The sequence below is a fragment of the Conger conger genome, chromosome 5 (assembly GCF_963514075.1).
Source record: "Conger conger chromosome 5, fConCon1.1, whole genome shotgun sequence".
Lineage (NCBI taxonomy): Eukaryota > Metazoa > Chordata > Actinopteri > Anguilliformes > Congridae > Conger > Conger conger.
Window position 1 is genome coordinate 38,770,603 of NC_083764.1, and position 72,089 is coordinate 38,842,691.

Here is a 72,089-nt window from a genome sequence, read left to right on the forward strand (position 1 = left end):
TCTAAATAGTTGAGCATTAATTAATACCCGCCATCTTCTCAAAATTCTGAACAATCAAATAAAATTTCTCCAAAACCAGCCAAAAGCCTTGAATCAAGACTGGCTACTAGCAGTCTTATACATACATGCCGTAAGGAAGCAATTGAACACACTTGACTAATCAGAAACACCCGTGAAGCCATTTGTCCTAAACATTATGGTGCCCTGAAATGGGAGCTATGTATACAAATGGTTGTACTTTCTACAGCATATGGCAAAACCCGAGTATAGAAAAATACCCTCATATAAAGGCTGAGAATGTGCCATTAAACCACAATTGTTTGATTACTAATCTAAAATTGTGGACAGAGCCAAATCAAGAAAAAATATTCCTTTGTCTCAATCATTATGGGGCTCACTGTATATAGCCTGCAAATCAATGTGTCTATTTCTCTATGACCAGTTTTGGTATTGCATTTGGCCCTTACATGAATTTTTTAAGTTCTCCCCTGCTTGTCTTGACAATAATTTTCTGGCAGGCTCTTTTTCAAGAGATGTTTGTCCCTCAAAATTCTCAAGCAGGAATTTCCATATCTTGAATTATTGGTATGCACAATGCTGAAAGAATGTGGTCGTTCCAAGGTCTAACAGAAACATGCTTTACCTTGTACTTCTAATTTCTTGTATTTTGTATTGCAGTCTGCCCTTCAACATTATGGGAGTTTCTTTGTACAGTTAATTCATTCTAATGTCCTTGCGCTCCCTGCTCTTCTCAAGGTCTGAATATTCTAGCTTCAGTATGGATTTAGATGGCAGTGCAATTCAATCAGTTATTTCTTTGTAATTTAAAGCTCACCAGCTAAGGCATTTTCATTTGTATAGTGGCCTTTGCTTGAGGTGTTTACTGTGTGTTGGGTACCCTCATACATATTAAGGTTCAGCAGTAAGGGTTTTTCTTTCCCCATTTGCTCTTTTGGAAAGGTTGGTAAGAAATCTACTTAAAGTTATAATTAAATGTATACAGTATCAGTATTCATATTCAAATTCATAAAACATATAGCCTCTGTAATAACATTTTCTTGTTGTGTTTTATGTAGTATCATCCAATACTGAAAAAATGTTAGAAAGCATTTATTAGATGAATAATAATCTTTGATTAAGATATACATTTTCAAGTGTAATTGAGTACAAACAATAAATAACAGTGACAGATAGCCATGAAAGTGCCGTGATTGCTGGAAACACTCACCACAAATGTCTACATGGTTTCTTGCTTTGTCGTTACTACACTCATCATAACAAGCAAGGAAATTATTTCATTTTCACTAACATTATTCCTGAAATTTATTTAATAGGGACATTGCTGATTACATGTCTCTATTCACATTCATAAAAAATGTGCTAGTTAGCTATTGGGCTCATTTTCATAGGTAGGTTAAAACAGAAATGTATCTCTAATATTAGCGTGTAAATCTAGTTAGCAATATTAACAATGTTTTTCTTTTTTTGCCAAGAAGACTACTAACAATTTAAAGACAGTGAAAATGGTGATTAACTTGAATGAATATGAAAAAGTAGTTCATTGAAAAGCCTTATTATTGCCTACTCTACAAATGTAGAACACTTTACTAGTTAAGCTTAATCCATAGAAACCACTGCATTAGGACTGTTGTCTCTGGTTGGTTTTTAGCATGTATGGTATGTTACTACATTGATGTTGCTGCACCTTTATGACATATTTATTCAATATCTACTGTACCCTGTCATTTCTGACTGTATATACACACCTGATCCAATTGGAAAAGTGGCTGAGCAGTTTTACTTGTCTGTCATGATGTTCGATGTGCCCCGGGCAAGTGTTATTGTTAAACCCTGCATGTGTCCTAAATACCCTGTCTTTTTGGAATATAGTTATGAATGGTTACTGCATTTAGAGCGGGACTGCTTCTTTTTTGGGTTGCAATTCATTTAAAATGACTAAATTATTTACAGTAGAAAATATACAGTATTTTCTACTGTATAAAAATATCTATCCTGGATATCAACGTGCCATTGAGCTGACTTAATTTTTTTCTTTTACATTTTTTATTCATTTCGGAGATGTTATAATTATGTGTCTTTGTGATAATTGGCTGGTGTTATGCGGTGCATTTTGCTGACCTTGATTAATCGATTAGTTGAATCAGACATCTTACTGCTGGACTAAAACCATTTTAAGTAAACTTCATTTTTGTGTTACTCATGAGATTACTTTGACAATATATATTCATCATTTTCAAAATGTAAAATACTGTTTATTCTTTGATACATTAGTTTGGGAGGTATATTCGGAAGGTACATTGTGGTGCATTTCTGCCCATCCCTGCTCATCACTCAATCAATAACTAGGAGTTTTCTTTGGTTGTCTGCTGCAAATGAGAGAGGATGCCCACTAATAACCTGACACATCACCACCCAGCTCAGATAATGGTCTGTTCTGCACAGCTAGCCATTACAGTGTTAATTAAGGAGCCACAGTCCAAACAATAGAGCCGAGCGGCTCTTGATAATGTGATGTGTGCTGTTCCCATTCAGGTCCTGCTCTGGCTTCCCTGGCCTAACTCCCCCAGAGAAGCAGTCTTTGTTTCGCTACCTTTGTATTCATTCTTTTCACACTCTCTGTCCCTCTAGTCTCTCTGAGGAAAAAAAGGCTGCCCAATTAGCTGCTCAATAAGCCTGATTTGTGGAGGTGGGGTTGCACCATGACCACCTCGCTTCATCACAGAGAATGTTCCAGCCAGTGCAGGAGAGGCAAGCGAAGAAAATTCTGCATTTACGGCTAGTCAAGGGTCACCCAGCACAAAACACTGCTGGAGATACTGTTGGGTTTTGCGCTACTCTGATGCAGGCCGCAGCACAGACGTGTCTCGTAGCCCACTGTCTGACACGACCGAAAACAGGCAGAGCAAGACAAATTGAAAGTGTAGCAAAGTAACGTTGACACGCAAATGGAAGAGCTCATGTTTCTCTCTATAATTACTTCATTTACAGCATGTCCAGAATTGTCTTTAATTACAAATAAGTTCCACCTACTGCAGGACTGCGTTTGTTTGGATCTTTGGTGTGAATGATTTTTGGTTCTTTGGAGAAGTTGCTTTGTAGAGCAATCATTTGAAATGTTTAGCAAAATGTAGAGTACCAAGCACACACTGAGAAAATAGCCTTCACATGGCAGATTAAAAATGCCTTTTGTGTTCACATCTCATGGCGCAAAACCTGCCCATATTTGTTACCAGTATTATTTGCTTACTGGATTATTTTCTTAAATAGACTGCTGAGCTGAAATGCCAGGTATCCCCCCCCCCCCCCCCCCCCCCCAAAAAAAAAAAATCTTCTTTAATCTGAGCATTGAACATGCTTTGTTTCTGTTTATCCATGCATTGTGTAAGAATAATCTGGGGCTGACTGACACACGGAGTCAAACAGGAGCTGTCACAGGAATGCATTGTCTTCATGTTATACAGACATTGAGAGGATAAATACAAATAGGATTACTGGAAATCACAAATCTGCCGAAATAAATAGCATTATACCTTCTTCCAGTTCCATTTGTTTTCTAGGATTTTCTTACTGTGGGCTCTCAGTGTGGCCTTTAAAATAATGTAAAAAATATATTATTTTACAAAATGTGTTATTAAAACATTTTTTGTTTTACATTTTTTTCATGCTTTGGACTGTTAAATAGAATAATATATACCAAATATTGAATTTAGGCGGACTAACAGTGATTTGTTAGATGCAGAAATGTACTGTTCTGTCCTTTATCTGCAATGGCTATTTTATTTATTTTCACTTTTGCTTATGAAAAGTGGTAATAAGATGTTCTGACGCTACTTCGCTTTACGACTTGTGAAAATAAGTACAAAGTTTATATATCGGAGAGGTACTTTTGACATACTATTAAGACATCACTGGGGGCTAGGTGGTATCAAAGGGAATTGGATACTCTTCCTATACCTGCATCTATTAGCAGCAACCATTGACAAGATTTTCTACCACTTTTTTACCAAATGGAAAGACTTGCTCTCACTCAGAAATCACAGAGAACTCATGATAAAGACGGTGGAATGTTAAGGAATTATGCGGAATTTTTGTAGATTCAAGATGTCTGTCCGATAGGAAGGACTGGTCATAGGTAGTAGATTATGTAAAGGCTATAAATAGTAATGTTTCATAGTCACCATAATGAGTGGAGCAAGAATGAGCTGAAGACTTGTGAACAAATCATTGTGTGACGCTATGGAGATAAATGTTGTATTGCTGTACTTTGTTTCAGACTTTCACATGCTAACATGGAAACCTGAAACTGATGTCAATTGCATAAGCAGCCCAGTCTCATGGCATATACTGTATGTACCTCTGAGGACTTATTTGCAGAACCACAATTTCCCCAAACCCACCAAACCCTCTTCCTTGACTAGTTTCGATGTAATATAGTTTGTTGCATTTACACTAAGCAGTCTGATATGCTATTGTATAAATCTGGTTTTTGACATCAGATCGCAAGTGTGACAAGCTGCAGTGCTATCCATTAGATTGAATCACAACACTAAACCAACGGAGTGTCCAAACCCAACTTCCGAGCAAACATGCCTCTTCTCCAGTAATTTAAAGTCTAAGCTTCCCTTTAGCACCCCTAGTAGACATTTGATTTAAAATTTCACTGAAAATAAGTACTCAGAAGTACGTATATATCCCATGAGACTGGGTAGTCATATGTTATATGCTACATGTAGGCTATGTGCTCTTTAGGGTCTGTGTTCTTCAATGATCTTCAGGCTCTGTGTTCTTCAATGATCTTCAGGCTCTGTGTTCTTCAACGATCATCAGGCGATGTGCCCTTCAATGATCGTCAGGCTCTGTGCTCTTCAGTGATCTTCAGGCTCTGTGCTCTTCAGTGATCTTCAGGCTCTGTGCTCTTCAATGATCGTCAGGCTCTGTGCTCTTCAATGATCGTCAGGCTCTGTGCTCTTCAGTGATCTTCAGGCTCTGTGCTCTTCAGTGATCTTCAGGCTCTGTGCTCTTCAATGATCGTCAGGCTCTGTGCTCTTCAATGATCGTCAGGCTCTGTGCTCTTCAGTGATCTTCAGGCTCTGTGCTCTTCAGTGATCTTCAGGCTCTGTGCTCTTTAATGATCTTCAGGCTCTGTGCTCTTTAATGATCGTCAGGCTCTGTGCTCTTCAATGATCTTCAGGCTCTGTACTCTTCAATGATCTTCAGGCTCTGTGCTCTTCTATTCGGGCTACTGTAATCACCGGATTGTTATTTAAGGTTTGTGTTGGTTAATTAAAGGGCTATTTTAACTTTTGATGGGTTGCGTATCAGTAAACCTTTTTGAATAGGTGGAGAGAGTGGTTGACTGTATTATAATAGTTAATTGAAAAATATGTTGACCTCTTGATTTTTTTCTTTTTGAGTATCATTGCTAGTGCCACAGTAGTCCTTGTTTCGTCTCCCTCCTTAATGATATGTACCTTTGGTTTTATTTGAGGTTCATAACAGTACATTGTACTAAGCAGTTGCTCACTCATTAGTTTGTGATTCACATGCACTAAAAGTAACCAGAATGCAGGAAATGAAATGAAATATTCCTGGTGGGGGACCTCTGCTTAAAAAGTGGCCTGACTGGGGGGCTATATTTTGTGATATATTTCCTGTCCAGAATTGTTATCAGTCCTGTTGTTCATGCTGTGCTTTTTTGGCTCAGTCCACATCATCATCATTCTTCCATTCACCATTGTTTCCCACTGAGTTTTATTCAAATTCAAAAAGTCTGCAAAAAGATTCAGAGTAAACAATCTCCTCTCTCCCACTGTATCAGTGCATGATATATCTAAGAAGAAAGAACGTTGCATGGGGTACATTTTCCCCAAACTCAGAAACTCACAATTAACAACATAAAAGATGGATAATTATTCTCACTTCAGATATTTACCCTCAGCACAACAGAAGCATTGAATTGGATCAAGAGTTATTAGATTGGTAATAACCCAGAAACAGGTCATACGTAAGTGATTATGGATGTGAATTGGGTCTCTGTTCTTCTCTTTGAGATGAATGGGAGTAACTGAACCGGGTGACATATCTGCGCTAAACCAATGCTTACCTTATTAATGAACCATACGTCTTCAAGCACTTATTGCGTTTCATCCAATATACTGTAGAGAAGTTCCTATGGAGTGAATCTCTCTCTCTCTCTCTCTCTCTCTCTCTCTCTCTCACTTTCTGAAAAATAGTTTTCCCTCATTATGCAACATATCTGCAGCATTAACCCTATTGAAATGCTAATTGTGCTTTTTATAGAGAAGATGAGCTCTGTATCCGGTCCCTCCACTTCAGTCTCTACACCCAGCAGTAAATGATATACCTTGTGCTGTAAATATGGGTCCGCTACTTCTCAGAAAATTGAAAGTGCATTAGTGTTATCCATTCCCTAAGATTATTGCCACTTTATAATTTCAGATCCGAGGAGCTGATAATATTAAGTGGGATGTGGAGCCCTCATTAGTAAGAATATGGCTTCACCCAACCACATAAAGGAATACGTAAATTGTGTGTGGGCAAAAAAATTGGAATCCCGTATTTTCCTTTCTTTGTTTTGATTTACATTTGAATAAAGCCCTGAGAATTTCAGAAGCAGCCAACAGCAGCCTATGGGGATTTAGAACAGCGCTACGTCTGCAGTCATAACTCTGCAGTTTGTGCTGCCATTTATTGTCAAATGAATTAAATTCAGATCAATCATTTTTAGTTTCATTGTCGACTGTTGGATATACGGTATTCAATCTTCCTGTAATTCGCAATGTTATTTTGATATTTGATGTTTGATTTATTTAAAAACTTTACCATTATTTATGTGTTCAGCCATAGTAAAAAATAAATTACTGTTATTATTATTATTATTATTATTATTATTATTATTATTTGTTGTTTTTATAATAATAATAATAATACAATTTATAATCATGGAGATAAACTGCTGATTACTGTATTATTTCTCCCTTCAATATCTGTATTATTAGGAGAAATTTAATAAAAACAATACAATATTTCATTAAACACATTTAATAATGAGATGTACTGTAGGCTAGTTGGTTCAATTTCAGTACGTCCGGGTTGTGGTGAATTGTGCTTTTTGGGCTAAACTGTAACTAAGTCGCCAAATGTTAGCTAGCTAGCATATACTGTAAAGCTATCAAGAACAATAGATAATTCTCATTATCACTTTTGGTTGGGAAAATCTTCCAATCTTACTTAAACATCTTTGATATGTGCCTTGTGTGAATTTGGTTGCTAAAGTCAGCACCCTCCATCTCTTTCAGGCCAGCGCTGCTATCATTCTCTAGCTGCAAGTTCGGGCACTGCGGGTCAGAGGAATTTGCAATGTTTTGAGTATGTGTGCCCATTTTGAACAATTTTTTGTATCTTTTAAACGCATATTAGTGCTATTACTATTATTAATATCTAAATTATTACAGCTAGAGGAATTAACAAGTCATTTTAAAAGTTTTCAGTATTTAGACCTGTCATATTTTCACTGTTAGTCACTTCAAATTAAACATGAACAGTTTAATCTGTCAAAAATAATAGTATGAAGTTATGCCCTGGGAATTTACAGGAGCAATGCAATGTTTTTTTCTTAGTGTTCACCCTTATCCAAAGCATGGGCCGAGCAGCAATTCCCCACTTCTGTTATTCTGAATAAACCTCAGATCTGAACATTACGATGGCCAAAATTCTTATTATAATGTTATTATCATAGCCTAGTGGCTACGGTACATACCTGGGACCCAGAAGGTTGGTGGTTCAAGACCTGGTACCCACAATAAGAACTGCACAGCTGTTGGGTCCTTGAGCAATGCCGTGAACCCCACATTGCTTCCAGGTGGGATTGCCCCCTGCTTAGTCTAATCAATGTAAGTCGCTTTGGATGAAAGTGTCAGCTAAATAACAAATTATTTTGTATTTATTTGTGCCCATTTGCCTCGTATACACACTGTGCGGTGAGAGCCATCGCCTCATTCTCCACTGCCTCTTCCATCTCAATCTATCTATCTATCCAGGCCAGGTGGCTGCCTGCTGATGAACCTGGAGGTCCCATTGTCTGCTTGTCAGTAGCCGTTGCCCTGCCCGTTCGCCCAGAATTCTTTCCCCGATTGACAGTTCTCCTTTCAAACTTCCTCTTCTTCCATTGATCTGTTTTCTCCTGCTCCCTCCTTTCCCTTTTGTTTTCTTATCATAGCTTCAGGGCTATAATGTGCAAAGTATTGACAGGATTCAAGGGCCGTGGTCGATCGAGTGCTAATGCATCCCTTAATCCGGGTTTTGTCACACCGTGCGCATTTCTCTCGGGTCTCAGAGTCGTGGGGGGGGGGGGGGGGGAGAGGCGCAAAACTGGGTTGAGCCCGGTTTTATTTAGCAGACAGACCCCGTCCGTCAATCAAATCACAAGCCCATCCGTGCGCTGAATGACACTGGGACCTGAAGGAATTTGATAACGGTGCATTGTCGCGGCTCAGGCTGAGTCTTTTTGATAAAGAATTACATTTGACTGAGAGAGATAAGCTTGTGTGTGTGTGTGTGTGTGTGTGTGTGTGTGGTTAGGAGGAGGGGGAATTGGCAGCTTTCATGTAGAGGGTGCCATGTATTTACCACAAGGTTATGCTGTGTTGGTGTTACTAATACTTCTGGCTAAACATCATGCAGCTTGCTTATGAGGTGGATATGCTTGAATTATTTAACGGGATCCTCGATAGTCCTACCGTCCCTGCTCGTGCCGATATAGGCTACTACACTCAGGGATGTGCACAAACTGTTGTGTAATACTACGCTTTTACAGAAGATTTAGCCTCCACCACTTTATTGAGCTGCGCCAGGGGAGATGAGCATGGTGGCATCTTTATTTGTGCTTTCAGATTATCGTTTGCTGCCGCATCTGGGAAAAGCAGCCCTTCAGCAACGCAGAGTCAAACACAAAGACTCTAGAAGATTCTTCTCATCTACCAAGCTTAGAAACGCCATCAATGATTCCTGATGACAACAATACATATTAATTGACCAGTCAATGTTTTTCACTGTAAGATCCAAAGTTTTTCTTATGTATAATATAGCTGCAACGTATCAGTAGCTGCACAGAAATTGAAGTTGATGGTTTAGATTTCTTTATTTATATATAAAGAGAATATATTTTCAGTATAATAAAATATATTAGTGTAGATTTGCCCCATGTTTATTATATACACTACTGTTCAAAAGTTTGTAATCACTGATAAATTGTTATGTTTTTGAAATTAATCATTGTATTCACCATGCTACATGTAGCATTAAATTAATTAAAAATACAGCCAATGCATTGGTAATATTACACATTGCGATCACTGTTTTTTATTACATTTTTACATATGACTGCAAAGGCCAATTTTCAGCGGCCATTACTCCAGTGTACTAACAACACATTGTGTTACCCATTATATGAAGCACCGCTGAAAACAACAATTGAAGTGTTGTTTAAAAACCTTTACATCAGTCACTACACTATCTAGTTCACTGCCATTTCTAAAGTTCAATTTTGGTTTACAAAAATGGCCAAAATGAAACAGCTGACTGAATCTTGTCAGTCAATTGTTCTTTTGAGAGATTGAGGCTATTTTATGCGTGAGATTGAGAAAGTGCACTACAGTCTTGAAAGAAGAGATCAAACTTAAACTTACCAGGCTAGAAAGAGAAGCAGTAGGGCCAGATGCACAACCTTGCAGCTGTCCTTCCTCAACCTCCTTCATTCAGGACCATACTGTATGTGCTCTGTAACAGCATTCTTAACAGTGAACTATTTACTGTGTATGAACAAAGAATAAAGAGTGTCAAAATGATGATTGTTATTGTTAATAATTATTACAATTATTCTCCATTTTACCAACAAAAATTGTAATAATCATATTTCTTAAATGGTAAAATATTTACGTTCATATCCTTTTTTGAGAATGCATGCTGACCTACAAAAAGATAAAGATTTCTGTAAGAAAATAGAGAAAAGACAGAAATTACCAGAGGGCAGGAACGGGGTCATGATGATGACCTGTACATTAACATGCCATATGATAAAGTTAGTGTTTTGTGTTAGTAATGACTAGAGGCTAAAAGGAGAAAAATCTATGTAAGAGTGGATGAAAGTAGCCTGGCAAATTACATGCGCTCAGCTCGTCCATTGTGTGTGCACTACACACTGAAGACGAAGCAAGAAGATAGAGATGGTGTGTGGGCTATGTGTTCATTACCTTCCCCTGAGGATATTGTATTTGACACATATGCTTATATGTACACACAGTGACCACTTTATTAGGTAGACCTGTACACCAGCTTATTAATCCAAATATTTAATCAGCCAATCATATGGCAGCAACTAAATGCATAAAAGCATGCAGATGTGGTCAAGAGGTTCAGCCGTTGTTTGGACCATGGAATGATTGGTGGTACCAGGCAGGGTGTTTTGAGTATCTCAGAAACTGTTGATCTCCTGGGATTTTCAGGCATACCAGCCTCTAGAGAATGCAGAGAATGATGCGAAAACCAAAAAATGACCAGTAAGCAGCAGTTCTGTGGGAAAGAATGCGTTGTTAATGAGAGAGGTCAGAGGAGAAGGGCCAGACTGGTCGAAGCTGACAGAAAGGTGACAGTAACACAAATAACCACATATTACAAGTGGTATGCAGAAGAGCATCTATCAACACACAACGTGTCAGTGGATAGGCTACAGCAGCAGAAAACCAATTAGTGTAAAAAAAAGTCTAATATATGCCTAATAAAGTGCACACAGTGCATATCCACTTGTAAGTCCTCCTCTCCATCTGTACAGTAGCAACATTTTACCACCAGAGGCTGACGTTGAATAAAAGGAATGGTGAACTGCAATCTCAGGTCTCGATTACATTCTATATTTATTACCTGTTCAGAAAATGGTTCAGGAGGGAAATTAGTGTTCCTCGGAGGGTGCATTATAAAAGCCAGGTGGGAGCAGTTTTCTGACCTGCAATACTTTTCAAAGAATTCCTGTATCGCATGAAAACTAAACATTTTTACAATATTACAGTTATGCTGTATAGTATGTGGACATGGCAATGTGCACAACAGTGAATAACATTTTTAAATGTTCCCTATTTTATCATCCTAGATGGGCAGACGTCCCTGTTATGTTTTTGTGGGTTTTCAAATATGTCTGTAAAATGCTTTCCTGTGGAAAAAAACTATTAGTACAATCTGCGCCTATTTACAATGTAACTAGAAAATTGTGGTTTTTAAGGGTAGTGGAAAATGACCATTGTTTTGTGCTCGCGAGATGGTGTCATTATTCCTTTCATATAACAACCACCTTTGCACTAAAAGGCACATTTCATAGTTTTGAGTCATGACATCAACATTACTGAACTTTCACTTTGGCTATTATAGAGGACTTGTAGAGACAATGTTTATGAATTAATGGAATACGAATTTATGTTTGACAGTATCAACATTTATTAATCTTGACTACAATGAATTAATTTGATCTTGAATAGTATACTTACTTACATATTAGCTATATTTATATATATATCTATATTTTATATTTATATTAGGAAATGTTTTTGTACATTTCTGCCACTTTTACCAAAGTGACACTCTCACTATTAAGAACAACACAGTCATGATTAAACATGCATTAATAATACTGCAGACAGCATACACAACTATGCTACAGCAATGAGCGCTCTTCCCCCTTGCTAACACAGAATCTATCAATATAAATTGGAGAACGTGTACATTATCTACACTAAAATCAATTATTCTTTTCAGATGTATCTAATACCAGCCTCCACATTGAAAAATCCTATTTAAACACAAAAATTGGAGCTTCAGCTTTCTCCATATTAGTATATTTAATATTGTTTAACACTATCAGGCAGTGTTAAACACTGGTGAGTGGAGAAGTCAGGCAGAATGTATGTCTGTCTGTTCCTCTGGTGAGCCGGTGAAACACAAGCATGTAATGCGACCAAGGGTGGCACCGTATGATAGTGTTATTCAATTAGTACGTATTTGTACTGAAGGGTCGCATGGCACCGTTTAGCACAGCAGATGTTACCAGTGGGAGGTAAAAGAGCTGTCAGCTGAAGGCTCTTCAGTGCCAGCTCGTGCGACAGACAGAAGAATGGCAGATGTTGCAAACTGTTGCGTGCACTCGTGACAGGATGCTTAGCGCCGAGTGCCTGCTTTGCGCTCTTTCTCCAGCAGATCTTTCCTCCAGTTCCCGCCGTTCCTGCTGGTGAGAACAGACGTCTGAGGCCTCGGTAACTTGAGCCTATCTTTGTATTTCGCTGCTACGGCTACCCTGAAAGCAGTATGTCCGGTCCCAGGGTTTTGTGTCTACATCGATTTTGTGAGCTAGTCGTGAAATTCCACAACCAGTGTTTAAATGGGAGAAATACAGCGGGCTGGTTGGGAAATGCTCACAGAGGCACAGCTTGCTTGCCAGTAGTGGTTTCCCCAGCTGGAGCCTCCGTGTTGGTCTTGTGTTGTGGTATGGTGTGAGCTGGAATGTCTGTCTGTTCATGGATGTGTCGCTCTTCCCTGTGAAGTCATGTAAGCACTTCCTCCTACTGTGTCCCATTTCCTCCTGTGTGTCTTCCAAATATGAAGAACTCACCTGCAGATCAGAAGAGATTTACAAGTGGTATCACAGTTATGTGCCAAGTGTACACATGCGTTTATGTGTGCTTGTGTGCATGTCTGGTAGTATGTCTCTTTGTGACTGTATGTCTGTATATGCCTGTGTGTGTGTGTGTTTGTGTGATTATGCATTCCTTCTTCTTTATTAGGCTATTAGGGTAACACTTTACAATAAGGTTACATTGGCATTAACTAATTACTGAGAAGTCAATCTGTACAGCTTTGTTTTTGTATTTGTACATCATTCATTCATGTTAACGACATGTGTTAATGCCAATTCATATTGAAATGAAAAAAACATCATATATTTGTTAATGATTAACTAACTATAAGTTTATTCTATGGTTTGATGATGTATATTCATGTAATACATTAGTATTTAAATACATTACTAACAAAAAGTTAATTTCCTGCTTAAATAATGCATTTGTACATCAATAAATTCATGTTAACTACATTAGTCAATGCAAATTCCTGTACCTTATTTTAAAGTGTGGCCGTCATAAGTAGTAATCATGTCCTGTTTGCCTAGGGACCTTTTTTAAGAAACACCATTGTTTTACCTCACATCACATCCATTTAAGGCATGGCTCCCAAGCTGGGGTTTCCTGTGTATACTGGTTTTCATTCCAACCACAATTGTAATCCCAGAATTGGAAGAAGCTGTCAATTTTTCTTAATTAGGCACTTTTCATGTTTAGAAGGATTATTTACCCCCTTTAGCCACATTATATCAGAAGCTTAACATACCATGAAGAATACAATTCCCACATTGATATTGTGCTTATTGCTATATTGCAAATAATTGTATAAAAAGAGGCTGGTTCAAATGAAAGACTGAGTTTAAGCAATAGGTTCCTAATTAGGTTGAACATTTTAGTTTCATTTGTTTCATAATTTTCCCTTAAATGTATTAGCACAATACACATTTGGCTTGTTATGATTTGAATTCTTCATCTTCAAGTCTTCTTTATATTACCAATTAGTTAGTTTGTTTGTTTTATTGGCTTTTACTCTTTAACTTGATCAGTTAAAAAATAGTGTACTTCTTTTTATGCAATTGTTTGCACAAAATGAACATGGAATACATTTTTTAACAATGATTTAGGTCTTTTTTTTATTTATATATCTGTAGGGGAGACTGGAATACAAACTAACATGGGGCATGTTGAAACATGGGAATTATGGCTTGGTTTCCACATATGTATTATAGCGACATGCTTCTCATGTGTGAGTGGCAGGATGATTTGAAAACTTCATCAAGAGTCATTAAAATCTGTGTTTTAGCACCATGAAAGTAATGTTTTCACCAGTGTTTTTCGATTAACTGATGATGTGTGAATGCCACAGACTCCAAATATATCACTGTCTTGTGGGTTAGCCTATAAGCAGAGACTGTGAACAATACAGCAGTGCAACCGGGACATGTTGGAATGCTGTGTTCCAACATGCCCCCGCCTATTATAAATGCAGATAACCTTTAATGTAACATTGTATATTCCATGTGTATCATGCACTTATTCGGTCCTATTTAGCACTCGCTCTTGTCCATTCCTTTTCAGAAATTCATTACATGTTAATGTTGCCATATGCTGTTAGTATGTACGAAATACAGACCATTTCTTCAAGACAATTATCAGATGAAAAATGTAAACAGTAAGAACCCACATTGATATCGTCCTTTGACTTGTATTAAAACAAAGCATTTTCCAGTCTGTTTTCCAACATTCCGGACGCTTTTTAAACTTGCCCCAGCACTGTTTAAACTTGCCCCCTAGTCGGGGCATGTTGGAACAGTTTCACTCCCGCTACTTTCGACTGAAATGTACTAGCACTGTATGGATGGTCAACAGTCATAGCAAAGACATATACAAATATTTGCTTGAATATGTGTATATATTTTTTAATTAAGCGAAAATCTAAAAGTGCTTGGTTGTTCCCTGGTCTCCCCTATCTCTTTGCAATGCATTTACCTGTTAATGTGCCCAACTCACATTTCCTGCAAAGACCAGTTTTATTTTAAATTCTGTTTATTTTCATTTTAGCATTCATTTTAAATAGCCACTAATCTATTGGCGGCTGAACAATACCGAATAAAGCTGTTCCTGAATCATGATAATGTGGATGTTTACTTTGTCACACATTATAACACTGATACTGTATGATCAACATGGAAGCAGTTTAATTTCCCTAAATGCCTGGGGCTTTACAAACCCCCCAGGTGAAACATTTTAATCCCACACATTGCACTGGCATCAGAAAAGAGCATTAAAATGCTAGCTCAAAGATGGCATTGAAGCTGCTTGCATATAGGATGTCTGCTTTTTTTCTGCTTTTTCTGTGACAATCTTGATCTTTTTATTTAGCCCTGGTTTGCAGTCTTTGCAAATCGGTCATCTGTGTTTGTTCTTCATTTTCACTAGGCTAGTACTGTTTATGTACTGTTTATGTACAGTATTTTAACATTTTGCCAGTCTCAGATCCCGTTGTGGGGAAAGGAAAAAATAAATGCTTGTTTAAATGCGTGACTCAGATTTGAGGAGAAGTCATTGAATGTGCTATTATCCAAAGCTTGCAGATGTAAAATGCTGCAGCACCTTACACAAAAGATGTGGATATAAAACATGGTTTGCATTTTTGACTGGTCCCACCCTTTCTCCTCCGTGTTGTGGAATTAAATGAATGAAGGGACTGTTGTTAAAATGGACAATGAACAATATGTCCAAATTATTTTTATTGCCGCTAAAGAATACAAAGCACGAATGCCATCCATCCTGGGCCCTGAACGTTTTCCCTGCCTGATGAAAGACTTCTGTGGATCACTCTCGTATGGTACTATTACATCTGACACTGAAATCAAAAGTGAGTATTCTCATGCTGTGTTACTTCCTTGGCTGCTTTCTAAGTGACTCTCACCACTTGATTACAGGGGATGAGAGGAACGCCTCATTTCTCTTTGTTATGGGCTCAGCTGTCAGTAATCCTGCACAAAGGGGCCAGGCTCTAAGAGCCATAGGATTTGCCTCCGGGATTATGCTCTTGCGGATACCAGTGCGCAGTCAGAGAAGACGGAGCTTTATTCAAATTCAAACGGGCCGGTAAACAAAGACCGTCGGTATGTGTGGTGATGGGAACCACTAAAGAGACGCAAGACGGCAGATCGCCGTTTCTGCCTCTTAGTTTTAGGCATAGACCTACTTTTCTGGAGCAATATTGCATATACATAATTACCATCTGCCTTGAAGAGGCTCTTGGCTTTACAGGTACTTGGTATGTCCAACTGATAGTTTCCCACAGTTACTTTAATGTTTTTATATCTGAATTCAACCGTCTGACCCTCTGGCTGTCCAGGACCAGGGTAGCCACCCTTGGACTAAGCATATGAGTGCTCTGTGTACAATCATATGGCATACATGCATATTTGACATTAGTTTAAAATAAATTGATACAACACAGACATAGCCAATATGTGAAAATATATGTAATTATTAAGAACTGTTCCACATGAGTATATGACTTAATTTGCCAAAATTAAGATGAGATAATAATCTGGAATAGTTTAGGATGACACAATTAAACACTGAGTGATGTCAATTTGCATGTATTCCTTTCAAAATCTATGGTCTATTGCCATAACATTATGCTAAGAACAACACTATATGTACTATATGTTCATTTTAACCCTCTACAGGTATGGCCCACCAGAGGTGTTGTAATGAACATTTGAGCTGTAGAAGAGGAGAAACAAGTAGTGTTTGTATTACTTGGCTCAAAATTGCATCTTCATAAAACTCTTCTAGAGGGATGATATATTAACACGTCCAATGAGCCCGGTCAAAATTATGCAGAGGAAAAATAAGTGGTGTTAACTGAATATTTCTGCAAATTAATAATTGCTGCCCTTTTTTTTCAGTGTGCCGCCATAACGAAAACACCTTAAACAATACCTTAGTCTTTTATCTCCAAAGAATATTCAGCCTGGTCTCCAGCCTCGTTGTCTTATGTGCAGTTGTAAGTCATAATGAAAGCTATTACAGCGAATGGTGTAATAGTAATATCATCGTCAGCTACATACAAACTATGCATTGTGCTGAAGGTGATTTATACCATGACCAAACAACCACAAACGACTTGACCGCCTGAAACCATGTTTGGTAGAGCTACCCAATCAAGTCGTTACCCCGAAGCAGATGTATATCTTAATCATTGCTGACGTGTTCGGATATCTTAAACCTCGTTTTTCGCAGGAATCGCTTTATTGATTACATTTATTTGTATTTATTAATTATAACGTATTTTAAAATCCATATAAACTATGATTAGTGTAGGCCTATATGCAAAAACAAACTATTTGTTTGTGAATTTAGGAACGATAGCAAATACATTGTAAAATTTAGACTGGTTACTATTTTATTCCACATTATTATTATTATTATTATTATTATTATTATTATTATTATTATTATTATTATTATTGTTGTTGTTGTTGTTGTTGTTGTTGATGTCATAATTATTAGGCATATTGACAGAAATATTCATAGTTATTGAATTTCATGGGACCGTGCAAAGTATTTTCTGTAAAGGAGAGAAAATGGCATCAAATGCCTTTTCTGTGGATTCAATAAACAGAACCCATTACCTCACGACCGCTTTTGTTGGCCCCATTCAAGTGAGAACAAAATGGTTATTCAGAACGCTTTAGGTTTTTATTGTGGGTAGTATTCACAAAGAGCTGTGTTGTATTAAAAAGAACCATCTGTATCAGAAACAATGGCTTCAAATTATCTTTGAATACCCACTGAAAAACATAAAGCTTTTCCTCCTCGTTGTGCGCAGCGAGGGTATAAAGCGAACTTGGTAGCTGACTTTTTGGTGTTCTTGACGCATTCTTCAAATCGTCACCTTTTCGGTTTTCCGTCGCGACAAACCGGTCTGCTTTTGTTTTGGGTAGCGAGATAAGGCAAACGTTTACCGAGCGGTCTAGATGGGCGCACTCTTAAGACGCTGCCGCATCTGGGAAAGCGGAGGGAGCATCGCGAAGCTGGGAATTTGAATACCTTGGAAGGATGTGGTCTTCAAGAGGCATCCATGGAGATCTATACTGCTGAAATACTTTTACAGTCCGAAAGATGTAGATATAAACCTTCCTACCCATCAATATTCTACGGAGTGCACCGGACCTGGTACGTATAGGCTACAGCATATATTCTGTCTAGCACAGTTATAGGTATGATTGAAACAAAAGCGTGATCATTTAAATTCCTTGTCCGTAACCAATAGTGTCACATTTTGGAGGCAAGTTTGGAGTGGCGTCATGGCAGAATTGCCAAACTGTTGTGTTACCCCAGTGCGCGAACGTGTGGGACGAGTAGCAGTGAAACAATTTCAAAGAGCAACACGATATTTACCGCGCCGAAAGCAAACTCAATTATATATAATAACTGAAACATTGGATTAAATTGAAAATATTTTATAAAGGACATTTATTGTAGGCTTATACATGTGTGTGGAATACATATGTGTGCAATAACATTAGAAACTGAAATGTAGTAGGATTAGCCTACATCCTTTGCTTTTGTAAAAGTATAAATATTTTATAGGGCGACGTTTACCAGCGTGCAACAAGAGAAGCTTAGTTGGACACGTGTCATATCTTGAAGCAACCTGTCGTCCCCCCTCGGAAAAGGAATGCTATTACATTTTTTCACCTGATGCGTTACGAATCACTTGTCTGGATTATAAAGCTAATTGGTTAAAATGTCATAAATAAAATGAACACTATTTTTAGGCGTGTTCGATTGAGCTGCTCTATTAAGGATTGGTATATCAATTCAAAATCAAGTCTATTTTGAGAAAGACAAATTATTGATTGTATTACCATAGGTCGATCGATTGAAATTTAGATCTGACCCATGTCATTTTGTATGACCGGTGATTAAAACAATGAAAATAATGATTTAATGAAAAATAGGCTATGTCAAGTCTAATTTTTATTAGAAATAAAAAATGATTGCCTTCGTAATCAAATCCTCAAACATTAATATACTAGCTCTTAATGTATCCCGAGATAGTCACTTGATTCCCCATGGACAGTAGCCCAGTCAAAAATAAAAAATACAAATGCTCATTTGTATTTCTGGAAGATCATAGCAAAATTATATTAATTAGCTATATTTTATATTTAGGCTGTCTCTGTGCTCTAACGAATAGCAAAATTTAGACACAACAAAGGCAACTTTGCTTTGCCATCAACACAAATGATTAATTAATAATTCATATGAATTCATGGCTTTGAATCCAATTCTGATCTTGGTGTGATAAGCTCCCCGCTATTGCTTTGCGTGCTGATTAAATGTGTTGGGTCCCTGCAATGTGAAAATATATGGAAAAGAGCATCTGTTTCTTATAATATTACCTACTTTCACAGTTTTAATAAACGAATTTCTGAATGTAGCCTGCAATTCATTTCACGTCATTTCAAGGAGCCCACTTCCTGTAAGAAAGACGAGGCTTACCAGGATACAAGTTAAGATCACGGGTGGGGAACTGATGTTACCGACTTGGCTGTGCAGGAACCAAAGTGTCATGTTATGCATATTGATAGTGGGAAACATGATATTGTAGGCGTGCTGGATAAAGGCCACTGCTAAGGATAATAATAATAAGAAGAAGAAGAAGAAGAAGAAGAAGAAGAAGAAGAAGAAGAAGAAGAATTAAAACAACAACAACATTAACAATAATAATGTGCGATTTAATTAGCATACAAAAAAAACTAAGCAATTGGCAGTAGGCCTATTTGAAAAGACTCGCTGCTATACTGTGTGACCTCAACTAGCCTATAGCCTGTTTAGGCTTCATTCTGTTAGTCCAGTCACTTGGCAAACTGCTGGTGGACCTTCCACTTCCGATGTCTTTTTTCATGATCGTAAAACATTGACCGAATTTCAAACTAAATTAAAGTCAATCAACTTTGACCTGAACATAAAACGGTTGTCGAATGTGATTAAACAAAGACACACACACACATCGCGAGTGGATATCAGTGGATATATGATATGCTATTCAAAACCTCAATTTAGATTGCACTCGAAAATAGGCTCAGTTCTAAAATGCAGCCTACAGTACATATAGCTATAGCGTCCTTCTTGCGTAACAAAAAAATGAATCAGTCAGTACATTCAAGATTAAAAATGCCGGCAATGTCATTATGATCTGAGGGTATAAACTAATGGACAATTTTGTTTTATTTTGCTGTAAATATGGAGAATATGTATTATCCTACATTTTGTTTGACCGCGTACAGTGTCGATAGCGTATTGTAGACTATGTTATAATAAAACATGGGGTAATATGAAATAGCCAATGCCAATAACCGCTAACAATTCAAAATATGACTAGGCTACAGTTCATAATGTCAGTCAAGAATTGTTCCATCCTACTGTGAATGTTTGATATGTAATCGCACAACATTATTTCATGAATAAGCTCCTTAACCCTCAAGCAACCAACACATTTCGCACACACTAATGACCAACTGGGTCCAATTTCAAACGAATGAAAAAGAACCAACTCAAAAGAATCGAAAAATGTTTTTCTACATTTTTATTAAAATATCATTAAACATATAAAATACATTTTTCACAAAAAACAAAGTATATATCTCTATATTATTACAATTACAGCACATTTAGTATGCCTAATCATTAACGTCACCCGCATGTGATATGACACTGTTCTATGATATTTATTTGTGAACTCAATCAGGGGAGTTACTGATACTATTCATAAGATGCAGTAGCTAATTACTGCTTCTAACCTGCTCCACAGCCACTGAGCCATAGACGTCCTCTATTTCATGCTACAGCCCAAAATTGTCCAATTTAAACTTTTCCCCCAAACTCTACTGTACCATGTGCTGAAATACCAAATGTCTAACTTTACAGTCGATGTTTGTTGCTTTTGGCTGGGGTCATATATGACCCCAAATTATATGTCACCACCTAATCATCAAATCACTCCAAATTGAGGCAGAAACCAGACAAATGGTATGTATTTATTGGGGACATGACAAAGTCAGGACATTTGGGAAGGATGAAATATAGTTGGTCGCTTGATGGTTAAACCAATGAAGTAGGCTGTTAAAATTATTTTACCTACAGTTTTAAATATACATATTTTTTTCGTTTATAACTAACTGGCCAGTAGACGGCGCTGTTGGTACATAGCAGTGTTGCACCGTACCGTCCCAATTTCTTTATGGACCTTTGATTTCAGGTAGCCTTTGTGTATTTATACATTAATTATCAGTAGGCCTATGCTCTGAGTGTATTTCTCCTTCTTCAGGTTACAGGTTTTCTGTTGGCCTATTCGGTTATATAAAAAAATCCTAAATTTAAGATATTTCCGAAAAATAACAACACTCCACGTTGAGTAACATGTAGCCTAAATATATTTAATAAGTTTCTGTTCTGTTGGCTCTGTTAGTCAAACCATTTTGAACAATACGGAGAAAGTTTGCCGGATGACAAGTTTTCTTTATCATTTGAGGTGATGGGCGTTTAAGCAACAAAAGTCTTAAATAACATTGTGGGGGTAAATATATACGCGCTTTTGTTTGGCCAACATGGTGACAACAGCCGAGACAAAAGTTATTTATATTAAGGTTGCTTCATCATTCAACTTAATCCATTGAAGCCCATTCATTTTCTCGACGAAGACACATCTCGCGTTACCTTGCCTCTATTACAAGAATACCTAGTTTTATCGTCACCATTGAGATGTCAACTTGTACAAGTAGGCTAATATTAAACAAATAATGAATTGAACAGATTTTTGCTAACAATTTTGACGACATGCGGTTTAGGCTACTTTCTATCAGTAATTCATAATATTATAAATTATGTATGTGTTTTTTTTTTTTAAGTCGTATATATGCAGTTTAATTCCATAAATAAATGTTGGAATCATCCTAATTATTCGCCATATAAAGCACGCCGATAACGAAGACTAATATGATTCGCGTGGGACAGCACATTGCAGAGTGACAGACTTCTAAAATGTATTGTAAAGAACACTTGCTACAATAATGAATATGAAGCGACCATTGGCTAACTTTAAAGTAGTCTCTGCCTCACAGTACCAACACTAACCGCGAGTAACCCCGCCTCTTTATGCCAATAAAAGACACAGTCCTGCATGGCTGAAGGAACAGTCGCTCCGTGATTGGTTAGGTAAAACCCATTTATTCCATGACAGCCTCCGTCACATGAATGGTTGTCTATTAACTTGTTCAAAAAGTATCTGGAGTTGTCAAGGCTCCTACGAAGAGGGAGAACTAGCCCGTTGATTCTTAGAGACCCAGAGATAAGTTCCTGGAGCAATAGAGGACCCACCTGCTGAAGAGAAAAAGTTTTGAAAGCAAGGAAATAACGACGAACGGCCTCTGGCTTGGAGTTTTGTTCTCTTTGGTGAAGCAAGTGACAAACAACCAGTCGAAATGTATAGCATGATGGAAACCGAACTGAAACCTCCCGCACAGACAACTTCTGTGGTCACGGGGAATTCTAATACTTCTGGAAACAACCAGAAAAACAGTCCGGATCGAGTCAAGAGACCGATGAACGCGTTCATGGTTTGGTCGAGAGGGCAACGTAGAAAAATGGCACAAGAGAACCCAAAAATGCACAATTCCGAAATTAGCAAACGACTCGGGGCAGAATGGAAACTTCTGTCCGAAAGCGAGAAACGACCTTTCATCGACGAAGCGAAGCGTCTCCGCGCTCTTCACATGAAGGAACATCCGGATTACAAATACAGACCCCGGCGAAAAACCAAAACGCTGATGAAAAAGGACAAGTACACCCTGCCAGGTGGGCTTCTTGCGCCGGGCAGTAATGCTCTGGGCGCCGGGGTGGGGGCTGGTTTGGGTGCGGGAGTAAATCAGAGAATGGACAGTTATGCACACATGAATGGTTGGACCAACGGAGGCTATGGTATGATGCAGGAACAGCTCGGCTACTCGCAACACCCTGGTTTAAATGCTCACAACACGGCACAGATGCAGAGCATGCACCGCTACGACATGAGCGCTCTTCAGTACACTTCTATGACTAATTCCCAGACCTACATGAATGGATCCCCCACATACAGCATGTCATACTCTCAGCAAAACACTCCAGGTATGACTCTTGGTTCTATGAGTTCGGTGGTAAAATCGGAATCCAGTTCAAGTCCACCCGTAGTCACTTCCTCGGTTCATTCAAGGGCTGCCCCTTGTCAGACCGGAGACCTTCGGGATATGATAAGCATGTACCTACCGGGAGCTGAAGTCCCGGAACAAACAGCCCAAAGCAGACTTCACATGTCTCAGCATTACCAGACCGCACCGGTACCTGGTACAACCATTAATGGCACATTGCCTTTATCACATTTGTAAAATATGTTTCTTCACAGAAACTGGACTATTTTTGTACAGAACATTTTTGCGGGACAAGGGAAAAGTTTATGGAACTGAAGGAAAAACCTCAAACTTTCTTTTTCTTAAAGCAAGGTTTAAATGAACGGAAGAATTTTTTTCTTTCTTGTTTTCAAAGGGATACCATATTTTGGAAATGGAGAAATCTCCACTTGTCAGTTGTTTTATTATCTAGTAACTTTTGTACAGTATTTATCGAAACACTTATCAATCAACATGATTGTGCATTATGAAAATTGTCACATTTTCCAAACAATATTTCTACAGAAGAGATGCAATGAAGTGGCATTTAGTGAAAATTATAAAGAATTTCTAACAATGCACAGCGGAGAAAGGGAAAAGAGATATAAACCGATTAAAGGTTTGTCCTTGAAGGTACATATAGTGTACTAAACTGTTTTTAGTTTTGTAAGAAAAGTAACGAATAATACAAAAGTAAACATAATGTTTAATTTATATATTCGTTTTCCCCTTTCCTCTGTTAAAAACGCGAATTTTGTGTTTATATTTTGTTGTTTGTAATATTTCTGTAGATAAATTGTGACATTTAGTTTTTATTTTCATTTCCGTAGTTGTATTTTCAAATTTGGCTCTATTGCCAACACTCCATGTACATAATAATTATTTGAACTAATAACATCCTTATAATAACAGTCACAATTTCAGTTTTTTTTTTTTTTTTTACAATATACAGAGTTTGAAATAAATAAATATTTGAAATGTGTACACATGTATGTATATTGTTTGAGTTTTGATTGCTTTCGCCATTCCAATAGGCTACCTGTATTATTATTATTGCCAAGTCATTGACAGTGGATATGCATTATTTGCTACTACCATACAATTGGTCCATATAACATATTCTAAATTCTAATATGAATAAAAATAATGCTTTTGTAAAATGACTAGGAATTTTAAACCAAACATAAAACCACAACAATGCTTTTATAATTGGTTTTATTATCAATGCTGAATGTTATATTTAGGGCATGCCATTTACTATTTATTTTGATTAGCTATTGTTATTTCATATACAGAAACATTGTAATAAACGTTTTTTGTATAATTAAAAGTATTAGCAACATTTTACAACATTTTAATCGGGGAAAGCCTAATGGATGTCAAGCGCGTTTTCTGCGCGTGATTGCGCATGTATTTCACTCTAAGCCAAAATTTTGGATGGGCATTTCAGTTTGTGTAAACACGTTTAACTGAAAATGATGTGTGAAACATACCTAAAAATTGTGTTTCCTGTTACATTTAGTTTAAGGTTACAAACTGAACGCGCTAAAAAGGGAAGATCTCCATTTAGGGAGTTTAGAATTCCACAAATATATGAGGCTTTTTCTTCGGAGAGTTTGTGGAGTATAAAGAAAATGTTTCTTTCCCTGTGAATTTGTGTCTAAAAGCTGCAACCCATTCAGTCATCGTGAACTGTAGAATATGCTCATTTTAAAGGAAATAACAAAATATGTGATTATATATTAGCATCTAATCGACAAATTCAAGACATAATAATTATCAGACAAATATGATAATAATAACCTAATATTGGATGGGACTGCAGGAATAGCCAGCAACACATCTTCTGAGACGTTTCTCAGGCTTTATTGTTCTAATTGTCCTACTACATTCAATTTTCAAGCAATTAGATGTAATTTAGGACATAAATATTTTTTCACATAGACACACTGGTTCAGAAATATCTAATAATCTTATTTTTGAACACATTTTTGGTCGGGTAGTTACGCGTGCCCTTTGTCTACCATTGCCATTTATTACACATTGTCTTGTCAAACCAAACATTATTAATTGGTATATTTGCTTAATATTTGCGCGTGTGTATTTAAAACGACCACACATTTACAATGTATCCCTTGTGACTTGTAGGCCCACAGCGTTCTAAATCTGATGTCCGTTAGAATATTTTACTGAACTGCAGCGGTAGATTAGCACGGTTGCTTGCCAAGGCTGGGAAGCTTCTGTTACACAGCATCTCAAGGGAGAGGAGCTCACATTAACCGCTAAATGAATATTTGACGAGGGCTCATTCTGAAGTATTATTACTACAAACGTGTCCCTGCTGGACTTTCAAAGGGTCAGGGAACAGTGGTTCAATTAATTATTTATATAAGCAATGGAACTGGTTGTAGTAGGCTAGTTGAAGATGCTTACTACACTATAAGCGGTTTAAAGGTCGAATGCAGTTGGATATTTTATGTCAGCATACGCTGCAAACATTATTTGAGTTTATTTTTATATCTAAAAAACAAAACACCACTTTTCTCTTTTGTCTCTTGCTTTGCGCAGAACTGATCAATCAAGTATAAAAACAGTTGTGCTTGGAATTAAGCGGTAATATCGAAATGTCCAATTGTCCAGAAATTATGCTTGCTGCAATTCGGAATCGGAATTAATTGAAAATCAAGGCGAGGCGACATAGGCCTGTAATATTGTGTCTCTAGTTTTAAAATACCACAATGGGAAATGGGAGGATGAAGCAATGCATTTGTATGACTGAGTGTTGTTTATAACTGCGAACATTCACTTTCGAAAATATTTTGATTGGATTTTTAAGGACCAAGAACATGGGCCGTTAATAACAGCTGTCATTCGCATAGTCTACGCATAACATCAGGTTTTATTTTTTTCTGCAGCCTACATATCACCTTGAGCGAGGATGCGGATGCAACAGGTTCCAATCTTAAACTATTTAACTCTGCGAAGTTCTGCACAACCTCAGTATTGTTATGATAAAACTTTATCAATTTCAGAATTTAGGCCTATGTATTTTTTTATTTGGCGAAGGCCCGGTTGCTATCATAATGCGATGCCTTCACCGTCAAAAGTTGTATAGGCCAGGAGATAAAAAACAAACAAAAACAGTGATCTACAGCCTGTTCTTTTGTATCAAAAAATAGTGTTTTCTACCTGTACTTTATACCTAGTCGCTCTACTTTGCAGGCTTCAACTTCATGTACCCTACAGGAAAAAGGCCACTTACCAAACCTTTCGAATCCCTCACTGCTAACGTGGAGCAATGCCATAATTGCCTTCTACCCACAATCGTCACCAATAAGTAGATTTGCAATATAAAAAAATAAAAAAAAACACTTTACAGAGTATTGTTACTTATTGCAGTAGGCAGAACATGAGCCCATTTAATGTGGTAGCCTGTAGACCTAGTCGTGTGTAAATTCCAATTTACACAAATATTTATATTATTTTACCCTATCAGCTGGCCGCCAACACATCATCCAAGGATTAATGAAATAAAAACAATCGAAAAATCTGTCTTTGAGCCATCACCCCCACCCCCTCTTCTGGAGTGGTTTTGGGTTGGGGCGGCTTTGGTGGGGGAGGGGGGAAGTATTGTGAAGTGTAGAATTGAAACCTGTTAAGGATGTGGTCTATATTATCAGAATGTCGAAAATTAACGACTCCTTAGCCAGCGCAGGTGCAGGAAAGTGGGGATTTCGGGAATGGGAGTTCGGCCAAAATGCGCATTCTGTTCAATAGACCACACATTGTCTACCGGCAGGGCACCATCTCTGCGTGGCTCACACTTTCAGGCTCAGACCTCTGCGAGTGCACTACATTCGTTGAATTCGTTGAAGCTGCAATGCTTGCTAGATCACACAAACCGTACACTTGAACTTTATGGAGCTCTATATAGGCCTGTTAACTTTCATACATCATTGACAACGTCCGTAGTCTATCCTTTGGATTTTATCCGCTTATACAGTATAATTGAACTCATGGCTAACTTCTGTTAAATTTGGTGGCATGAATTGTTTAGGATTAAATATTTTCCTATACTGTAGGGAAGCAGAGTGTAACTATTTGTGTGAGTGAATTTGTGCATGCATGATGAATCCATGTAGGCTAACCAGGTACAAAACGACAATTTACTTAGTTATAGGCCTATGTGGGTTAGTAACTTGAACGTCAGAATTCAGTTCTGATGGTGAGGATACTGAAATTCTGAAATTAAGGAGCAATCCTTCTTCAGTTATTAATCTGAAGCGATTTAAAAGGCAGCCATTGTGATCACTGCCGTCAATAAATACACAATAACATCTTAGAGCTGCTGCTAGGCATATTGAACTGAACCATGTAATTTTTAAATGGAGAGCTATTTCATAATCACAGTTAAATGTATAGCTGATTTATTTAAAAAATGGAAGCGCTACGTCTACAGCCCCTTTATTTATTTTTCAATACAGTGGGAAATGTTAGTTAGTGTAGTTTCATTTGTAGACATCTTTATACTTATAGAATGAGAGTTATACTTTTTAAATATTATTTAGTATTGCAAATCCAGTTAATCCAATCGAATAATTCTGGTGTAAACCTAAAGCGTGAATAAGCAGTGACAGTCCGTGTGAGGTTTGTTTATGAGGAAACAAGAACAATGAAACTGATTTGACCATTTCCATCGTATCCTGGTTGGTGACTATGATTCGAGTTTGAAGGCTACGTTCTTAATCGTTATTGAACAGCAGGTAATTGGTCTCTCTTTTTGACAATCACAGTCCCGTTATATGCCTAATGTAACACGTTGCATGGGATTGGCTTCCACTGAGAATACATTTTTTTCACGTGGTGGTTTTCTGAGAAAACAATGCTGATCTAATTGTGCAGATAAAAAAATGTACCTGCTGCTGGACAGTAAACGAATTTTAAACAGAAGACGGAACTTTATATTCTGACAATCATAAATCAAGAAGGTTGTGATAACTCCAGGTTATATCTTTTACTGTAAATACACTATAATTTGGGACTAGCTACTGTTTCAAGTGGTTGGTAATGGCTTTAATTAAGAACACCAGTAATCCAAAAGGTTTTGCTCCATATTAATTTTAAAGAAGTTATCATATAATTTTCCTCACAAAGCCTTTCAACAAATAATATGTCCAGATCAGTTTGCTGGTCTAAATGTAGGCCTAATATTTGCTCAATTGTTAACCTACTCTGTAGCTGTGCAACAATTCGGAAGCTAATAACTGAAATCAAAGTGAAGTGAACAAGTGAAGCCCGAACAACACAAAACAGTTAAAAAAAAACTTCCAGCATATAAAAATACGTCCATTTTTTGGTTAAGCCAAGTTATTGAACAGCAAAAGTGGTTGAACAGTTTTCTTACGAGCAACAGTCACTGGTGCACAGTTATGGCACGAGGGTGACCTACTGATGCATCAGCCTACAGTATTTGCGTCTCTGGCGGAAAATGCGGGGTAGGACTATATACACTACCTGCAATGCCCCTTTCATTAGCTTCGGGTGAAATAATTTAGTTCGTTTTAACAGTTTCACAATTTATAGCTCAGAGTTGGCCCTGATTAATGAAAACATGTGTTTTCACATGTCTTGAAGAACAAAGAAGTAACAGCACATTTTAAAATTCGTTGTCCAATGTCAAAATATAAATAAACCACATTTAATTGTGGTCTGATTGAAATGTTGTCAACTGTTGAAAAGACAACTGAGCTGATGAAGCTACAGAATAAGTAAGCTATCGGCTGTCGTTTGCTTACTCATAAGTGGTATGCCATTCTGGAAATATGTTCTTTTGCTTATTTCAAAGGGATGACCAATTAGCATCAAAACAAATTGGCTGGCTTAATTTTGAAATAACAAACTGAATGTAGCTTTATGGCTAAATAATATTATTATTGCCAAATAACATTGATTAGGAACAAATCCTTATGGTATAGATCCTACTGTCTGTACCTCATAGCTTACTGTCTTAAATTCACATGAATATGCCAATCAAAGTCTTTACCTAAATTTACTACAGTGAGATAATCTTTTGTACATAATACTGAATGGGCCCTGCTGTCTATGTCAAGGACATAGCTAGACCTACATTGAATTCAATTATGGTACTGTGAGGGTATGCATTTATGGGATAGGTTATTTGAAATAAATATTTCCAGAGAATAGCTGGGCCGTGCCTTCATAACACTAAAGTGAATAATTTGCATTGGCTAAAAAGGTTTATGCTGGGACATTGTCACCACGAGTATAAATAATTGTTACAATACAACCCATCTACTTAGGGAGTGTAATAGCTTGAAACAGACAAACTGTTTATCTTTTGTCATTTGTTGTCTGGAGGGAATATCTGTTCAGTAGGCTTATCTGCCTATAGGTCTTTAAATTCGTGGGTTTGTTTTGTATATTAATTTAGGCTATGTCACATGGGGAACAACCCCAGAGAACCAAAGTAAAAGTGTTAAAATGGGAAAAAGTTGTTGTAAACAACTATAAGTAGAGTATAAAAATATCAACACCAATAAGGGTAAAATTCATTAATAATTTGTTTGTTTCTTCTAGGTAGGCCCTTTGACTAGCCAATACATTTGGTTTGATTAGCTTCTCATTGACACAGTGAATGTATTTATTTTGCTGGGAACATCAGGCATTTGTAAGTACAGATGAAATGACAGCAATGGGCAAAATAGGCCTAGTCACACATTGTGAAAAGGGAATTGTGTGTAAAACTACCCATAATCTTGTCCAGGGCAAGTATTTTAGATCAATCCCTTCCTAAAACTCAACAGTTCGTTGCCCCTTTGAGTTAAAAAAGACAAGCTTTTGTATGCTTTTAGAAGAAAAGGTTTACAAAAGTTTCAGAAGGGACCCCACAAAGGATCTTTTTTTATTTCTCTGGCGCGACCCTAGCCCTCTGAATAGAAGTAAGAGGAGAACTCGGCCCCGAACGCGTGGGCCTGCTTACAATCCAACTAGCTGAATAAATACTATCAAATTGCTGTGGGCTCACCACAGCCTACAGTTTGGCTCTTAAATAATCTGTAAGACCTGTGATCCCAATAGCCTATACATTGAAAAAGGACTTAGATCAGCATAAAGGTTTTTTATTTATTTATATATATTATTTTGCGATTGATTGGGTCAAATACACGGTAACAAGGTCGGAATTACAATTTTGCAAGTAATTTCTGAATAATTATGTAATATACCCGTTGATATGATTTACCCATACTTATCAATATTACCAAGAAACTCATAAACAAATGCAAAATATGACATCTTTAAACCACGACCAAACAATGAACAATGAAAGGCATAACTGATCCACACTAGAGGATTGCTACCTCTTTAAACTCATATTAACCTGTTAACGCTTTAAATAAACGTGCTCCACTTGATGAACCAAGATTTATCCAACTGTAAGACTGTGAAGACAAAACGCAGGTCTACTCATGAAATAGGCTAATAGACTGCTCAGAGTTAACCTATACAAATGTATTCTCATTGGCATACTCTTATATAGGCTATGCTATATTAACCTTACAGGGAAAATGAGAAACATGACGTAAAAGTCGCATTTTGAGGGAATAATGTAGGCCTAAGCTATTGAACGTTGATCATTTGAACAGTAGGCTTGTGTTAGTTGCAGCCTAGTCTATACTTAACAAACTGTACTAAAAATCTAATACTTAACTTCAGAAGTAGCCTAATGACCGTTCATGGCCACAATCACTTGACAGTCATCTTGCTTCTGGTGATCACGTGGTTTCATTTGAAAGCAACAAATGACAGTAATAAATGTGCAGTTCCCCCCCATAATTTATATCAATCAACTCCCCAACAATAAACTTTGGCACATCTGGCACGTTGTGTGACAGTCAAAAGTTAATTAATGCTGTAGGCTGCAGTAGCACAATTTATTGCTTAAACAGGCTTGGCTATTGCAATTTCTTGCAAACATTTTGTGGTTCTCTACATTTTTCACATAACTGCTATGGAGCTGAGCTAGAGGAGCCTGACCTAGAATCATAGTCAGCGCTGGACGCGGCCATTGCCTTCGATTGTAAATACGGGAGGGAGTTCACACGCCTATCGAGTAACCGAGCAGAACAAGCAAGCCATTTTAATCTCCCGGTTATCTCCTCATCGTTGAGATCAGAGCTCTGTCACTATCCAGCTCATCATTGTGTCCCCTCTGTGAAATGACAGCTCTGACAGCGACCAGAAATGGTTGTGGTGGGAAGTGATTTCATCGTCCGTGCAGGAAACTTCCACTGTCAAACTCAGAGTTGCCCTGAAACCACTCAAGCACTATAGGCTCTCAATCTACAGCAGAGCATACCAACTAAATGCTTTCTTTTCCCAAAACAGATTCATGTTTGTTTTAAAGTAGATTCAACAAAATCACATAATTTACAAAGAAAAACTAATATTTCATCTACAGTCCTGATCTACATTTAAAATGCTATTGAAACAATGGGCTAAGAAAATGACTGATTCGTTGTTTGTTTGGTGTGTTCTAGGTCTTTGGGAGTTTTAAACACACGAGAGCACTCATTTTGCAAATGAAAAAATAAAGCATCTGAATTGCCTAAATGCCGTAATGTCACCTTTCATTAAATTCTTTGTTTGGAGATTGTTTGTCACCCAGTGTTCAAGATGGATATGTAGAGTGAGTATTTATAGTTTTCTTCAGAATAGGCTGTTGTGTAGAATATCTGAAAACTGGGCTATAGTTTACAATGTAGCACTGTGGATGAAGAAGCACTTCAGTTCTTACAGTACGGATTATCAGTCTTCAGATGTCTGTTCTCCAAATAGAAAAGCCCAGGAATTGGCAAGAGGCCATGTGAAGTTAGTATTGGTGCAGCATGACGTGGATCCCAAACAGCCACTGTTCTCCGATCGATCATGCTACTGACAGCATGGGTCATTTGTGGTACTTATGCAGATCTCACTTCAAGCGTATCTCATTCCGCATTCACTCCGAGTTTATTCAAACAATCCGGGCCCTTGACTTCAATGACTGCACAATATTTAAGGGAGCAGAACACCACTTCTCTAGAAAGTGTGTGCCGTATCAATGATGGGTTATTATTGTAACTTATTTTTCATCAGAAGCAATCAATGGTTAATAAAGACTGTTAAGCTATTCACAATATTTAGCTTTAACTTATTCCGTAAGTCGACAAGTTCTCAGTGATGTCAGACAACTTGAATAATCATACACTTAGACTTAGTGGAAGGAGTGAAATTGCTAGTGATGCGTGTTGTAGATGGAAGAAAACTTGAATGTTATAGCTCTATATTAGTGTAATTTGTGAAAAAGTTAAAATGAGCTTGAAAACTTAAAAATAGCTCATTAAAATTAAATCGTTTTTTTGCGTAGCTGTCATTTAAAAATGTTTCCTGTTGTCTTTACTTCAAGGCTTTCCAAGAAGCTTGAGCAAGAAAAATCGCATAAATATAGATCCTACAAAAATGCTAACATCTTTCACAGAAATGCAGCCATAAATGCATTTTACACTTAATGGAACTTAAAAATAAAATGAGTTATACCACAAGGATAGGCAATGCTAGCACTTTTATAATAAAGCAGTTAAATAAACTGAAATTCCTTTGACAAAACTACTGTTGCCTGTTGTATTGCTATTGCACTCTTAATAGTTTCTCACTCCCTTTAATGTGAGCCTATTTGGAAAGGCATGTGTTTGCTAATGCTTTTTTTCCCCAGCGCCATACACATGAATCTTTTAGACTTGTTGTGGAAAATCAGAACATTGCACAAGTGCAGTTCAAGGAAGCACCTTTCCACAATAAAACCATTGGGACACACACACACACACACACACACACGCGCGCACACACACACACAACATTTGCATTCTTATTTAGTGAGCTGCTGAGAATCTGCTTCCCTTCACTTTTTTTTCTCCTTCCAGTAAGAAGGATAAGCTTGGGATGCCTAGTCGCCCTGGTAACTGCCAGAACAATTTATTTGAAGTTTGAAGAGGTCAGCTCGAGGGGTCAACGACTCCCGCCTCTGCCTGCGCTGGCTTCTGTTGAGGACAGGCTCCCGTGGTGGGAGCACCGGCCAGGGCCTGTCCCTGGGTGGTGGGCAGCTCTGACTCTGATATAAATTTTTTGAGTCAGTTCGCGGCCTGGCCTCCACAGGTGGTCCACAAAAATTGATTTTGACCTCTTGACCCCATCCGGCAGAAGCGCGACTGACGGGCCTAGGCCAGGTCTTAGCCACTGGTGATAGATTTCCTCTGAGAGCCGCAAGGGGGTCCGCGCAAAAGGGGCCCCCAGAAATGCGCAAGTGTGCTGGAGGTGGTTGTTAAAAGCTTGTTAAGTGTTTTCAATGGCGAGAGAGAGAGAGTTTGTGAATGTATATGTGCCCACGGAAGTGGGGTTTTCAGAGAATTAATGAATCCCACCAGCTTCTCGTTTGGTAAACAGAATGCTACTTGAAGATTAGCATTTGAAAAAAATGTCGTATTTTTTCAAATGTTAATCATCATAGTAGTATGTCACTCATATATTTCAGACACACATGCACAAGTACACACACGTAACCTTTGTAAAATTCTACAGTGTAAATAATAGCATGGATACTCCAAATGATTGAAGTGCAGGCACTGAACATCTGCAGTCTGCAATTAACCCTCACTACAAGCATAGCTTTATACACAAGGATTGTGCTCTGGCTGTATATTAACATTTATAGAATTCATGATTATAATAATAAGAGATTTATATGCTTCCTTAAGAGCAATGTGTACATTATCAACTACAGAACATTCATGATTACATATATCTTGGAATCAAATATCCAATTTAATGCACATGAAAAAGTTTATCTGAAAATTGTCGCATTATCTGATGGCTATGTATAGTGCAGTCCATAAGTATTTTGACAGTGGTACAATTTATGTTCTTTTGGCTCTGTACTCCAGCACATCGAATTTGAAATGAAGCAGTAAATATGAGGTTAAAGTGCAGACTGTCAAGTGCTGGACAATGGGCCTCATGCAAGAACCTCTCATATGAACTAATTTGTTCTTACCTTATCTCTTAAATGAGTGATTTAAGACAATTTGGCACGTTCACCTAATTTCTCTTATTTCGTACGAGTCATGTAAACAATCCCATTCGGTCATCCCATTTGGTCAAACAATTGAACCTACTGTAAAATCATCTCCCACCATCCTTGAGGTTTTTGTTTTGCACAGTTGGCATATGGGTAATCAAACTTTTTACGAGCTCCAGCTCCAGATATGCTGTATTTCCTACATTAAAATCCTCCTTGAACAATCTCTTAACCCCACATTAACAGAATTCTAGCCCAACTGGAGTCTTCAAAGTGAATGTTTTTCACAGATGAAAGTCTGAGGACCTTTTTAAGGAGATCAATTTTCAGTTTTTCTTTCAATAATAGGTCTCACTCATTTCGCAGCAAATACATTTGTAGTCACTATTAGAGCATAATGTGCTGCCCTGTCTAATTCTTTACTAGAATTAGACAGGGCAATTGACATTTTCACTACCTCATTCCGAGAAGAGATAATTTTATTAAACACATTTTATTTTATTAAATCAGCCCTCCTGGCAAACATGGATAAATTCACCAGATACTTAAACAGTTTCCCCTCTTGGCATTGTGACTTGCCTTGTTGGGACCTTTATTGAAGAGGCAATTTAACATTCTAAATCATCTGTCTCACAATGTAGCTAATCTGGGTAGTCTAGTTTAATATAGCATACCTGCCCAACAGAACCTTCAGTGCAAATGAGTATGTTTGGGGGTAGTTAACAGTGAGTAATATGGGTATGGTTGAGAGTCTCTGAAACACATGTGATATGTGAGCCATACTTTCTCAGCAATGCTGTTCCACATGCCTCACCTCCATATCATGCGATAGTTGAGAAGATTGTCGGGCGACATGGCTCAGGCAGTAAGAGCAGTCGCAGCCAAATGCTCCTGACGAGCTGGTCGGTGCCTTGCATGGCAGCCAATCGCTGTTGGTCTGTGAGTGTGTGTATGAATGGGTGAATGAGAAGCATCAATTGTACAGTGCTTTGGATGAAGGTGCTATATAAATGCCAACCATTTACCATTTACCATTGTATTTACTTTCAACATTGTCATCTGCAGGTATCCTCTGGAAGTGTGACATGGGACTCCAAATTTCCTTGAAAATTTCAGTTTGTCCGCCAACAGAGCTGAAGTTACTCTTGAGGTACCTCTTTCTCCTGCACCAGTGACCTGTGGAAATTTGAGCTAATGCTAAAATTTGACCGTGGACAACCCAAGAAATGTTTGTTTCGTTCCTCTTAAGTTGTACTCTCTCTGCTGAATGCTCCATCACCGGCGCCATCCCATAACTTCTGTCCCAGTGATTTTTGTTTATTTAATCGAATCTTGTATCCGCAGGACGTAACTCCTCAAGAGGTCCGTGTTCAGATTTGGAGGCAGCAGAGTGCCTAGGAGTTCTTCCCTTTAGAGCTGACGGATCTGGGTCTTTGATTAAAGAGCCTGAACATGTAGATTCTGTCTGGGAGCACCAGCAGGGGTTGAAAGGCCTCATTTCCCCTGAGTGCAAGGTGTAGAAGTCAAAAATTTTGGAGGACTATTTACCTTCACCCATGATTTTACTCTAGCATGAATCAGGCTGTTGAGAGAATTACAAAGAATCTATGTATAGGTATTTCTATTTCAGGGCTCCCCTCCCTCCCTCTTAGATGCTGAACACTCTTAACTACATGATTGCATGGTTTCTCAATGCATTTACAACAGTGTTTGCAACTGTGAGGCTGTTCAGTTGCTCCGTGAAATTCACTGCAAGACCCTCCACTGACACATCACCAGCCTCAGCTCCCTGCTATGTATCAAGGAAGAAACACTAGTTTTGTGAAGATAAAATACCAACCCTTGTTCTTAATTGTGAGTCAAATTTAAAGACTAATGCTGAATAAATGTAAAGACTAATGCTAAATAAATAGCATAGGATCATCAAATCTGGCCCTCAAATCCAAATCCAGACCTTGTTTTCTTTTCTCCTGGGCAATTAAATTAATCATTACTGCTACTGATTGGCCAGACTGTCTTCACACCCAACTACCTGGTAAAAGGTAGTTTTCTTTGCCCTTGAGGACTGTGTACACTCTAGCAGTGATCCCTGCTGTACGCTCTAGCACTCAGCTGACAGGACCATTCTCTTATGCTGTAAAAATAAATAACAAAATATTTGCTGCATGACAATTTGTTGCATGATATTATTTAGTCATGAATTATCCTTAATTGCAGAGAAACGGATTGGTGGGGGGATTTCATAGAAGCAGGAGATGTAACAACCCAAGACAATTGTTTCAGGAAAACGGTGCGAATCGCAACACAAGTGGTGCTACAGGTCATTACAAATGCGAGCAGAGCATTATCTAAGCGTGTTGCTGTAAATGAGATCTAATGAACAAATGGCTCTCTTTTGATTTCTTCATAATGAGCTGTAGCACTAGTCATGGCTGAAGAGGTAGAATTATCATTTCTGAATTCAACCTCCCTAAAAGCATTATTAAGGAGTCTATTACAACTGTAATGCCCCAAGACACAGAGAGAACAAGGGAGACAGTTGATGCCCCGTCATCTGGATGGATTGTGCCTTCCCTCCGTGAGTCAGGCCTCTGTCATGTGTTTAACTGCCTGATTCATTCCTGAGTGCTTTCAGGGCCAAACGAGTGGGAACTATGGTTCCAGAGGGGCTTCTTTACATGATTGAATTTAAATTTATTTTGGGACCCCCTCCCCTTCCCTTCCCAGCCCACCAGTTCCACGTTTAATCTCCACCATATTCATGGGCCGTGAGCGATGTGTCACAAGCTAGAAGAAAAAAAGTACCGGGTGACATCACGGAAAGCACTTGCTTGAAAGAGCCTTTATCTGCTCCAAGGACACCCCACCGCACCCCAAGTTGAACCCCTGAAAGAGTGCATGTGAATCACACTTTTTTTTACTGGACAGTTGGAAGGTGGCCAAATGCTAACTTATGGATATATTGCCATTTTCAGTGTGTTCAGCATTTAAGAGGATATGGGAATCATAAGGTTGAAAATATTAATCAGCACTTCTCTGTGCTGATTATAAACTTAATTGATTGCTTTTGCTTTTGTAGAGCCTATTACAACCTTAATTGTTGTTCAGTGGCAATCTTGAAGTAAACAGTCCTCACTGTTTCTCTGAATTATTTACTTCATGGGCATCATCAAGTAATACTATAAAATAATCTGTTTCTTAAGGTGTGTGTATTTGGACAAGCATTGCCAAATTTTTTACATTGTATGGAATTCAGTTAACATTTAGCCTTAACTTGTCCTTAACTAACGATTAAAGTATATTTTCCTTCACATACTGAATGGGTCTGCAATCAACAACTCTAGCTTGCCAAACTGAAAAAAAGGATTATTTGTCAGTCAAAGTTAAGGACAAACGAGCTGCAAGGATCAGTCTTGCAAAAGCCTCCAGACACAAAGGGTTTCGAGACAGCAGACAACTTTTGCTGTTCCCCTCTCTGGATTGCAGGCTGAACTGGGTTGTGCACATTTGTTTAACAGGACGTTTTTGACAAGCTGGCATTACTCATCAGTGCCGCGGTGGTTTTTGTTTCAAAAGTGCTGCAGTGGGGGAAATGCGGGTTTTAGCCCATCAGCAGTGCGAGCCGTCAGCAGGCAGGACAACAAAAGGGAGATCCAAATCCGTGCCATTTGCAGCATTACTTGGGGGGCCAGCCCGGGCTAAACCCCCTGTCCTCTGTGTAGAAACAACAAATTAATAAACCTAAAAAGCAGTTTCACTGTTTCGGTATCGACCCTGTGAGCTTTTCACATATTCTGCTGCCTTTTGAAATGTAGAGTTTCATGTACACCATAAAAACGTATCGTACAGTATGTTCTGTACTAGCGATGATACATTCTTATTATTGTTGGTTCGTTAATGTACTTCAGGCATCTTGTATTGAATATATTGAAGAGGGAAAGTTACAAATCTGTTTTGATCCAGTTATATGCCAGTTAATTAACCATTGGGCATTAAAACCACCATTTCACCTGACAATAATATCAAATTATTGATATGGAACATCAAAAATAAACAGAGGAAATAAATTACAACCAGCAAAGAACCATACAGTCTCTCTGTAATTCATAGAAATAATTCAACTGAACCGATAGCACAGATTTGTACTTTGGTTGCAAATTAGCGGGAGCACACTCAGGCCTGAGTACTGAGAAAGCAACAACGTTCTTCCTCTCCACCCCCGAAGTCATTCCAAAAAGGACCCAACCCTACTTGAACCCATAAACTACACTCTACAGAGCCATTACTGTCATTTCACAATTTTTGGACAACTCGACAACAGCGAACAATCCATGTTTTTGTGCCCCACAGTGCCAAAGAATACAACAGGGGATGGCATCGACAGGCCCTAAAGGCAGGACTTTGTAGGCCTCGCCAAGACCCCCAACAAGCCCTCTTTATTCTTGGCTCTCCTTGCAAGAATTACAACTGCTCTGCCTTGCTGCGGATCAGCCAGTTCTTTTGCGGGGGTAGGAGGCCTGTCCTGTACTTGTGACATACAGTAAAACAGCGGTCCTCATTCATCGGACGCCCCGCATGTAATAAACGGGCAAAAAAATGGGCGACAGCTGCAGCATGCAAGGCCCCCCAAAAAACAAGGCCGGCCATTCTCCCGGGCCCAAACTTTTCGAGCAGCGCTGCCGGCTAGTCCGTGTCCGAAAATTCTTAGCGATCATACACATTCTGCCCCCAAATTCCAGCGTCAATTTGTTTTTGAGGTTTGCGAGGACAACAATAGTTTCTATTTTATTGCACGGGGTACTGGACCGGGTAAAATCGTGTGGAAAAGGCGGTCGAAACCCACAAACTGACTCATTGGGGCGTGTCTGCTTGTTGTGGCATGGTCTTGTGGTCCTCCACACATGTTGACTGTTTAAAAATTTTATTTGTATTTATTTATCATATTTCTCCTCATGCAGCATTATGGATCATGATTTTGTCTGAAATTAATGCATTTCTTGAATGCTGTACTGATATAGACATGCCACTTCAAGAGGGACTAGAGAGGACACGATTCCACTTTCTACATTCCTGTTCAGTGAATGGGTTCCTTGTGACTTGTGGCGTAGTAAGCACTCTCACTCCTAGCCTCTTTTTTGTTGAGTGGTTTTTACCTCTGATGGATGAATCTCTCACAGTTTTGCTGTGTGATGGTGGAGAAGAATGAGTAGGCAGATGAACTGCTGGCTTTGCAGAGCACAGCATGAGACAAACTAACCAGCCTCTTTTCAGCTTCTGACCCATATTTCCTCCATCTGATCTGGGATCAGTTATGGGTTCAATTATGCTTAAAAACACAAGGAGGCAAATTCAGTTGAATTGCGAAGCTGTTGCTCACTTCTTGTATGCATGTACATCCAGTATATACACATTTTTACTGCTTGCGAACAAAGAAAATGCTGGATGTTGTCAAGGAGCCAGTTTGTCTGTCAAATAAAGCTGCTGACATTTTGAGTAATGAGGCTCTAAACTACTGTTTTGGCGTGAGCACCAACAACCTCAAATCTGCATGATGCTTGTGTTGGGTTTTTTACTTCACTTCTACCTTTGACTCAGCCTGAGAACTGGGTGACTGACAGCCAATTGAACCATTGACAGAACATTCAGCTGCTGTGGATTACACAAGAATTTTCTGCAACTATTGTGTGACCAGTGCCTTCATTGCATTCTCCTAATTTGCAAGCCAGGTGCATCAGGTGACCTCTGAGCCCTCCTACTCCTCTCCATTGTCTCCCGTCAGAAAGACGGAATACTGTAAATTCCAAAGAGCCTGTCTTTGTGAACGTGGACTCTGGGGGCATCGGTACAAAAAGGAATCGGACAATTGGGGGTTCTCCTGCTGGTGGGTGATGGGAGGGGGTCCCATCACCCACCTCCAGCAGGAGAACCTCAATTGTGGAGAAGACATGCCTCAGCTGTCACGTGTCTCCGTGACTCTCCTTACGGCCACTGTGAGTGGCAGATGCCACGCCAATCTTTTCTCCTCACTCGCTGTGGAATGAAGCAAGGGCCACTGTGCCAGAGAAGCACTTCCTGTTTTGTATCACAGTTAGCTTCAGACCTCTCTCCGCATCTTGGTTTCTCACGGGTATTCCATTGACTGGCCCCCTTCGCTCTCAGCAGGGAGCAATTCTACAATAGAATTCCTCTGTCATACAAGCATCTCTAGCAACATTGCACATGCACGGTCAAACTCCAGTGCAAAGTCTACTTACCGAAGCGTCGCACTATGAAATATTAAGCGTGTTTTCATATTTAGAAGAGCTAAGCTGCCTTTCAGAAACAAAACAGAGATGATGAATGGTAGTGACTATGGTAATTTAAGGACTGTCAATTTGAATGAATGTAATTCCATGACACTAGTTACCAATGAATGAGGCTACATTTAGGCTCAGTCTACAATTAACAACCACATGAGGGAGGTCCCAAGAGAGAATGTGGTGCTGTCCCTTATCTATCATTTTAAGTCCAACTTTTTTCTTTAGGTCAGAAGAAGAAGAAGAAGAAGTGCAATATTGATGTTAAAGTTTATATATTTTTTGTATATTTCTGAGACATTTTGTTTTTGTTTATAGTAATGGTATCCAATGGTTCTGGAACAAAGCTCATATTTTTAATCATTAATTATTCATTGTTTTTGACTGTGGATAGGTAGAAAGAGATTTGACTCACTGATAACTTTATTTTAAAAAATGTTGACATTATCCCAGTGCAACCAAATTGTTGAACCAATTGCCAATGCTGTGTTGTGAAATGGCCTTTTTTGTCAGTACCCCACAATGGTACTTTTTTATTGTCTTTTATTACAGCTTCCTGTTTCATTAACAGGAAACAGTGGCCATTTTCACACACAGTAGGGAATCTCTTCTGAGCTCAGACTTAGGTTAGAAAACAAAACAAAAAAAAAGTTTGTTTTAAATAATCAGCGTGTCAGCAGGGTATTTGAGGGGGGGGGGTGGGGGTATGTACTCCCCTAACCCAAACGTGCAGCCCCCAGCTTGCAATTTAAGATTGGAGGAGCATGGCAGGCGATAATGAGGAGAGGAAGTGGGGGGATTGGGAAATGTAGAGAGCCCCCTACTCCCCGACAGTGGGAGAGAGAAAAAGCCTATTACATGGTTGCAAATCAGTCCTTTGCTGTTATTTAACTTAGCACAGTCTGAAGGAACACTGCTACTGTCCAAAAAATGGTCACTTGTTACTCTCTTGGTCAGTCTGGGCTGTTAAAGCAATAGTTCTTGCACCCTCACTCATCACTTTTGCTAGTCTGTTTTCCCTCAGTGCAGTGGCTGCTTATTACTTTGTTGGCAGCAGTCTCTTCTGAACAGTACTTTCTCTCCTGGAATGCGCTAATCTCTTCAGTAATGCACATAATAAGCCTTATTTACTTATTTATACTGTTCTTGTTACGTAAAATAGGCTAAGATGCTAAGATGGCATCATACCCTGCTAAGACCTGACAATTCCTTTTTGCCCACTGTAGGGGACATGACTATTTTGTTTTAATCTCAAGAACCATGTACCAATTTGACGATGGTGGAACATCAGAATAAACACATTTTCTTCAGTGGCTTGAATAGATGTATAGATGGCTAATCTGAAACATACCAACTATTTAGCACAGAATACTGATAAGTACAGTGAAAGTGGGTCAAATAACTAATGCTCACATGGCTTGTATTCAAGCAACTGTCAACCATAACTGTGGAAACAAAGTATAGTATTAACCCTTGTGTTGTCTTGTGTTCAACAATGACCCGCCACTATGTTTAACCGCAGAGAAAATCCCCGAAATGATATTTTTTCAACTTTGATGACGAAAGTTTGCAATGAATGACAGGTTGTTTCTTCATGCAAAATAGATTTGGGGTTTAAAATTCAATTAACCTGCTTTACTTTATGGGTTTAGTGAAGGCGGGTAATTTGACCCTTTGGACAAGGGGAGTATACAGAATGTTAAGACTACACAGGGGTTAAAAAGTATGTATCTGGGTGTGAAAGGTGTGGGGATGAATTTTGCTTTGAGACTGTTCTAAGGAGATGATGTACCATGCAGTGACACTTTTAGTCATGCTTTTTCTCTCCTTTTTCTTCCTCTGTTTGCCCCAGACTGCAGTGATGATAATTGGATTTTCTGGACACCTGTGCAAGGGCTGCACATCCAGAGGATTATAACAAGGGATGGGTGAGTCAGCTCTAATTATTGTCACGTTCCCCCGTACAAATGGCAATGCCAGCGCCAAACCGTCTTCAGACGACTTAAATCCCATATCATGCTTTCTCCGTCTCGCGCACCCGTGTCCATGTGGCCAAAATCCAAAGTTCCAGCGTGGCAGTTGGAGACCAAGGTCACTGTGGCTTCCTCCAACGGCTGTGTGATATTAGCTATCACCTACTAGCCTAAGACAAACGATCAGTAAATACATAACCTCAGGAATTTGTGCACAAATAATATTGTCGTCCCAGGTTCTCGATAAAAAACTTCAATCAACATTTGTCCTTTGACAAACAAATAAATAAGGTTTTTATTAATGATGATGGCATGTCAAGTTTATCTGATGATTGTTAATTTTGCCGAATATGGAAATACAAATGTTGATTCAATTGATTCAATGAGACATTAGGTCTCATTCATAAAGCATGCATATAATGGTATTTGGTAAACTGTGCTTTAGAATGTTTCCATGGACATTCTGTGTTTTTCATATGAGTTTATCCTTTGGTAAGATTAAAACCTATGTCTGTTTGGAAGCAATGGTAAAGGTATATACACACAGTCAATTCAAGTAGCTAAAGATCTCATATTAACAACAAAATATTTATCAGTACACTTTTGGGCCAAAATAGTAACCTGCACACCTGTTTTTCATCTTAGTTTTAGTTTGCGATAATAACATTTTTTTTTATAATAATAAATGTGAAAATGAAAAATTATAAAAGTGATGATGATTGATGATAATACACCCAGAAATTCTGTATTCTGAACCCAGAAATAACTAGCTGACCAGAAGCCAAAAAATACAAATACAAAAGAACCACAGAGATATGAATGCTTTGGGAATGGGAATTGATTGGATAGTGCACAAATTGTATTTATTGGACTAGTCGCGTGGATACTTTAACTTTATTCTTTTCTCACATTGTAGCTAATTGTTTAATCAAAACAATACAACATGGGATGCTATTAGACTTTCTAAAAGACACAGCATAAAAGTTTGCAGCACTCCTAGCAAAAAGTTATTCCATGCTCTCTCCAAAACTTGTTCCAAACTCACTGATTTTAGTTGGTCCCAACATGCAGTTATAAAGAGGGGAATATTTGCAGTTTCTTTTTATCACTGGGAAGTGTGACACATTTTCAGTTTATTGGTCACATAAGCAATGACGGGCAAATCTATGTTTTGTATAATACAGAGTTCAAGAAAGGCTTCATTGCTTCATCACTACTTCTGGGTCCTGCCCTGTTTGGTTGATCTTTTAGTCTGTGAATATGTATCTCTGATGTTATGCTGCATTTGCAAAATCAATAGGCCCTCATCAGCCCCCACTCTCATCCCACCCATCCAGCTGCTTGGTTCCTTGTAAGTTTTTCTGGGCATATCTGCCATCCAGGAATGGGTTTTTGTAAACACTCAACTCATGACAAGGCGGCACAAGGCAGAGAACGGGAGACAAAAAACGACTGAAAGGACACACAACCGACAGGCGACGTGCGACGACAAGGCGGGTCCAGACAGCCGCGGCTCGTCTGCAGCCCGCCCGAGTGGGTAGGACCGAGGTATTTACAAGCTGCCGGGGAGAGAGAGCTTCGAGAGATGGTCATTACCAACCAGAGGCCCAGGCGGCAGGACCTTCCCATGGTCACCTCGGTGTGCGAATATGTAATGAGCTGGACGGCTCCATTTGTTACGGCTGATTAATCGCGAACAATGACCCCAAACAGAACCCAGAGCGGGACTCACAATAGTAACTGGAGAGCCCCAAGGCTCTGTCTCCATCATTTTAGAGGGATTGAGAGAGAGAGAGAGGGAGGGAGGGAGGGTGGAGGCAAGGGTGGGGTGGGAGGGATGTGAGAAACTGCTGTGTTCAAATTTTTTACCCAAAATGAAGTGCGCCTTTATTTTCATTTACACTTTTTTGATTACCCTGTCACAGAGGCAGTGTGTGTATTTTATCCATGGGTCTCTGTGGGGGTACAGTGTTCTCTCTGCATGCCATTCACCCTCAAAAGAATGAAATGTGATCATGGAGGGACATTTAAAAACTTCAATTGAAAATAAGTGTCCTTTTAATTCAGACACTGTTTTCTTATTTTGCTATAAATACATGTTGGAATTTATCCATTGAGATCTTCTGCTGATTTATGTTCTTATTTATGTGTCATATATGTTTAGCAGGGCACCATTCAATTTAAAAAAAGAAAATGACTTGGTAATACTCGCTAATCTTAACTCTGTACAAATTTCATATGTTCATTAGATGGTTCTTCTTAGAGACCACTGGCTTGCCTGAACATCCAATCTTAGTGGAAAGCCTGTTTCTTTGGACAAGACTTCCAAAATGAGTTGCTCCATCTGCCTGACATCTTTTTCCCAATCTCCTTTAAGAGGTTTATTTCCCCAATAAGATAAACCTCTGTAGTCTAATATTTGCTGTATACTGAATAAATACTATTTATGAATAAATCCATTTGCCTTTTAGTCACATGGTTTGTTCCCCTACTTGTGTTTTGTCTGATTATTTAAGGCTGTTTAAATGTACTGAAATGGGAGGGGTGGTTAGCAGTGGACGAGTCTGGAATAAGTCACGCTTAATTGTATTTCATAAATTAAAAAGGGGGCCCATCAGAATAAGCTTTCTGTACTAGAATGATAAAATGGGCAAAATAGCCTTAATTTTAACTTACAGTAAGCTGGGGCTGGTTCTACTGGGTGTTGGACAAAAAAAAAAGAAAACCGTTTTTTATTAAATATTCCTGTTTCATTTTTACTCACCTTTTTGTTTAGAAACCAGTAAATACAATGATCTTCTGATGGTGGTTACACTTATTATTGGAGCTACATGTGAACACCGGAAAACAGGCACAAACATAAATTGGCCCACACATACACATATAGTGTGACAGAGGAAGTCAGAGAGGTGGTCCCTCTATGTAAATAAAATCGGACCCTGTAAATATTTAACTTTAGGTCTTTGCCGCAGTTATACAGCTTGCATTGTCATTGGCAATGCCCCAGTGTGACTTCCTTTAAACAGCGAGATAACTGGTCTGGCTGGCTGCCGTAACACCTCAGATCATTAGGGACGCTGCATAAAATACCGTTCCGATTGTTTGCCTTTGGAGATGTGCTGTGGATGCGCCAGAACAACCCACCCCCCACAGCCAGACTCACCAGATACCCATCTACGCACTCCAGCTTAGTATATTAAGAGTATTTGTAGAGGGGTGTAGACAAAGGTCAACACGATTGCAATGCGGCATATTCTACCCACCCTTACATATATAAATGCCAACCATTTACCATTTACCCTTAATTTTCATCCTTCATGTACAACTTGAATATAGCACTGAAACTCCTCTTACTAAAACTGGAACAGTATCAATTTAGGAAGAAGAGGTGTAAGAGTGAATGCAGGTTTTTCTGTCCTTCTGGTCTTTTCTATGGCACAGTCTCAGTGAGTGAGTTGCATCAGTACTGTGCTGTTCACCCTGATGTTTTCCCCCCTAAATTATAGTAGCTAAAAGGATACTGTGCAATCTTTTCAACTGATTGTTGCATTTGCTGAATAAGCTTTGTGTTGAAATTGTGGCATTCCATTTTGTATTGGTTTGCAAAATAGAAAAACAAGGATTTGCAGAGTACATTTATCAAACCAAAAGACCCTGACATGTTTTTGGACACCAAGTCTTTCGTAAGAGTTTTGACGAAGGATTTGGTTTCCGAAGCACATTGGTGTATTCTGATTCAATAAACGCAAGGTAATTTTCAATATTCTTGCATGTTCCATGGTATAGTATAAATACGGTATATGCAGTGGCTTCAGAAAATAACCTTTTCTTATTATAATTATTCATTATCATCATCATCATCATCATCATCTTCATCATCATCATCTTTTCTTCTGGCTAGGGTGTCTATGGCAGCCCCTAAAACCATATGGTAAAAAGTTTTTACATTTAGCACACTGATTTTGGACTGTCCCATGATTCCTTGCACCAAGATTCATGTCTCCACCTTGAATGCTCTAGCGCCACCAAGGGGTCAAATTTGAAGGTACATTTATGCATGTAAGTTTTGAGCATAGGCCCGATTTTCAAAATGAGTAACCATTGGGTTGAATCCAGCTGAGTTTACTTCAATTTCCGCCATTTGGCACAGATGATGTTCAGACCAAGCCTCACAAAAGTTGTCAGATGGATTTTGGATTTTCGTAAGCGTTCGTCCATCACAGCCAATAGAATTTGGCAGCAAAGTCGTCCAACAGGAAGTGAGCTCATATTTCAGCAACTCTTTGATGTATCGACACCAATATGGTACATAGACTCAGCGTTTGCTTTAAATATCCTTCAGATGTGTCTAGAACGTGATTGGAATCCACCTGTGGCAAATTAAATTGATAGGACAGAGTCCTATCATGACCACCATCAGACAACCATCTCAGCAGCACTCCATCAATCAGGCCTTTATGGTAGAGTGGTTAGACGGAAGCCACTCTTGAGTAAAAGGCATGTGACAGCCTGCTTGGAGTTTGCCAAACGGCATTTAAAGGACTCTGAGAGCATATGGAAAAATATTATTTGGTCTGATGAGGCAAAAATTGAAATCATTGGACAGAACTCCAAGCACTATATCTGTCCAACACCAGGCAATGCTCATCACCTGGCTAATACCATCCCTACAAAAAGCATGGTTGGTGGCAGCATCATGCTATGGAGGTGAATTGAGGGAAGGATGAATGCAGCCAAATACAGAGAGGTCATTAAAGAAAGTGCTGGTTTGTCTGAGCTGGTAGCTGTTCAACCAGCTAGAAGCTGTTTCAAAACCTAGTTTCAGCTGGGGTTTTTTTCCGCAAAGGAGGAACTTAAAGGGAGAAAGTATAAAATCAGTTCCACAAGTTTTTATTTCTAGCAATATTTATTATTTAATATTATTTTTTCACTCATGGTTTGTCTTTCATTTTAATTGTAGCCGCAACATTAATTTTTCATTAGAGAGCAGGTGAGAAAAGGAGAATCCATGGTATGTGCAATGCGTTTTGGCCTGATCGACTTTGGTCTATAATAATCATGCGAGCCTCATCTACAAAAACATCTTCAACTATTAGACAGTGAGGTCCATAAATATTTGGACAGACACGATTTTAAAGAGCTGTAATTCCGATGTGGTTCACCACATATGGATGTACTAAATGATGTTCACTGTCGGCACTGGAGGACAGTATTGGGGAGTTTTGAATGGCACCGAGAGAGTGGAGACCTGAAAGAGGAGAAATGACATTGACTGAAACACTCAAACATTCAGTGGATTTAATTCTCCACATAGATTTTTTTTTGTGTGTGTGTGTGTGTGTGTGTGTACGTGTGAATGTTACTAAGCGAATCACCTAGAAGGTCAGGTAAGCACTGGCCGTGAAAGCAGGCAATAACTTGTGGGTGGACTGTAATAGGATGAGTGCGTAAGCAGGGATGAGGCCCATTGTTCTGTAGGACTCCACAGGAATTAAGCGTGGCGGGACCTGTGTCACCGGGGGCTGACCCCAGCCCTTTCAGAAACCTGTCCCCTGCTGACCGCAACTCACAGAGAGGTCAAAAACACTTAAGGGTCAGCCAGTGACCCCCTCTGTTCTGCCCCAGTCTGACCAGAACCTGACTATTCACAAAAGAAGAAAATGCTTCACTAGGGGCTCTGGGTATGTTTTGACCCTGTTGATCTAAACCTTTCAATACGTTTTACCACCAATTCAATAAGGTCGTGTGCTTCCTGGTTTTCACTCTGCATCTTACGTGATGGTTAGCGAGAGTTGAAGTACATCAGTGGCAGCAACAACTGAAAGTTGAGGATAAAGTACACAGTTACCTTTCCTTCACCTGACCTGTGTCAGTTGACTGGCATTAGCATCTATAGTATTTTCAAATAATAATGAATTGCTGTTTGTAAGACCAGGTCAATCAATTACAAATATCCATGGCCACTCATTACCACTAACCTTCGGATGCATTGGATGACCTGTGACTCTTAACAAAGAACATGCTTGACTACAATTTATCCTCATTGGCACAAACTCTTACTTCAACATTTTTAATAACATTGCTGTAAGGTTATGCACTTTGGTGTGGAATAACAGAAGTCTTTTTTTAAAAAAGGACATTGGGATGTTGATTGAAGTAAAATCTTACAAGTATTTTAAAATCACCATAAATACTGCTGTTCCCAGTGAGTATGAGTTTCAAACTCCATCACCACCTGACAAAGAACTGTTCAGAAAAATTGTTAGATGTACACAAATATTTTGGAATTATCATCTCTAAATCTACAAGGCGATATTTCAAACAGATATGGCCTTCCTGATGTGGAACTCAGCCTGGTGAACCGCAGTGGATGATGTTCCCCTCCCAGCAGTTCCTCCTGGGCGAGCCGCATGTTGTTTTGATGCGCAGGCACTGACAGAATCACCCATAGACCACCTGTCAGGATGGCACCGCATTTTCCATCCGTTGTTTTTTTCCCCCTTCTCTCCGCTACAGTTGAAAGTTGCCGAAATTACCTCATGACACAAATTATTTAGCGTCAGTCACCCAAGGCCAAGAAGCCTCGTTTGACACACTTTAAATCATTTGTGAGTGGTGCGTTTTCCAGTGTGACAGATGTGTGGTGTAACAGCAGTGCCTTGTAAAAACATCTGATCCGGTGGCTCGAGGCCATCCAGCGCCGACTAAATAAAACGCCGCCACCCTCACGGGTTGAAAGCCTGCCGGATAATTAGAGCCGTGCCGTGCTATCTCAGCATTTCCCCCTCAAGACACTGTATTGTCCCCGATAGTCAAATGTGCCACGGTCTGTCTGAGCTGACTGGGCTTACTATCAGCGCCACCTTGGCTTGGTTTCAATCAACATGCTTAATTTTTTTCTTTCCCCGCGAACACAGTACTACGAGTTCATTTATACTCGCCAAACTGTTTGTGCTAAAATAAACCAACTCTTTCATTTGTGTCAGGGCCGGAGTTAAGGACAATTGGTGATTAAATGTAGGCTCTTGTCTTATTCCGCGACTGAGTAAGGGATCAAATGAGTTATCCTTTGATGCTTTATTTTCTTGTAATCACATCATCTTTTGACAACTTTACATCTCAGTGGACATTAATTATACTGTGGAAAAAAGAAAAGACAACCTGTATTCTCATAATGATATGCCTGAGCTAGTCTTGTGTACATTAGAAACATGCTGTTCCTCGGCAATGTGCATATGGAGACTAAATAAAGAAACACATGCCCAAATATTATTTTACACTTTAATATATGTCTATAAATATTTTTGATTTGAAAATCAAAATGAGGGGACTTTGAAGAGGCAGATTATTTGGTCCATATCACAGGCACCATAATTAAAATTTTGCCCTTGCCTTCTGTTGACTCAAGCCATCAGAGTTATATGACATTAAAAAGAAGAAAATTGATTATTATTGCTGAATCACAGCCCTGCAGGATATCTGTTCAGACTCTTTTCCTCCAAAATCAACTTGCAGCTCAGTAGACATAATACATGATTTAAACTCTTGGCCTCTACATATGAAGGTAGATTATGAAAAACTAATGGTGATAAAAACATAAAATGCAACACCACCTGCTATAGAAAATGTATGGAGAGTTTAACGTGTGAGAGATGAGAATGAAGAATGCAAATTAATTTAGAAACCATTACATAAAAATACATTTAAGCCTTTAAAATGTAGATATAAGTGAATTGTGTTGTTGCTATATTTGTTATTAAACTGTACTTTTTCAAAACTGATGTAAACAATTCACTATGAATCAGGTTCACTAATGAAATGTTCAAAAATACCAAACACTTATGGATATGTAGTGTGAACAGACATATGCAAAAAACATGCACCCTGTCAAAGTTCTGCTGCAATGTTTTTCATTATGATCGGGTTGATAAAAGGATGTATGTTTAAAGACATTATTTATTTGCGTTCCTTGAAATGAGAGGTCCAGATCTTCTTGTGCCCAATTGGAATCAGAGACAGGGGGAAAATGTCCTTAGCATCAACAGGACGGACATTGTATGAATATTGCCAACATGGTTATTTACTTGTGTGGCATATCACAGGGCTCTTTGTAGTCCACTGATCATATCTTGAATACAAAGCAGTACTTGCCTTCTGGCTGCTCATACAAACTGAATGAATGGGGCCACTCTTATTGCTATCTCCAAAGTGTAATTCCAATGGAAATTAAAAGCATAATCCAATGAAATCTGGCCATAAGCAAGGTACAGTTCTGTCCTAACACATTTTCAATACTCATACAAAGCAGCGTAATTAATGAGCACTTCTCAAATGCATATAAAGGGATGGACTACAACATGTTTGTTCATGAACAAAAAAGTCCAAGTCAAAAATGAATTGAATCATGCATAGTAACAAACAACACAAAATATCTACAATTTGATTGATATAGTTGTACAGAGTAGTGGCTGGATTCATTTTTGTGAACTATGAAAACGTAATGCCATAGATCCAGTATGTGAGTGAAATGGTGACTGTTTAAAAAAATGTAAACTAATTATTGTAAAAACATTCAACAATAATATATTCATCAATCATAAAAGTGAAGGAATAACTTCTATCTGGGTCAATTACACAATTGTTTTCGATTGTTTGCACTTTCTGACAGTATTTCATAGGTTCTAATACACCAGACAGCACAGTAAACCACAGAAGATTCTTTGAATACAAAACAATTAGGTAATTGACCCAGGTCTTTAAGGGCACAATAAATTATTTCCCAGCTTAAAGGCTGAATGGGCAGAATGATAAAAAGAGGACTGCATGCAGCCAAGTATTTTGGGATACCTGTTGACTTTCCTGCCAAGACAAAAGTGCCAAAGAGTATACAGGGTGAGAGAATGAAATGATTGATGGCAAAAAGCCATGGAAACACCTCCACTCTTGCAACCTGATTCCTGGCAGCTCAGAGGGAAACTGAGGAAGGATTTTTATTTATTTATTTGTTTATTTTTCTTTTCTTGCCAGTGACAGACACACCCAATGACCAAGGTCTTAATGAAATAAAATTGCATATGATGATGCAAATGGTATAGTATTTGCTGCATTTGTTCTTGTCTTTCTTAAAGCTTTATTGCCAGCCATACAGGGCCTATATTCAGTCATTGTCTTGGGATGAGTTTAGCATTGCGGCTCATCATGAACAATGTTTGGATATGGACAAGGGAAATGTGATCCTAGATCAACACTAATCCTACTCTAAGATACTTAATGAATATGGACCCAGATCTTTTCCTGTTGAGGAAATACAAGGATCCCAGATCAGATTTTATGAAGCCATGAATGATCGTATACATGTTGTTAACTATGTTGTTTAAGTCTCTGATTAAAACATATTGAAGGTAGGGCTTAAATTCCAAAGCAATATAGAAAGAAGTGCATATCAAGGTCGTAGAACAAACAACAGAACAGGTTGGAAAAGGTACAATTAACATATGATTGGTTCTAAAGCCATGGCCCTAAGTCTAGTACACAAGGAAGAAAGGCCAAGTCTGTAACTACCCTACTGGGACATCAGAACCGACAGTACCGAGAAAAATACAAATTCAAGTCCTGGAATAAGGTACAAAGTACAAGGGGCTAAAGATAGAGAGAGGTGAGAAACAAGTTACAATATACATATTAGGGTAATCCTGCAAAGGAGTCATGGTACAGTTGGAAGAGATGAGTCTTCAGACTGCAGCGGAAAATGGGCAGTGAGTGAGCAGTTCTTATGGAAATGGTGAGGTCATTCCGTTTCATTCTGTTAACAAATGGCCTGGACAAGTAGCTGTGTGGAATGTCAGGTATAGCCGAATCCTGATGTTATACAGAAAGAATCTGGATGACTGTGATGTTGCTGCAACTTGCTCTTGCTCAGCTGGCTGTTTGGATCACCCTCGGGTTCCTAGAAGAGCAGGAGACAGCCACTGTAGTACCATCAATGAGGTGACTGAGAGTTCTTGTGGTAATGCCTGGCCATCCATGATGAAATGTCAACCAGGCAGGCAGATAATATCTCATTGACCTGTCTGGCAGAGGGAGTGTAAGACAGGAAAAGTTGAGTATAATCAGCCTAACAGTGATTTGAGAAGCCATGTGATGCAATTACTAAGCCAAGCGAAAAGGGAAAACAACAGAGTACAGAGCCCTGTGGGACTCCTGTGATAAGGGGATGAGGAGCAGAGACAGACCCCCTCCAGGTGACCTGGTAGGACCTATCTGCTAGAAATAATGCAAACCAAGAGAGGGCAGTCCCAGAAATGCCCACCCCGGCCAGAGTGGAAACCAGGAGTCGGTGGTTGACCATCTCAAATGCTGTAGACAGGTCAAGGAGGATCAGGACAGAGGAGAAAGTTAAGGCTCTTGTAGTAGTAAGTGCAGCCATCACAGTCAGGATAGCAGTCTCCGCTGAGTGCCTATATCAGAAGCCGGACTGGTGAGGGTCAAGCAGGTTTTGCTGTTAGGGAAAAGATGACAGTTGGTTAGGTATAGCTCCTTCAGAGCTTTTGACAGAAAAGGTTGTAATGATACTGGTTGATAGTTCCTAACATCAGAGGGGTCTAAGATTGGTTTCTAAAGGAGTGGGGTAACATGAACCAGTTTAAAATCAGGGGAGAAATTACCACTGCAAGGAAAATATGAATAATAGAGGACAGATAAGGAAGGAGCTCACTGGATATGGACTGGAGAACAGCTGATGGAATAGGGTCAAGTGGACAGGTGGTTGCACGATGGCTTGTGATGAGCTAAAGTATGTCTGCCAGTTCCAGCATCGTGAAGAAGGTCAGTGCAGCAGTGGGTGTGCTTTGGGGAGTAGGTGGCATCACCAGATGAGTTCTGGATACTAGCCACCTTCCCTTCAAAGTGGGCCAGGAAGTCTACAGAGAGCAGGGAGTGAGAGAAGGGAGGGGGAACGGTGAAGAGGGAAGAGAAGGTGGTGGAGAGTTTATGGGGGTTAAACACATATGGACTGATTTTAGACTGACAAATTTAGGTTTTAGCTGATGTGGTAGTGGTAAAGCCTATCAGCTAGGTATGATATGAAGCCAGGTCATGAGAGGATCTGGATTTCCTCTACTCCCTCTCGGCCACCCTCCAAAAAAACAACAACTCTGAAGCGCCAAAAAATAGTTTGGCTTGTCTAAAATCCTTCTTGAAACCCTACCAACAAGAGCAGATATGTCACATTGACACTGCAGAAGCACAGGGGAAACAGGCTGCTGTAAACTGTTTATATGACTTCCCTTTACTTCCTCCATTATTGTTCTACTTTTTTCCCCACATACACTGTACATTATACTGAAGGTACATCAGTAGTGTAGAGAACTGATTTACATTTAAAATGGTGTCCACAGTAAAATGCAGTCGCCAAGGTTTGGACTATGCTTATGCTTGGGACAAACTAGGTTAAAACATTGGGCTTTCAGTAATGCGAAAATTAATGCCGTGATTCCAATTACATGGCTGTTAAAACTGAATGCATTTAAATTTGACTTGTAGTTGAAATTGTGGTGCTGCATCAGACATATAAACCAAATTAAATCCCGACTACACAAATGCTGTAATGGTCCCGGCAGGACACCACTGGCCCTTTGGAGAAAGGCTGTAAACTGTACAGGATACCGAGCCCAAACAAAGAACCGAACAGAGCCTTAATATGCACTTTGTAAAGTATGTCATATTGTTAATTATGCTAAGTCTCCTAAATCTACTACCCCCCGCAGAGTCCCATTAAATATCACGGCATGACCCAATAGTTCTAATGTTGTGCAAAAGGATTGAGATGGCCCTCTCAAAATGGAGACAGTGCCAGAGTTTTCATGGTTGGATTAACTTGCTCACGGCATGACCACAAAGGTCTAGGAGAAAATAAATATGTTTATCTTTGGTCTCCATTCAGTTTTTTTTTTTTTTTTCCAGAAAACTTCATTGGCTGAATGCAGAATGGAATCTCCTCCAGGAACTCCTAGGTGGCAGCAGACTGGGCGGGGCCATCTCCTTCTGTCCCCCCATGTGCTATCAATCACCTTCAAGTCTTCCAAGAAAGGACAGTAACATTAGCAGTCTCATTCCCACAGCCATCAACGTGACTGTGCGGTATAGTGGGCTGCAAAATGGGCACCCCTGGCTTAAATCTGTTACAATAAATCTGTATGTGATCGAACGCAAACCAGAACTCTAAATGGTAGATGAGTTAAACATGAGACCTTTCTGCAAATTTTAAAGCAAGATAGGAAAAGGGCCCTCTGCAAACATTTGGTTTTTGAATGGCCACCATAGTCCCCAGACTTGAATATTATCGAACATCTGTGGAGAGATCTCAAACATGACGTACTTGCAAGGAGGCCAAAGAATATTTCTAGAGCTAGAGGTGTTCTGCCAGGAAGAATGGGTGAAAATTCCAAAAGTGGGACTTGAATCTTAGCTGGCTACAGGAAGCGTTTTCAAGCTGTTGTAATAGCCTGAGGAGTTACAAAGTACTAACTGACAGGGTTCCCAAACTTTTTCACAGGACATTTTTCCTCTATTATTATTTTGAAATTGTAAAAAAATAAAATAAAAATTTAAAATTTGAAGAAGTTTAACTTTGTACCATTTAGAGGACAAGTTCACATCTGTTCACTTAAATATTCATTGTAAAAGGCTTTTTGACTAGGGGTGCCCAAATTTTTGCATACGACTGTAGGTGTGTGTGAAGTCTGAACATAACAGGTTGTCAGCAAGATTGTGTGGAAGAGAGCATAAACAAACATTTAATGCACAGACTGTTAAATGCATTGTCCATTGTGAAAGATAAAGTGATAAAGGATATGCTCATATACATTAAGTGACCACTTTATTAGGTAAGTCTGTAAACCAGCTTTTTAATGCAAATATTAAATCTGCCAATCATGTGGCAGCAACTAAATGCATAAAAGCATGCAGATATCTTCAAGAGATTCATCTATTTGTCAAACCAAATGTCAGAATGGGGAAGAAATGTGATTTTAAGTGACTTAGAAAGATTGTTGGTGTTAGACAGGATTGTTTGAGTATCACAGACACTGCTGATCTCCTGGGAACAGTTTGCAGAGAATGGTGTGAAAAACAAAAAACATCCAGCGAGCAGCAGTTCTGTGGGCAGAAATGTGTTGTTAATGAGAGGTCAGAGGAGAAGGGCCAGACTGGTCGAAACTGACAGGAAGGTGACAGTAACTAAAATAACCGAGCATTACAACAATGGTATGCAGAAGAGCATCTCTAAACACACAACGCATCAAACCTCTAAGTGAATAGACTACAACAGCAGAACACCAATAAGTCTAATAAATACCTAATAAAGTGCTCACTGAATGTATCGGTACATACACTTCATCAGGCTCCAAACTATTAGTTAAATAGACATTACCAGCATACACAATGCAGTACATGCCTGGTGTAAAATCCCACTATGACCACCTTGAAATTCCAGTGACCAGATGTTTTTAGCTGGCCAAACCATGTTGAGTATGGAGCTGGTCTGAGCAGATCAACTGGCTACTAGCTACCTTGTTTTTCAGCAGGGATGGAAATCATAAAACAGGTTACTTTCACAGAGCGGCAAATTCCCGGCACACTGTATTTTGTGATCTTAGAGATGTCGCTGGAAGCCGGCCAGGGCGGGCGGACAGCCGAGAGGGGAGGTTGCTCACGGCAGTCGGTGCGTGTTTGTCTGCCTTCCGCCAATACCCACCTGTTACAGGGCGTGGCTCCCTGGAACAGCTGGGGCCTGTTTGCAGGGCACCCCCCCCCCTCCCCCCCTTTGTCCTCTCAGTCTGGCCCTGCTGTTATTTTAGACCCAGGAAACCGGCAGGAACACCTGAAGAGCGTCAACCATCCGCAAGTAGTCGGGGGCCCCGTGCCTGTTTTTACCTGCACCTTGGTCACACACACTAAGCAAACTGAGCGTCCCCAGGTGTGCACGCGGAGCGGACCTTCCATCAACATCCTGTCACGCAGGAGATGTTTATCCAATTTGTCAAGATAATCTTTCCTTAAACAAGCGCTGGGGGAACCAGGGCCCCCTTGCCTATCGCCCGAGTCGCAAGCCAGCCCTGTTCTGCAGCCCCCGTGCCTTCGCTGTATGGCTCCTTGGTTATTCCACTCGGCTTAAAGGAGTCTCCTGTAATTCTGCCCTCTCAGTTTCAGACAGGCTGATGGTGTGTTTTCACGCATTTCTCGTGCAGTCATATGCTTGTGTGTTATTATCGGGATTACCTCCTGTCTGATGATGTTACTTTGACCTTTTCTGCAATACAAAGTCTGTGTTAAATATTAATATCCAATATAAAACATATCTTATGAAAAAATAATCTTTTAGTTTGACATCCTACTGGTAGGAATAGGATTATACAGTATTAAGGGGATCTCGGAAGATTTAAATGTGCTTGACGGACAACATGCATTACATTACAGCTGTGATCTTCATTCCCAGTGCTGATGGGCTGCAGGTTCTGCTGGTTTTTGTTTTTAATTGGCACTTAACTCAATTAAAGCTGTCGATTATACAGTTAGTGCACCTCACTTGGTTTCTTGGATATTAATTTGCTGCTGATATCAAGGTGAAAATGATGGCCTACTAGGACCAGGAATGAAGATCACTACATTACAACCTTGAAGATATTTTCTTAAATATATTGTTCATTTTCAAATAATTACACCTGAAATTGTAATATTTTAAATTGATTTCAGAAATAATACTGAGAAAATCATACCCACAATTTCTTCTGAATTGTGCATGTACATTATGAAAAAACCTTTTGTGTGTTAAAATGTTATCTACCAGGTGCAGACAAATGGGTGGAGAATTCTGAATATTGTACAACATTACGCAATCAGGTAAAACACGCTGGCAAACAGAGGCCCAGTACTGATATGAAATTGAAAGGCCAACAATTCATTATATAATTATCTAATACAGTACATAAATCACTGTTTCTAAGAATAAGTCTAAATCTCACTGCACAGGTAGGTGTTTGTGTCTGTGGTGTGGTTAAGTTGGATTTAGTCATTAGATGAAGTCACCCAATTTAATTTAAAAAAAAGAAAATTTCCGTTTTTCTAGGCTTTTAGTGTAATTTTCAAGAAATTGTACTGGCATTATCAAAAAAGAAGGTTGACTGTACTTGCCAATTTATCATTGACAGTGCTTTATTGGACATAGCAGAATTGGGAACATTGTTATGGATGCTGAAACACAGAACAGTGAACATTTTTGTGAAAGCTCAACAGAGAGATTGCAAGAGCTAAATGGAGTGATGGCCAGCTGCATATGCTTTGGAAGATGTGCATGCAAATGTGTGCCTTCCTCATTGGATAGAAGGTTTTGCTATGATTGGACAGACCCAATTAGTTCCAATTTGACTGTCTAAATTTGGGATTAAGGCTTCCATAGCACCAGGAAAATCCACAGATTTGAAACCTGCACCCCTACAACAAGCTTTGGTTCCATCCTCCTTCCTGCAGTACTTCCTGTGTTACATTTCTACAACTTGATATCTACACTCAATGATAGGTAGACCTGTACACACTTGTTAATGCAAATATCTAATCAACTAACAACTAAATGCATAAAAGCATGCAGGCCAAGAGGTTCAGCTGTTTCAGACCAAATGTCAGAAATGTGATCTAAGTGACTTTGACTGTGGAATGATTGTTGGTTCTAGACAATATCTCAGAAACTACTGATGTCCTGGGATTTTCACGCACAACAGTCTCTAGGGTTTGCAGAGATTGTGCGAAAGACAAAAAACATCCAGTGAGCAGCAGTTAATGAGAGAAGTCAGTGGAGAAGGGCCAGACTGGTCAAGGAAGGTGACAGTAACGCAAATAACCACACATTACAACAGTGGTATGCAGCATCTCTGAACAAACAATGCTTCAAACCTCTTAAGTAGATAGGCTACAGCAGCATAAGACCAATAAGTCTAATAAATAAGTCTAATAAATACCTAATAAAGTGCTCACTGAGTGTATATGGATGAAACCAAGGCATGACAGTCAATCGATTTTCTTTTTTTAAATATAGGAAGTTTTGCTCTTTGAAAAGTCAACTGTCCCACTGCATCATGGCACTGAAATTTTGAGTTTCCTAGGTAACATTTGTGAGCAATAGAGCCACTGGTTCTACCTGTCATTCAGAAAAACTCCTAGATTTGTGTGAAGTCACAGACTTATTTAAAAGTGCCCCACAGAAAAAACCCCCAGTTATATCACATTGTTATGTAACCAACTGGCTGTCCTTGATATAAATTCTCAACATGCTGTGGCTCCACCCTGTTCTTGAACTTGGCTATCAAATCTGTGACAAGAATGTAAAATCCACCTTAAAATACACTTGTGTGGGAATTTGAACTTCCAGGCATCATGGATGCACTATAGTGTTTGTGTCAGGTTTTCTCAAAGGCAAACTACTGTATGTTATTCTCAACAATAATTTTCTAATCCTTGGTTTATCATACAGTTAACATGGTTTTGTGCTTGTAACTGGAATTCATGTTTAAAATAATGTACCTATAAAGACCGTCGAGGATCATTCAGTCCACCTAAGTAAAGCAGTTCTAACACTGCCCCAGGTAAAGTGTTTTTGTAGCTAGCAAGCATTCCTAATAAGCCATTGTGTTCACTGGCCATTCACATGCTGTTTACATGATGTAGCAATGAATTTAACATCCTGCAATAATAATCCTGCACCATTCAGAAAACACATAAGCTACGGCTATAATATTAGGACATATAATACAACCGATAAACACTAAAATAATCAACATTACAGGTAACCACCAGACAGGAGCTGTCTTGAAGTCTTTTATCTTTTATCTGTGCCTGTTTTTTTTGTGAATGGCTGGATGTTTTCCTTCAGCTCACTGAATCGGCCACATTAAGGAATCTACAGTGTGAAAGGTCTAGACATTACAAAGCTGCAGTACCGGTCGAGCAGGTTTCTCGCTTAAGCTTCAGCATAAGACCGAGATCAAAACAAGTGGAGGCCCAGCTGGAACACCCACAAACCACCGCAGTCGAACACAACTCTAGAGTCAGTTCCCTTTGTTTGTTTTCACATGCACAATCGGGTTATCTTGATAACGCGATGCTTAATGTTGGCCGATGAAACAACTGTATTGACAAGATACTACATGATTCACTAGTACACAAACAACTCTATTCCATCAGAGACAATATATATTTTGTTGTTTTTCACCTTACTGCAGGAATTGTGTAATTATTAAGACAACAGATTAGTGTTATAGTTTGTGTCCATTGTAGAGTTTTGAGTGGCTGTTCCGCATCCTGACAAGTGAAACATTTGGATGCCATTTGTCTGGTATAATTGGACAGAGGTTTCAGAAAAAAGAATAAAAGAATAAAAGAATAAAAATAATAATTGCATTATAAAACCTTTCCCTTACATATTTTAACAAAGTGGCATATCTGACAATCTGAGTGTTTTCTCAGCAGTACAAGAAAGATGAACAATGTCATTTTAATGAAACACAGATTAAAAATAAAATCTGCAGACTTCATGGTGAGTAAACTTTGCGTTTAGTTTGAATCATAAAGCTAGTTCAGAAGATAGCTATCTGCAAGGATGGGACAGGAATCCAAGGGCAATCCTCAAAAAATGTCTAGGCTGAAGACTGAGTTTGATTTTTAATCCCCCAGCCCCCATCCTTCACCATGTACTCAGAAATTAGTCATGGACCTCCCAAACTCTCCCTACAAAAAAAAATACAACCTCCTCTGTTTGAAAGTGCACTGATTTTCTTCTCTCTTCTTCATGCATGGAGCACTGCATTATGGGATTTCATGTCTTGCCTAACTTGCATTTCATACCCTCATATCCCCAGGAGGGAGGACAAATGGGGTGCCAGGGAAGGTAATTGCTCACTCCCCTTTCATAATTCAGAACCAAATTTTGGCATAATTCATCCTGGCATTTTGGGGATTCCCCCTGGAAGCAATGGCAGGAAATAGGGAAGAAAGCATAACATTCACATTCAAAGCCAGACAGAATAAGTGCTGAAATGAGGGGGAAAGACACTACCTTTCGATCTGTGTTTGTATGACTGTAGCAGAACTCTTCTTCGAATGTCTGGAGAAGATAATTCAGTGGGTAAATGTGAAACATCATGCTGGTGAGAATGGCCATATAATTAAATAAAAATGTTAGAATACAAATATCCTTGTGTTTTACTTCAACCACAAACCAAATGAATGATTGGACAATCAAATTTTCTCAAATCTGTTTATTAAAACTAACCATAGCATTTAACACAGATTTGGAAATTGCAAAGTATGTAAATTGTGGTCCAAATATAATGGAAGATATGCATGCACCGCTAATCTTCCTTACATGAAATTACAATGCAAATAGTTTTGAATTTTGTTACCATGCTCAGAAATAATATGCTTCCACAGAAACCCCCCTTGCTCTTTCACCCCTTCTACCTACCCCCACCCTCATCCCAAGTTTCTTTTCTTGTCATCTGGTCTAAATCTTTTACTAAGGTTTGAGAGCCTGTATTACCTCTGAATTAAGTGGCACCCATCAGATGTGTTTTCTAGTGTCCCATCTGCTGGATAATGCTGAATGTAGTGCTTAACTTGCATTCTGCTATCTAGGGGTATGAGCATAAAATTGAATTATTGTTTTGCTATTTTCAGGCTACCTTGAGCTTAATTTATGTGTGTTCCATGTTGATGAAGTTTGTATTTTATTATTGCTACATTCCTCTAACATTTCATGGAACTGAAAATTTTGAAAAAATTACATTGTGACTAGCAAAATGATGCACAAATCAGTGCATGGCAACATTAACAAACCAGCCAACCTCAGAGAAGCTTCTTGATTTTTGAGTGAAACTCAGCTTGGGAGATGATGATTTGAGTGTGAGCTAATACACAGTAAATGACGAAATGAAAAGATTAAGAGGTGTTGTTGGTTTCAAGCGGATGTGTTTTTTTTTTTTGTGTCAGTTCAAAACCAAAATACAAACCATGGCATCCTAGTTAAAACTCAGCTGAGCAAAGTAGCAAAGATTTTTGACATTCTTCTTGGCCGTGGATGCTGGAAATCCACTCTGTTTGCTTCCTAATCCCCTCGCCAGTGGATGTTGTTAAGGGTTACCAATGGCAGTTGATTACCGGATTGGGTAAATGAGGAAATCAGGTCCTTTCATTACTTCCTCATAATGCTGAAGAGAGTCTTCTGGCTCTGTGCCTTCCCAGGTCCCCGAACCTCTAATTAAGCAGCTGGCATTTCAACATTTTTCCTTATGCCCTCCCTCTTAATAAGCATCATGACCAATCAGATCTTTCCACCTGAAAGGGTGGGCCTGAACCTGGGGCTAAAGCTGTAGTGAGCAAACGGCAACACGAGAGACAGTTCCAGAGTACTGGTGGAGCTTTTATGATACTTAACCTTCTGGCTTAACTATCATAAGTCTTAAAACTTAACCTTCTGGCTCTCTTTCTAATCATATGGCAAAAAAGCCAACAGTAAGGTAGAGTGGAGGTGCATTTACGGTGTGTTTTTACGGAACACAGTTTACAAATGTACCCAGAAGGTAGAATAATATTTCATTTGGGAAAGAATAAGTAAGTTTTACAGTCAATATAGGTACAAATTACATATTTATTGCTTTGTTTTTACATATTTAGGCACTTTTTTGAGAGTGTAGCTACATTGATGGCCCCTTGTGTGAAAGGGATCTTACAATACATGTAAATAAAATATGAAAATACACATATATATTAAAATACATTCTTCACCCTCTTTTATATGTATTATATGTAATTATTCTATGTTTTCAGTACTTAAATTGCACCAGTGAAGTAATATATATAGTATATTACAACACATGTAAATAAGATTTCCTACATATGAATAAGGGAGAATCATCAAAATTGATGAACTTGAATATACTTTCATACTTTTCCTCCTTGTAGCAATAACACCATTCAAGCAGTATACTGCAATGGTTGCGCTGCAATAAGAATATATCGCTTCGCAAAAACCTCAAATTAAAATTACAAAGCAATCAGAGAAGTGAAACAGCATCTGTAAAAAAATCTGAAATAAAATGTAAAGTAGTGACACTTGCAATTAAAAGCTTTTCTCTGAAACCATTTTGGAATTTCACCTTCCGATAATCATTTATCATTTCTCGGTTCGGCATCCTCTCGCCAGCTGGCTGCCCCGTCTCTTAGAGCACCTGGCAGCCGCTCCTTACACTGTAGCCTCCCTCTTCCCTGTCCTCATTCTGCAGTGCTGGAGCGACCTTGCCCCAGCATTCAGGAAGGCACATTCACAGGAAAGTCTTCAACAAACCGGAAAATTCACCTATCGAGCTACACCTCGATATTCTTATTTCATTAACCAAAAACAATCGTTCTCTCTTTTTTGTAATGGCATTTTTATTTGAGGGCGATCATCGCATATTGAGGTACAATACATAGAACCGTGTGATTCCTCCCATTAAACACAACCCCACCCCCTGCATGGGACATGAATATAACTGATAAATATACACTCACCGAGCACTTTGTTAGGTATTTATTAGACTTTTTTTTAGAGTTCTGCGGCTGTAGCCTATTCACTTAGAGTTATGATGTGTTGTGTGTTCAGAGATGCTCTTCTGCAAACCACTGTTGTAATGTGTGGTTATTCGCGTTACTGTGACCTTCCTGTCAGCTTTGACCAGTTTGGCCATGTCTCTCATTAACAAGGTGTTTCTTTCTGCAGAACTGGATTTTTTTGGTCTTTTGCACCATTCTTTGCAAACTCTTGAGACTAGTGTGCGTGAAAATCAGCAGTTTCTCAGTTAGTCAAACCATCCTGTCTGCCACCAATAATCATTCTGTGGTCAAAGTCACTTAGATCTATTTTTTCTCCATTCTGATGGCTGATTAGATAATCACATGAATAAGTAGGTGTAATAAAGTAAAAATGTTCCGAATAAAGTTTTGGTATATAAATAAACCAATAATAAAAGCAATTCATTCAATAACAGCAATTGCATACTTCCACATTGTTAGCACAATCCTACACTTATGTTGTGTTTTTATTTTTTGTCGATTTGGTCGTCAACTTCTGCTGAATGACAAAATGTTTCAATGTAATGTGTACAAGGAAAGCATTGTTAGCACTGAAGTCTGATTTATTTTAGTGTTTGGATGTCTTCCCAAGACAAGGTTTTATTTTTTTAATAGAATCAACCAACTTCTTCTGCATGAACCCGTGTTCCTCATTCTGGTTGCAGAGACTAGGCCTGCTCTCCAGGAGGTATAAGATGAGGGTGCTGCCTTAAAAAAAAAACTCCCACCACCGAAGCTCCCTTTTGTTTTAAACTCAATATTTCACTGCCGTTGCGGGAAGCGATGGAGTGTGACCAATCCTTGCTTTTTTCGAAAAAAAAAAAAATTTCCCGGACCTTTCACCTCTATAAGGGCGCTACAGGATTCCCACCGAAAGACGGAGCGGGATTTGTTTACGCTAGATCGTTCTGTCGGATTACCGAAAAGTCGGACATGAGGACATGCGCGACTCCAGCGTAATCACTCCCGCTCCTGGTCTGCCGCCGATCTTCAGCCTCGTTGTGTTTTCCCGTGAAACATAGCGGCGCGTTTCCGATAAGGTTGGAATCGCGCTGATGTCAATAGCGGCAGTGCGGTCGCGAGGCGTCGTCAGGCGAGGGCCCCTCATACCGCAAGCGGATGTTTTCCTCGCGACTAATTTGCCGGAAATCGGGATGGAGGCATTGCCTCATGGCAGGATGTGCTGGGTGAAGCAGCGCGCTAATCCACAGAGCAAATCATGCAAACAGCGGGCTGTGACAGAGGCCCGGGCTGAAGAACAGCCCAGTTAAACAAGAACAAAAATGCTCTCATTTCAGCTGAATATCTGCACTGTGAAAAGTTCTACTTCATATCTACTCAATAAAAATAAGGTAACAGATTACAAGCACTTAAATTGATTTAATTGATATGACATGCAAAATTATTAACTGTTAACTGTTATATAGAAAATGCTGCAGGAAAAAAAATTCCACTGTAAAAAAAATGATTCTAGGAAACATTTGCATTTTGAATTAGGCAATCGTTTTCATAAAATCACAATTCCATGAGTTAAAGCACAAAAGTGACCCTAGATCAGAATTCCAACTCTGAGAAACTTATATGGGACCAGCTTTGTAGGACTTTGTGGTTGATTCAGGCAACTTTGTTTCACAATTAAATGTGTTTGTTTTCTCACGCTTCAATCAGTTTGCTGACCATTAAATCAAACTGGCTAAATCTGTGTTTGTGAAGGAAGTAGTAAGGGAGTAGCACACAGGCACACACACACACACACACACACACACAATCACCCACATTTACTTTATATTGATTCAAACTAAAGGAAGAATCTTGACCAAATTCACATCGACCAAAATTCCAGTAGTTGTAACAAACCGTCGGAATGCTGCAGCCGTTACAAACTAAACCTACTTGTCCATGCGGCTTTTCCCATCGCACGCGTCACAGCCGGGGTAATTAGGCAGAAAGGACAGGCGGAATAAAGACTGGGGACCGTGGCTGTGATAACACCACCCCTGGCACCGCCGGGCTTTCTCCGGGCATTAGCGTCTGTGTCCGTCACCGAGGAGCCGGCAAAATGACGACCTGCGACAATGTCTCGGTCGGGCAGAAAGGAGGCCCACTGACGGCCAGTGTGAGCAGGCCGACGGAGATGCCCTGTGACAGGTCTCTACTGAGATGCAGCTGGAGGGGGCAGCTGTTTGGGTGGGGTCAGGCATAAGCCTGCCCTGTTCTGCAGCTGTAGCCAAACCGGGGAGGCAGTTAGAGAGCCTGGGACCCACTGGCTACTGGCCGGAGCCGTTAAAACCGCTACAGCTTTAATCCTCGCCGAGAGTCTCTTAACGTCTTCCACCGCGTCATTTGCTTTTGCTGGTTTTCGTGTACTTTTTCTCTTTTGCTGTTTTCCCTACTGAAGGATGTTGCTGGTCGGATTTGCGTCACACCTTTCCTTAGAAAAGAATCCCTCTGTCTAAGCACTGTTCTGCCTTTTTTAAAAACTCTTTATTAATATGTGCTTTCTGAAATGTGCACTGCAGCAGGAACATGTAATGAGTTTTGTAACATTTCCTTTTCACACTTGATTGAGGATACAGAAATAACACACCAAAATATACTTCTATTTACTTTTCAAAAAGTGTATTTCAAATCATTCAACCAACCACTCACCACTCAGAGCAAAACCAAAATGAACTATTTTCATTCTCCACTGTTCAGTTTGTTTTCATGCTGTCAGGCTGTTATTGAAACCGTCTCTGTCAGAACAAGCACGAGAAAGGGAAAAAATAACACTTGATTTTATTTGAAAGTTAAGGACGAGTTTGGGTTGAATCCTTGCTTTTGTTTGAAATGCGGTGCTGAATTGGGTTAATCTACTGCAGTTCCAATGATCATCTGAGCATGAAGGCCCACTGAAAAGCCTTTGACAAATTTTGCTGAATGAGTTAATCAGACTGCAAGCCCAGGTGTTCACATCCCTGAGTGGAACTGCAGGTTGCATGCCGTAATTGTTGGATGGTGGCCATTTCTAGATGGTGGTAATTACTGAATTAGTATAAAAGTTCAAACAGAGATTCAGATTTCAGATCATTACCAGATTTTCCGATAAAACGGTAATCCTGATTCTGCTCAAATGGTAATCCTCAAATTCAAATGTGCTTTTTCTTCCCACCAGCTACAGTGCCTCTCAAGCACACATGCCTTAGAATGCAGGAGTTAACCATAATTTTATTTTGAGAACAAAAAAGTGGCTTCAATTTCTATTTTTCTTCTGGACTATTCATCCATGCAAAACTTTTCAGAATCGCAAAACTTTTCAGAATCATTGATATCCTAGGACTACCCCCCCCCCCCCCCCCCTTCAGTTCAGACCACAGTTTTTTCATGGGATTTAAGTCTGGGGACTGAGAGGGCCATTGCAGAATATGGATATTGTTTTTACTTAACTGGGTGGATTTTGAGGTACATTTGGAGCCATTATCCAAACCATTGCTGGACAATCTACCTATGACCAAGTCTCAGTTTCCAAGCAGAGGCAACCAGATTTTCTATCAATATTTCCTGGTACTTTGTTGAATTTATTGTGCCATTGATCTTAAATCTGATGATTAAATTTGACTCAAGCCTGAATGAAATTTCTATTTTTTTTCACAAACTGTTTGCATTGAATCGTAACAGGTTTAGTTCATAGCAATGTTAAGGACAAATGTTGATGGAATCCAGGCTCCAGCTTAGTTGGCGTGCTGATTCACTGATGAACCACACTCAAAAATCACTCGTAAAAGAAATCCAAACCTGAAGATAATGCTGGCACTGAGACAAATAGTTGTTTATATATTGATAAGCATATCCTGGCACTTTAACATACAAGACAAGTCTACAGATGAGAAGAACCCAGTTCATGCTTGTCAACAAATCATATTACCGTCATGAATTATTTTAAGCCCTTAAGTATTGCCCCTTTTCTTGACATAAGCTTGAAAATGACATACGCAAAATAAAATGGTTACTGTTTTGACTACAAGCATAGTCCTGGTCTCTTCATCGCTCATGTTTTCCAAGAGTTAGAATTACTTCATATATTACGCAGTGAAATATTTCACTGGATACAGATTATTGTAGCTGCGGCTGGTGTGATTAGAAACACAATGGCGCCACATCCACAACACTGGACAAACTCCCTTTCAAATATCAGCAAAAATGAGTATTCTGCATTATTTCTCAGCTATGTTTAAGCAAAAGGACATTTGAAGACTCCAAAAGGATGCATGGAAACTAAATAATATTATGGGTCTTATGAGGTATAAAGTACTGCATTTTGCTTCCTAAACTAAAACAGGAGGTAGGATTAAGGTATACCAAATAATAATAAAACATTTTGAGAATGTATTTAGATGATCCCCAATAGAATATGGGGTCACGTCACTGAAAATGCCCTCTATTGTGGAGTCAACTGTGTTTTCACTGTCTTTCTCAGAAGTCCTCTATTTAGACGTAGGCATGCAAATCTATATAAAAAAATAATAATAATCTGAATAACTGTTTTGTATGTAATATTATGTTAGGTATGTATTGAAAATGCTACAGTTTCCACAATTATTGACACATCTGGCAACCAGATTTCCTGTCAATATTTCTTGGTACTTAAATTTATTGTGACATTCATCTTAAATCGTGCCCCTGGGTGACTGACAGCATCTCCACCACCTCATACCAATAGGTATGAAGTGCTTCTTCTTGTATGCATGCCATTTTGCTAAGATTATGGTCTCATGTGACCATAACACTCTCTTCCAGCCATAATTCCAATTAGGTTTGGCAAACTCAAGATGCACCGTTTTGTTTATTGTGCCACACTTCCAAAGAGTTTTCTGGTATGGAGGTGCCATTTTATGTTTTTTTTGGAGACTTGGTGACTCCAAGACACAACCAATCTCTGCAATTCTTGAACTGCAATCCTTGGTTTGACGTCCCTCACCATCTTCCTTAACATCTATGGGGATAATGGGGATAATATGCTCTTGCGTCCTTTCCCTTACAGTGCTAAATGGTATGTTTAACTGTTTGTGTATTTTTTATTTTGTACCCATTACTTGACTTGTGATGGTCAATTACCACCTATGTCTTCTGAATTGACAGTTCTTTGGCTTTTCCATTGCTGATGGCAGGCAAAGGGATTTTGTCTGCTTGTTACCTCATTTTTATAATGGACAGGGAGTGATGGAATAACACAATATAGTTCCTTTAGTAAATAAAGTCAAATTGCATTTTCCTTTTTTGATTTTATTTACAATAATTGTTAAGGGTGCCAATCATTTTGGCACCTGTGGTTTTCAGAAAAAATATTACTAAATAAGAAATATTGAAACGTGAGAGTAAATAAATAGTAATAAAAGTGTATATATATTTCCCATATGTTTGGACATAAAATATAGATAATTATCCATGTTGTTTATTATATGCAGCCTTTATTCCCTATTTTTTATTAAGGGAGCCAATAATTCTGGAGCCCACTGTACATGCTACTACCTGCACACATGAGAATACCTTCTGGGGCCATTTTACTCTTAACTAGCACAATAAACAAAATAAATAAATAAATGCATTTTTTTAATTGATTATTTTGTAATGTATGTCATTCTGACCAAGAGTTAACTATAATTTAACCCAAAAAAAGTACATCACTTACATGACTCTGCCCAATTCTGCAGCAGAAAGGAGAACCACCCGAAATTTTAAACTCTTCAGCGCTCTGAGATGAGTCTGTGTTCAGCTAGCATGGTCTGGTGCCCTGATATTGGATTTGAGCCATTCATTATTCATGCTGGATAAATTTTGAAAACGTGAACTGGTCCAATTGGTGTCATATTCAAAACTTGTTCCTTTTAAATTATTTATAGTTTGGTGCCCACGAGTAACGTGACCTAATTTGTTTTCTGTACTCAAGTACATTGACTGGGTGCGAAGTACGTGCTGCAAACTTATATAGTAAATAAAAAACATTAGCTGTTCATTTGACTTTGTTTGCCTGGCAATACCTGCTATACTTCATAAAACGTTTTTTGAAATTCTTTTTAAGTATGTGGAAGATGTGGCACTATTCCAGATATCTATCGGGTGCATAGTCTATAGTCACTCAAGTCTATTTAATGAGATTTGATTTGAAAGTGATTTCCTAATGAACCTGTAAAACAGTGTTTACCTGGTACGGCACATTTGCTTCGACAATGGATTCAATTCAATGGAGTGAAATTGTTATAATCAAGAAAGTTTCCCTCGTTTTGAACAAATTATCACAATGGTAAGATTGGCTAAATACCAATAGATTATTGGACACTACAACCGACACAGACTGGGCAAGATTGTTTAGTTGGTTGTGGAACGTCTGTATCCAAGGCCACTTTCTATTGAGCTGAAAGATGGAAACCGTATTGTACACTGAATGTGTGACAGCCAGGCTCTTGCCTGCATTGTTGCAAGGTATTGATTAGAAATTTGAAAAGCGGCAAGAATCTCGTTCGCTGAAAACATGAGCTTAAAGGATGTCTGCAGTTGATGAGGGAGGCCACAATGGCACAGTTATTAGGTAGACTGAATGTATCTGGAGGTCAAGTGCTGGGAGGCAAATGCAGGCTTAAATCACTCTGAAAGATTGGCGCTGAAGAAAAGCACAGTTTCTGTGGATTCTGTGAGCTCTACTGCTGTTGTTGTTGTTGTTGATGTTGGCTGCGGTCAATACTGCCATCCTCTGCTCCATCTGCTCCCGTCACTCCAGTATGGACATGTCACATGATAACTAGTTATCATTCAGGGAGACCCAGTCTAACTGGGATATGTACGTTGAATAAAATGCGTACTTTTTTTCTGTCAACTCAGAAGATCTCTGTTGTACAACAACCTGTGGATGGGAAATGCCCAAATGCATTTAATACAAAAATATAAATGTAAGGGCAATATTACCAGTATATAATCATATCAGTACAACAAATAAATATGAAGGCAAATAATAAACATTAAGAACAACAGCAATAATAATCATAGGTTTTGCAAATACACTCAGTGAGCACTTTATTAGGTATTTATTTGACATATTCTTTGGACTTATTGGTTTTGTGCTGCTGTAGCCTATCCACTTAGAGGTTTGATGCGTTCAGAGATAATCTTCTGCATACTACTGTTGTAATGTGTGGTTATTTGCATTACTCTGACCTTCCTGTCAGCTTTGACCTGTCTGACCGCTCTGTGTTTCTCCCTGCAGAACTGCTGCTCACTGGATGTTTTTTGTTTTTCGCACCATTCTCTGCAAACTCTGGAAACTTTTATGTGTGAAAATACCAGGAAATAAGCAGTTTCTGGGATACTCAAACCACCCTGTCTGGGACCAACAATCATGCCACAGTCAAAATCACTGAGATCACATTTTTTTCACTATTCTGATGGTTGACGTGAACATTAACTGAAGCTCCTGGCTTGTATCTGCATGACTTTATGCATTGCAGTGCTGCCACACGATTGGTTGATTAGGTAATCACATGAATAAGTAGGTATCCCTAATAAAGCGCTCAGCGAGTGTGCATATAATTGTATAATTATCGATCCTTCAATTTACTTGTATACATTGAAATGAAGCCCCTCCCACCTCTGCTGGTGTGTGTTCTGGTGATCAATGGTAGAGCTCTTTCTGTACACTGACACCCCCCTACCCAGCAGCTGGTAGATAGAGTGCACCTCCCTGCACCTCCCTTTACCTGCCCCACTGGCAGACTCCACTGGTTCAACACAATGGATGATGACAGTTCCCTGTAATTACCTCTTCTAATAACTGCCATGCATGTGGAGGATGTCTGTGGGAGAAACCACCTACCTGCTGTTTGACAAGTTGCATCTTAATGCAGTGGCTTATTTCTGCATTGTATCGAGGGGGCATTTTACGAGTCATGGTTGCTTTCATAGCTTGTGTTATTTTAGTAAACAACACAGCTTGCTTTAAATATGCAAAATGCATGGATTATAAAATGGCTTTTAAAATCATTTATTATGCTGAACAGAAAGGGAAAATGCATAATTGCCTGTCATTAAAAATAATTGCTTTCTGTGTTTCATATTTTGGCCGAGAATATTCTAAGAAATTTTACACATTTTTTATTACATGCAGAGTATTGTAGCAACATTTGAAAAAGGAATACACCCATTCTATGGATATTTACTAGTAAGTCTGATGAGCATACAATATATATACACTCTCACCCACCCTTCTCATCAAATAAACTGAACTGACCAACACAACTGGCTTTTCTTTTCAAAACAGGTGGGAACATAATAATAGCTTACCATTTTCAATTATAATCAATATTTGCACTGTTTCCACTTTGAATGCATGTATTATTTATATTACAATTGCTTTCTTCATGATATATATTTTAATCTACGTATAATAAATATATTGATTATTGAAAATGGTATACCTAGAGGAGTGTGCTGGCCTTGTTGGTGAGATTCAGCTAGGTGGAACACATTCCTGAGAAGTAGCAGGTGTCAGTGAGACACCTGTTTGGCTAACTAGCATTGTTTTCCACTTAACTACTGCACACAAAGATAAAAAGAAAACTTTTGCATAACTTGAACATGACATTTCTTGTCACCACTATGCAGCAGCTCTGCTTCTAACTGTAAAAGCAATATACAGCACATACTGAATAATAAGTAAAATTACTCAGCTATGTAGCATAGCCAGTGAACTGGCCTTAGCAGAAGGAAATTGCACCTCTTGCAGACAATTTTGCACATATCCTTCAGTACAATTATCAGCAATGATCAACATTAATATATACTGACTGCTGTGTGTTCACCATTGCTCCAATAGTCCATTTCATTGGAAGCTGAAATCTCTGTAAATCAGTTGGACAAAGTGGACTCTTGGTCTTCTGACTGCTTCATTCAAATTGAGGCCAATTATTGTCTGTGCACCAGGACAACCTTTGTCTACTGTTTATAGCAAACTGTAAGTCACTGTTTTCGAGCCTGTGGATAAACAACAATCTAGTTCACATTTGTGGGGTGACACCAATTAATTGCACAGTGTTATCATAAATACACAATTCAATCTGATTACTGTATATCAGTTG

At 38.9% G+C, this 72,089-nt stretch overlaps 1 protein-coding gene and 1 long non-coding RNA gene across 2 annotated transcripts; both read left to right on the forward strand.

The window, feature by feature from the left end:
• The first annotated feature begins 17,494 nt into the window (after positions 1-17,494).
• On the forward strand, positions 17,495-44,122 carry LOC133129286 (uncharacterized). Its single transcript, XR_009708803.1, has 4 exons — positions 17,495-17,900; positions 35,127-35,211; positions 42,210-42,285; positions 43,668-44,122. It is a non-coding gene; the product is annotated as an uncharacterized LOC133129286 (long non-coding RNA).
• Positions 21,924-24,110, forward strand: LOC133128466 (transcription factor Sox-2-like). The gene has a single exon (XM_061242003.1). It carries the CDS (start codon positions 22,214-22,216, stop codon positions 23,150-23,152), a length of 939 nt encoding a protein of 312 aa, XP_061097987.1. The 5' UTR covers positions 21,924-22,213; the 3' UTR covers positions 23,153-24,110.
• Positions 44,123-72,089: the final 27,967 nt, after the last annotated feature.

Coding starts and splice junctions, on each gene's coding strand:
- LOC133128466 (XM_061242003.1), top strand. CDS start 22,214: ATGTATAGCATGATGGAAACCGAACTGAAACCTCCCGCACAGACAACT.